Source organism: Ictidomys tridecemlineatus, chromosome 5 (assembly GCF_052094955.1).
Source record: "Ictidomys tridecemlineatus isolate mIctTri1 chromosome 5, mIctTri1.hap1, whole genome shotgun sequence".
NCBI lineage: Eukaryota > Metazoa > Chordata > Mammalia > Rodentia > Sciuridae > Ictidomys > Ictidomys tridecemlineatus.
Window position 1 is genome coordinate 180,900,235 of NC_135481.1, and position 60,033 is coordinate 180,960,267.

The window sequence follows — 60,033 nt, forward strand, 5'->3', positions numbered from 1 at the left end:
GACTAAGCTAGGATGTTTGGAGATTTAGGTGTAGTAAGCGCATTTCTGACTTGATTTTTTTAAAATCTATTTTTAGTTGTAGATGGACACAATACCTTTATTTTGTTTTTATTTATTTTTTTATGTGGTGCTGAGGATCAAACCCAGTGCCTCACACATGCTAGGTGAGCACTCTACCTCTGAGCTCCAGCCCACCCACAGACTTGATTTTTTTAAAAAACAAGTTTTCTTAGTTGTAGATGGACACCATAGTTTTATTTTATTTATTTATTTTTATGTGGTGCTGAGGACCGAACCCAGAGCCTCACACATGCTAGGTGAGCACTCTACCTCTGAGCTCCAGCCCAGCCCACAGACTTGATTATTTTTAACTTGTGATGGGTTTTATTGGGTGGAACCTGTCAAAAGTACTATTTATATATGTCTGTATAACATAAAACATAATATACATATGTTCAAGTTTTCAATCTGTCATTCTGGTGAAGCGGCTGTGTTATTGTACTTCTAATTTTGAGGGATCAGATCAAAGGAGAACAATGAATATGAAATTGTGCACAAAAGTAAATATTTACTAAGAATGTGGAAGAAGCCACGACATGCTGGAGTGTCTTAAAAGCTTCAGATTCCTTTCTCCTGAAGTTCTTGTTGTGGTTTGTGGTGATGGGAACTTGACCCGAGGGTACTTTACGCCTGAATCACATCCGCAGCCCTTTTTATTTATTTATTTATTTATTTTGAGACAGGGTCTTGCTAAGTTGCCCAAGCTGACCTGGAGTCTGCCATCCTCCTGCCTCAGCCTCCCAAGTTACTGGGATTGCAGATATGGGCTTTGGCTTTTTTTTTTTTTTTTTTTTTTTGGTACCTGGGATTGAACCCAGGGGCACTTAACCACTGAGCCACATCCCCAGCTCTGTTTTGTATTTTATTTAGAGACAGGGGAGCTCACTGAGTTGCTTAGTGCCTGACTGAATTGTTGAGGCTGGCTTTGAACTCACAATCCTCCTGCCTCACCTCCCCAGCCTCTAGGATTTCAGGCCTGCGCCACTGGGCCCAGCGCGCTTTGGCCATTTTTGAAGCTCACCTGTGAAACATGACTTGCAGGTGGCTGTCCCAGAGTTAACCGCACAGATCTCTGTGAATGATTAGGGGTTTGCTGCGCTGCTAGAGGGTGGGCAGGGAGCAGACACGATCAGGAAGCAATGGCCTGAAACAGTAGAGCCACGAGCCCGAGTCACTGTCACCACGAGCTCCTCTGCCCCGCTGTCTCCTCCTTCATTTGACAGCAGGAACAACTAAGGAACAGAGAAGGAAAGCGATTCACCCAAGGCCACTCAGCACATCCGAGAAAGCCAGAGTCCAGTCTGCAATTTGTGGCTCAGGCTTTTCTGGGGGATGGCGTGGGGCACGCAGAGAATCAATCACTCCTTCCTGTCTCTGGGTCTGGGGAACAAGCCCTCCCCTACTTTTAAGACCTTCTGCAGAGTCTTCAGCCCCCAGCTGCTGCTCAGCTCTCAGCTTGCTGGGGACTTGGAGGGGCTGCTTTACCTCTCCATGTCTTAGCTTCCCCAGGGCCAACACCATCCTGACTTCTTTTTTCTTTTTTTGTACAGGAATTGAATCTGGGGCTCGACCACTGAGCCACATCCCCGGCCCTGTTCATTTTATATTTTGAGACAGGGTCTCACTGAGTTGCTGAAGTTCTTGCAAAGTTGCTGAGGCCGGCCTTGCACTTGCAATCCTCCTGCCTCAGCCTCCCGAGCTGCTGGGATCACAGGCGCCCGGCTCACCATCCTGACTTCTGACGCTGTGGGTTAGCGCCGACTGTCCATGAACTTGGAAGCTGCCTCTTTTGCTTAAGAAGCAAGATTCGTGGTGTCCTATGTCATCGCAGCACCTGTTTTCAAGGTTGGGTGTCCCCTCAAAGCAGAAATTTTTTCATTTCTGCTTTGAGGGGATATTTCTTTTCCCTCTGGAAACAGAGCACAGGGCTCCGGGGCTCCTGGGCCTGCGTCTCTGCAGAAGGAAGCAGGGAGCCACGGCCACAGCCCCAAGGTGGACGTGCTGCTGGGAGCCCGCTCAGCCCTTTGTCCTCAGCTCCTCCTCCTTGGGCTCCCTCAGCCTTCTTTCTGTCTCTCTGGACTTGCCTTGAGGCTGAGGGGTGAGCTGGCGGGCGTCCCAGGTAAACAAGAGCATCTGGGGAGGAAAAGGCTCCAGAGGGTGGGAGGTTGGCTCCGTGATGGCTGCCAGGGCTGTGTGAGGCCTCTGCCCCGAGAACCCTGGTCCCTGCGAGGGGTGGAGGGGAGGGGAGGGTGTTGGAGTGTGGGAGGAATGGGGGCCCCTAGGGGCCAGGCCCTGGGGTGGGAGGGCAGGCTGCCGGGTCAAGTCCAGCTCTGCAGTCTACCCGCTGTGTGACTTGGGGTGAATCGCCCAACCCCTCTGAACCTCTGTTTTCTTATCTGTAGGATGAGGGGGGGCTCTGAGTCTCTATGGTGTTAAAAAATGGGGTGCATTTTTGAACCATTTCTATTTTGAAACGGGAGGAGTTTATTTTTCACATGCAAACAAGGTAGGCCTGGGGGCTGGGTCCGAAGAGACCCCTGCATCCGGATGCCCAGCTTGGGCAGACCTGGCTGGGGCAGCTCTGCCCCTCGTTTTAGTGGGGAGCAGTCAGGCCCGGAGCTGGAGTTGGCTCAGTGGCCCTAGCTGGGGTGTGCCCTGCCCCTGCCCTTGGACACTTGATAGCACAGAGAGGCACAGAGACGACCGTTCCCAGCCCAGGGGGACAAGTGTTCTGTGGCAAGGGCTTTCTAAGGTGGGGGCGGGGGGGGGGATCCAGGGGCTGGAGCATTTCGCTGCAATCCAGGAAGGCCTCCTTCTTTGGAGGCTGAGCAGGGTTTTGGAGGCTGAGGTTTTCCAAGCTCCTCGGTAGAGAAGGTGGTGGGGGTGTCTTAGCAGAAGGAACTGGAGTGGGTCGCACCGACTCCATCCCGCCCTTGCCTGGCCGGCTCTCGTGGAGAGTAACATTTTCCAGAGCCCTTGCCAGTGGGTTTCTGGGGAGGATCCACCAGTGGGGAGAAGGCAGGGGGAGAGGATGGGACCCGCCCCGGTTCTGGGCACGGCTAGCTCGGGCATGCTGTGACGTGATTCCCGGCAGCTCTGCTGGGCCGGGGCCACCGTGGCGTGCCTCCCCCACCGAGGAGGTGAGTGCCCGTGCGGAGGCCTCACAGCTCTTCCCGTTCTCTGGGTGCTCTGGGTGGCACGGTGTCACCTAGCAGCCCTTCCTCCCCTCGCATGCCTTCGGAATCCGCTTCCCATGAACCCCTCCTCTGTCCAAATAGCCAAGTGGACTGTTTTCCAGCCGGGCACCAGTCGACTCGATGCTCCGTGTTCAGGGAGCAGGATTTGGCCCCCAGGAGAGTGAAGTTGGGTTTTTATTAAATTATGCTTTGACCGGGTGCCGTGGAGCACATCTGGAATCCCAGCAGCTGGGGAGGCTGAGGCAGGAGGATCGTGAGTTCAAAGCCAGCCTCAGCATCAGCAAGGCACTAAGCAACTCAGTGAGGTGCTGTCGCGAAATAAAATACAAAATAGGGCTGGGGATGTGGCTCTGTGGTTGAGTTCAAACCCTGATACAAAACATAAAAAATAAATGATGTTTGTGTGCATCTTATGTCCGTCCACACGAGGCCCTGAGGGTGAGGACAGACCCCCACCCTCTATTCCTCCAACAATGTTCATCTGCCTCATGGTGGCACTTAGGTGAATGACCAGGTCCCCACACTCAGGAATCACAGTGGAGACTTGCACCATCTCTATGGTGACCCCGGCCACCTGCAGCACAGGAGACAGACAGGCTGGGCTGGCATTAAGATGGTATTGTGCAAATCAGAAAGTAAAATATCTCACTGATAACTTTTGTATGGATTACAAATTGCAAAACAATATTGAGTTCAATAAAACATTATTTAAGCTAATTTTACCTGTTTTTTTTTCTACCCTTCTAATTTTCTATTAGAAAATGTTTGTTTTTGTGTTTAAGAGACAGGGTTTATGTTGTCCAAGCTGGTCCCAAATTCTTGGGCTCAAGGGATCCTCTGGCCTCAGCTTCCCAAATGGCTGAGGCTACAGACCTGCATGGCCACGCCCAGCTTTGGAAAGTTTGAAGTTATGTGCATGGTTTACTCTGGGGCTCATGTTGTTTCTATGGACAACACTGGTTTTGAAACACATCCATCTACCAGCTCACCACTTATGAGTGTCTATTTTGAAGGATCCTTGGTCCCTGCTTCGAGGACTTCAGGTTGGATGGGGTAGGGGATGGACATGCCAACATGGAACTAAAATGCACACTGGTGGATACTTGAGTTGGTCCATGTTGTAGGACCCTGGAGGCCTGAGAAGAAATCAAAGAAGGCTTCACAGAAGAGGTGATTTTGGTATTCAACATTGCAGGATGAGCAGGAGTTTGCCACAGGAACGCAGGAGGAAGGACTCTCCGGGCTCAGGCAACTACAATCACAAAAGCCTCGAGGTGAAGAAGAGCGCAGGGTGGTAGTGGAAAAGGCCCAGTGGGGGCAGGGCCTGGAGACGGACACAGCTGCTGGTGAAGTTTAGGCCTGGGGCAGGGCCAAGGCAGGGCCGAGGCTTGGGAGAGTCCCCTCTGCAGGGGGCAGTTGGTACTGGTGCTCACCTTGTGAGGAGCACTCGCCCAACATCACCCTCAAAAGTTCATGAAACATGAGACCAGACTTTGTCTGAATGTGAAAAATAAACTTTTATTCCAGTGCTGGCGCCTCGTGATGGGAAAGCACAGCGCTGCCTGCTTAGGACCCAAAGCTCTTATAGAACCACCCAGAAGTGGAGCTCTATTCACGTAGGACACACCCGTCGGCTCATTTGGTGATTCTTCCCTTTGCGAAGCAGAAAGTTTTAGTACATCGGTGTGAGGTTCCCCAAGTCCTTGTCTGGGATTTTGGGAGCCCTAGAGGCTGTGACCTTATCCCCAGCAGAGACCCTTCCAGCCCGGAGGAGGCCTCGTCATGGAGAAGCCGCGGGGTAGACCCGAGGTGGCAGACTCACGGGCTCCTGAGGCTTCCTCGGGGCCAGGGCTGTGTCCAGGGCTGCTGGCCCTGCCAAGGGGGGCTAAGGCACTGACCCGGTTGGCTAGTGACCAGCATGGGCCATGAAGGCTCCGGGAGTGGAGGCGGCCAAGTTCACGGGAAGGCCAGGGGCAGCCGGATTCCTCCCCTAGAACTGGGGCCTGAAGGGAGGCACCCGGCAGGGGAAGGGGCTCAGGGCAGGACGGTCACAGAGACGTCCTGGGCCTGGGGCCTAAGCTTTGTGGAGCAGGGTGGCCATCTGCAAGGCGGGACCCTAAGAGGCACAGAAGCACAGGGCTAAGCGCCCTCGGGGATGAGCTGCTCAGCTCCTGGACGTGAGGAAACGGAGGCCCAGAGAGGGGCGGGCGGCGTCCGGCCAGACCTGAGCTTGAGACAAGTCCTGACCCCGGCTCCCCAACCCCCAGCCCTCCCCTGCTCCTCGCCCCAGCTGGGCCCCTGCCATCAGGTCCCACGTGGCCCCGCTGGCATTCTTGGGTCAGGGCTGGTGGCACTGCGGAGCCCTGGGCTCCGAGTCACAGGCCAGACTCTGGTCCAGGCCCCGCCTCTCCAGCCTCACACTTGACCGCCAGCGGCTGGGACTGAGGTCCCTCTTGGACCCTCAGTCTCCTCCTCCAGAAGGCAGTTCCCGCTCTGTAGCTGCCCGTGGTGACTAAGTCGGTGGTGGCCTCGTGAGCATCAGGGAGCACAGGAGGCACCGCACTCAGCATGTGCCTCCAGTGGGGATGTGGGTGGGGACGCTGTTGGCCAGGACACTGCGGGGATGTGGGCCGGCCTGTCTGCACCCCACCTGGCTCCGCCTCTCCCAGGAGCCCCAGGTGCCTGGGAGCAGCTGGGGGATGGGTGCAGGACACATTCCAGGGGGCTGAGCTCCTGGGTCTAGCCAAACAGGCACAGCCACCCTTTATTGTCTGCTCTGAGAAACTTGGGAGTGGATCGAACAGTATGGTGGTCAGTGACTTTCCCCAAGGCACCTGGGTAGGGAGGTGTGAGCCCCCTCTCACTCCAGCTCCAGTCGGCCAAGGCCGGGATTCCACTGTGTTGGCACAGAACATTCCTCATGGCTAAGGGGGAATGGGTGGGTGGGGAGCCAGGCTCAGAGGGACAAGGTGGCCAGAGGCACCCTCCGCTGCTGAGCCCCACAGGCAGCCTGCCCCTGCCCTAAGGGGCAAAGCTTGCTCATTAGCTTGGGATAGAGACTAGTCAGGTGAGGGCTCTCGCAGGCTGAGGGGGCCCGGCAGGGTGCCCTAGGGGCCACCAATGATGACGTTCCGGTAGCCCTTCACGGCCTTCAGCCTGTCGCACTGGAAGTTCACCACCAGCTTGTGAAGGCCTATGTCGATGGGCAGCAGGTTCACCCTGGCCTTGGCGACCTCCCCCGGCTCCACGGGGTCTGGGCTGCAGAGAGAGAAGCGAGGGTGAGGAGAGGGTCTCTAGGGTCAGGTCAGAGTGACATGTGACCACCGAGCATGTGCCAGGACTCGGCCCAGAGCCTCCGCGAGTGTAGGGCTAAGGCCAGCAATCCCGGAGGCCCCACTCCCGCTCTGGGGGCGGGGGGGGGGGGGGCGGGAGCTGGGCCTCCTCTGTGTGGTGCATGCGCTCAGAAGCCCATGGCACACTCTGGGGGTCACTGTAGGCAGACTCAGGTGGCCACCCGAGAGACAAAGCATTGAGCTGTACCTACATGATCCGGGGGTAAAAAAATAAAATAAAAACCCAGCAGCGCACGCTCATGTGACACACCCACACTTGCACGTGGGTCCACACGCGCGTAGACACTCTGAGTGGGCCCCTGGGTCCCTGAAGGTGGGGGCTAAGTGGATGTCACTGTCCAGGTGTGCACGCACTCTGCATGGGCTGCCCAGATGTGGAGATGACCGTGGGGAAGCCCGGCTGCAGGGTGTGTGTGGGGGGGCGCAGTGTGGCACCAGGACAGCCACTGCCCTCTGCACCTCGCTCCCCTGGCCCTCAAGCTGCAGCCACCGGCACTTACACCTCCACAGACAGCTGCTCCTTCGTCAGGCCGGCCCCCTCCACGGTGAAGATGCAGTCCAACAGGGGCACGGTGAGCGGGTTCCTCAGGGACACCTCGGCCACCAGCTTGCGGTTCTGCTTGGGCTCTCCCAGGATCTGGAAGGTGGATGGGCAGGAGTCACGGCAGGCGGGGTCCAGGCTGGGCTGCCCCTGACTTTGCTATACTTTGGTCCACTGGTGGCTAAGCGGAGCCACGCCCAGCTCCGCCTCCCACCCTCCACTTCTGTGCCTGTTTCCTCATCTGAAAATACCACAGGGACACCTACCCGGGGCTCTTCCCTGGAGCCGCAGCGAGGGCCCACGTGACTCTAGGGGAGCATGCACAGAGCCTCTCCCTTGTTCTAGGGTCTGGAGTGGACAGTTCACCGGCTTTGGAGCCAGGTGAATCTTTGCCCCTTCGTCACTGTGTGACCCTGGGGAAGTTTTAACCCTCTCTGAGCCTTGTTTCTTCATGGAAGAGAAATGCCTGCCTGAGCATTAATGAGCTAAGATGTGCAAGGTTTGGCACGTGATGGTGCTGCCCGTCCCTCTGCTCTTTCTCAGCTTGTACACTTGGGGGCCCAGGGGTCCTGGCTCCTCCAGGTGAAATGCTACGATGATGGTGGGGGTGATGGACACAGCTTGTGAGCGGAGCCCTTCCCACGCTGTGTGTGGTTCCGGGTCCTTCCTGCGGCTGTGCTTTGAACTACGGCACCCTGCACGCTGGCAGCGTTAACCTCCCCTTGCATGGAGGGCCACGGAACCTCAGGGCCACCCAGGCACACGCCCTCCTGCTCAGACTCTGGGTCGGTGCCCTGCGACCTCCAGGGCCTGGAGGCCCAGCCTTAGGAATTTTGCAATTTGAGGATTCATGATTCTAAGATCCCTGAATCCCATGAGCCTGCAACCCTGGGGTTCTGAGATTCATTCCTGGAGGCCTCCAGCCGAATCCTCTCATCCTTAGGATGCTTTTCTTGGGTGAGGCTGGGACTCCAGGACCCTGAGGCTCCAAGGCCTGAGGGTGCAGAGATGCAGGTGTGTGTGTGGGCGGGGGCTGCCCTCACCCGGATCTTGATCTCTGGGTTCTCCAGGTAGAGGTCCCTCTGGGCCAGCACGTAGCTGTTGGCCGCCGGCTCGATGAGGAGGCCCTGCACCTTGATGAGGTTGGACTCGGTCAGGAAGTCCCGGTACTGCTCGTACAGGATGGGGAGGGGGATGCTCTTCTCTGCAGGAGGGACAGGAGGGGAAGGAATGTGCCTGAGGTCACACACACAGGGAGGCGGTTCCCGGGGAGGAGCAGGGGCAGGGGGTGCTCTGGCTCCACCTCTGACCCTCCAGCTGGTGACCTGGGAGAGTCTCCTCACCTCCCGGGACCTCAGTGTCAGCACCTGGCCCTCAGGGTGCTCGTGGGGGTGGGGAGCCCAGGCACCCTGTGCTGCCAGGGGGTGGGCGGCGGCCACTTTCACAACGTCCTCCCACTTCACCCTCCCTAGAAGACAAGGAGACAGGCTCGGGCAGGTGAACAACCGCCACAGGCCCCGCAGCTGGGAGGTGCCACACGGGCATCCAAACCCACCATCCAGGTCGAGAGTCCCGAGCACAACCTGCACCCCCCAAGGTACCACCATGGACATGGTGCCACTCCCCAGAGGCCAATAGGTCAGACCCATTTGACAGTTGAGCATTGCCTTTCCCGGGAAAGGCCTGGCCCGGGAGAGCCAGCTCCCAACCTCGTTCAGCTGTGTGAGCCCAGGAAGATGAACTCCCCTCTCTGTTCCCAGAAACATCCAGGACCTGCTACACAGAGCTCTGACCAACAGTCGCCTCCAGCAAAAACCATACAGTGACAAGGGGATGGGAAAGGAGCTGGCAGGGCCCACCAAAGTGTCACGAAGCCGGATCTAGGCCGTCTCGTCTGACAAGGACCCTGAGGCCTGGTGTGGGTCCTGCTTGCCCCTCACTCAGAGACCCTGGGCAAGTCCCTGGTGCTGCTGGGGCCTCTCCTGTTGACGGGGGGTGGGGGGGACACTGTGGAGCTCCCTGCCCAGCCAGCTGGTCCAACAGAGCCCTCGGTCCCCTCCGTCCCCCGACCACACCCACACACACAAACTTGCTCTGTTTTTTTGTAACTTTTTTTTTCTTTCAGAGAAATTTTTTATCATTACTTGCAGCAAACTATCTCATTTACCAGAAGCAGAAAGTCACTGGTAAAAATTAAAACAAGCAAACACAAGTCAGCTGGGGTAAACCTGCCCGGGGCTGCTCGCCCTCTAAGGAGGGAGAAGAGCAAGGCTGAGGGCTGCCAAAGGCCAGCCAGCACCTCGAAGCTTCTCCCTGAGCCCCGGGGGCTGCGGGGGCTGGAGGTCCACACCCCGGCCCTGCAGCAGGGGGGCTGTGGGCCGGGCGCCTCTGGCCAGTGCCACCCGCCGCCCCTGCACATCCGTCCGGTGGACGTGCTCCAAGCTCTCATCAGATGATGCGACCCGGGAGCCACCCAGACTTCTGTGCCAACCAGGACAAAAGGAGGGGGAAGGCTGTTCCCAGACCTGGTGCAGCAGCTCCTCAGGAAAGAAGGAAGCCCTGCCCTCCAGGAGCCTGAGGGGGGCTCGGCTTCTCCAGGAGGCTGAGGCAGGACAGGGCTGGACCGCGGAGAGCTGCCGGTCACAGCCCAGGCCTTGGCCTTGGCCTTGGGCCACAGAGTGCCGGGGCGGGGGAGGGGGGGCGGATGCTCATTCCTCGGATGACATGCCCTGTTCTGGACGGTGACCTGGGGACGGTCACCGAGGCCACACTGGCTACTTTCCGGGTGACCCACCTGGACGGGTGAGGGAGAAGGGTGGGGACAGGAAGGGGAGGGGAGAGGAGCAACAGACCATGGAGCAGGGCTGGGGGCCGCTGGGTTTGGCTCTGTATCCTGGGCCTGGCTTCCTGTCCATTAGCACATGGAAATCCCCAGATCTTATCCTCAAAGAGCAACAAACACCTCTCCAGAGTGGGGGCTCAGATGACCTTGACAGCAGAGGCCCCAGGAGGGCATCTTGGATGGGCCCCATCTTCCGGACCCCTGCCCTTCCCTCCCTACAGGCAGGCTGTGTCCCTCCTGAGCCCCCAGCAGGAGCGCTGTCCCCCCCAGCACACCCCGGGCTGATGAGAACCTTAGAACAATACCGCGCTGCGCTCTGATGCTATCTGGGAGGCAAAGGGCACGGGGTGACCTGCCGGCCACTCCATGCCCCACATTCCAGGGGAGGCACTTCCTCCCCTCAGAACCTCTGAGCAGACCTGGCCCTGAGGGTGTGCCCTGGCCCCGAGGGTGTGCCCCTAAAAAGAAGCCGCTGAGCCAGCCCTTGCACCAAAGGGGACCCTGCGGCCCGGAGTGGAGGAGGGAAAGACCCAGGGCCGCGGCCGGCACCAGATGGCAGGGACAGAACCCGGGGTCCCGAGCGCCCCTCGCACCTGTAGGAAAGGAGCCTGCCCCTGATTCCTGGGGGTAGAGGCAGAGGTGACAGCGTCCCACACCACTGAGTGGCACAACGGCCAAGGTCCGGGGGCTTCTCAGGCTCCCTGGCTCCTTCCCACTTTTGCCGGGTGAGGAGTGAGGGCCACGTGTGCCGACACCAGGGCGAACTTTCCAGGTGTTTCCCGAGCTCACCTCTTGTCCCCCAGCCTCGCGGCCGCCCTTGCTTGCCCCGTTTAGCAAGCGGGCCGGTCTGGGGCTCCGCGAGCACCCGCCCTCACGCCTTCCTGCAGCCCAGGGAGGGGCCTGCCGCAGAGGTCTGGGTCCCGCAGAGGGCCCTGACAGGGGTCTCGCTGAGCCTGTGGGCCCAGGAGAGAAGACCACGAGGGGACTTCAGCACCAGACCTGGGCGCGACTCGCAGGCCCGCTGTCTTGGGCCCTGGCAGGCTGAACCCCGCACCCAGCCCTGGGGGTCCAGGGTGGGCAAGGGGAGGGGGAGGCGGGCGTCGCAGACAAAGGGGGGCAGCGGATGGAGGCCGTAAAGGCAGAGGGCGTCCTGCCCGGGCTCTCACCCTCTGGTCATCCTGTTGAATGTCACGCAGGCTCCCAGGTGGAGTGCCCGCTGTGGACACTGCTGACAGTGTCCGGGTACGATTCCCTCGGGCTGGACGGGGACCCTGGGTGGAGCGGAGGCCTTTGCCCAGCGATAGGGACAATGGTCCACATGGTCACGCTGCCCCTTAGGGCATGGCCAGGGCCTCACACCACAGTTCCCGGGGCTTTCCCAGCTCTAAGACCCCTCTGTCCCCTCCTGCCTGCTGGGCTGTCCCCAGGAGAAGATGGGACAGGCCGTGGGAGGAGGGTGGAAGACGGAACTCCAGCTGCCTCATACTGACCTCTGGGCCCAGGCACAGGGACGCTGCAGGAGCCCCAGGGCCCGAGGAGACCACTGTGCAGAAGTCTGGCCCCATGCATGAGCGACCAACGCGGCCTCTGCCGGGGGCCAACGTGGGGCTGCCCAACACTGCCCTCCGGGCGGGGCTCTGCCAGGCAGGCGGGGCTTTGGGGGCAGAGCCAGGAGACTCCACATGGGCTGTCCAGTGCCCTTGGGCTGCCGTGTCACACAGGGCAGTTTCCGGCCACAGGCGCTACCTAACTTCCAAAAGAATTAAAACCCTCAGCAGCCACTGCATTTCCAGCGCCCAGTGGCCACATGGAGCTGGCGGCCACCCGTCCTGGGCAGCACAGATGTGGAATCTGCACCCTTGCCGAGAGTTCCATGGGCAGTGCCCACCCACGAGGGCCTCCTTTCTCTGAGGCCAACAACACCAGGGGCAATGAAGACCTTCAGCCGGGCAGTGGGAGGCTCCTGCAGCTGGAGGCAGAGGCAAGGCAGTGGCCAGGAGAGGGGAGCAGAGGGTCTGAGAGCTGGCAGGGGTCACAGCGAAATGACAGGAAACAAACACAGAATAGCGCAGTTGCTGAGAAGATGGGTTCAAACTTCCTCTCTGTGTGACCTTGGGAAAGTTACTTAACCTCCCTGTGCCTCCGTTTCCTCATCTGGAAAATGAGGGGAGCAGTGCTCAAGTCCGCCTCAGCTCTGTCCTGAGAAGCGGACGGGTGGCTGTCTGGGAAGTGCTCAGGACAGGGCCCACCCAGGCAGGGCTTTGTGTCGGCGAGGTCAGTTATGCAGGCTGAGCCACGGGGCCCTGCAGGGCACACTGGCAGCCGGTGGCCACCAGACACAGGTCCTCACCTGAGAAGGGCTCCAGGGTCAGGTCGGGCAGGCTCTTGGAGCCACACTCGGGCCCCAGCACCCCGTTGTAGCTGACGGTGCGGGCGCAGAGCAGGAGACGGCACTCGCGGTTCTCGGGGGTGTTGTTGGTGATGTAGGCAAAGACGTCAAAGTCAGTGCCCATGTTCATGCTCTGGCTCACGCGGATCCGCATGGCCACCTCCGTCTCCTTAGCCGCCTCCTTCTCGGCTAGTTTGTTCAGGTGGTTGGCCTTGGTGAAAGCTTCCCTCTCCTCCGGGGACCCTGTAGGGATGGGAGGGGAGCCCCAGTCACAGCTGGAGTCTCTTTGCAGGAGGAGAAAACGGTCCTATTTTCCACCAGTGAACTCCTGTACATCCCTCAAAACCCAGCCCCCATGCCCCCTCCTTCAGGAAGTTTCTCTGACCACTCCCTCTTCGGGTTGTCTATGTGCGTATCCCCGTGAGATGACTGAGGGACAAACCTGTGTTTCATTTATCTGTGTGTCACACCGAGGTCCTATAACGGGGCTTGGTGCATCCCACACACAAACAGAATGCCAATTCTCCCGCCTCCGATTGTCTGCATAAGGACCACTTCCCCGGAAGCCCTTCCCTCCTCCTCTCTCCGGGTCCGGCTCGCCAGCCAGGGAATCAACTGCCCCTTTCTTTATGCTCCGCCCACCTCCCCTGGGTGGCTGACGTCCCTCCCCATCTCTCTCCATCAAGCCATGGGCTCTGGAGTTTTCCAAGGCGGAGGGACCAACGTCCTCTTCAGCTCTTACCGTTTCCAGCTAATGCGCGGCCACCTGATAGCCAACCTCGGGCAGCCCAGGAAGGTCAGCGGGGACTTTAATTTCTAAGTCACCTCCGTGAGCCCCGCAGAGATGGCACACACACAGTCAATACTGAGAAAGTCTCCATTGCGTTGAGGTGGCAAGTGGAGGCACCCAGAGCCATTTTAACAAGTCCTCTGCTCCCTACGGACTTAACACGAGCAGAGGAGGATCCCTCGTCCTGTGCTGGATCGGACCCATCTTACCTTTGGGCTCCTCTCGGCCCATCTCTACTTAACCCGCCCCCCCCTCATGCTCACCTTCCGTCAAACACTGGAAAAAAAAAAAAACAACTGCCAAGTGCCTGGATGTGCTCCTTTGTGGCTTCTCTGGACTTTCAAGCCCCTCTAACACCATGACACTAACGCAAAAAGGCACGGAATTGTCCCTCTACAGTTGTAGGTCCTTCCCCTGAGGTGATGGTGTTGTTGCTAAGCAACATGGTAAACAACATCATCCATTTCCAGGTCTCTACAGCAGCCACCCCTTCAGGTCGATCAGGGGCCAGGAGAGAAGCTTGAGGGCAGAGCACTCGCCTGGCACATGCAAGGCCACCAAAATAAAAAAAAAAAATAAAAATGAGAGTTGAACCCATCAAAAAATAAGGCTTAAAAAACAGAGGAAATCCTTTTGTGGAATATAGAATCACTGAATTATTTTCCTATATGAACAATCCTTCCTACCATCCTCGTTTCTAAGAGGTGGAACGCAGCCTGCGGCTCGCTGACCTAGGTGCCCACTGAAGCACACACACACACACAAGGCAGCCGGGCTGGTAAACCAGGCGCTTATCTGCAAGGCTGTGATAGAGGCCCCCCCAGTGCTGCGCCTACCCTCGGGGTACTTGTAAGTGTGGGTGATGTCCTCCCGGTCGTCGCGGCCCACGCCCTTGGTGCTGATCTTCAGCCCCACCACCAAGGAATTGTTGACGGACTTGTGCAAGGAGCCATCCTCCTGCCGGATCCAGTCCACGACGTCTGCATTGACCTCAGCGAAGACAAAAGGGGCGTCGTACTTGGTGTTCAGGTCACCCTCCTTGATGGCACGAACGGGGACCGGGCCACAGCAGTATGTCCCTGTTTGGGGGGAGGAGGGAGAGAGAGGGAGGGTTCAGAAAAAGGACACTGGAGCCCAACATTCAGGTCCCATCCTAGTTCAGCTCTTATTAGCTGCGTGGCTGGGCCACTTACCCTGTGAGTGACAGACGGAAGGCCCTGGGCACACAGTAACTGCTGCGCAGATATTTGATAAATAAAACAGACACAGATCCCAAGGCTACCCTGGAGCAGAGCCGTGGGAAGACATCAGAGGGAGGGCAGCTGTCCCATCTGCCTCTGAGGCTCAGAGCTGAGCTCAGTGTCCCCCAGCCTGCCCGGCAGCGGCTGCTACGTGGACAGTGCCCATATTCGTGTCACAGTGGTTTATGACCCCGGCACCCTGGCCACAACTTAAATGTTGGGGACTAGGAGCTGGGCCGACGTGTTTTGACACGTGATGAAACCGAGTAACGCTAAATGAAAATCCAGATCACAGGTGGAGAAATGCGGCTGGAGCTGAGCAATGGACGTGGCTGGAGTCCCTAAGCCGGGTCCGTGAAGGTCCTGGCCACACAGTGCAGGGGTCCGTGAACTTGGATATGGAGAAAAGGTCATCTTCAACCCAGGCCCTTTGGCGCCACACCCTCCCACTGCCAGCAGGCAACACAACTCGTAGCCTCTCCAGAGCACGTGGGACTCGTCACCCCCAAGAACCGCAGGTGCTTCCAAATCACCTCGAGTTGTCCCAGGTCACAGGAGAGGGCATGCGAGCTCATCCCGGTGGCTGTATTACAGGACAGACTGCCCCCCCCCACCGGTCTTGTTGTATAAGAAAAGCGTCTGGCATCCAAAGGCAACTTTTTTTTCTTAGTCCTTGAAATAACTTAGGTTTTCTTTGTAACCAGACGCATTATACAATAAAAAAAAAAGGGCCCACAATGCTTTGCCAAATCTTGCGTCGGTGCACTCTCCAAATCATGCATGTGCACATGCGTACACACACACACACACACACACACACACACACACATGCACAGACAAGGATCTGATCTGAGATTGCTGAAGCCACGTGGGAGGACGATGGTGCTTATTTGGGGGTAGTGTGATGGTGCCATTTGGCTTTTGTCCTTCCTTCTTGCGCTCTGCATTGCTTTTCAAGTTATAAAAAAGCCTATTGTGAAAAGGTAAGGAGGCCCGGCCGTGTGGCCCAGCCGGTGGTCTTTGGTGGTCTTTGGTGGTCTTCGGGTTGGAACCCCAGCTCCCCCGTCCCCCACCCGAGCCCGGCTTCCCACCAAGCGACGGCCACGCCCACCCACCTTCACTCTTCTCCTGGGGCGTGGGGTCCAGGGCCTGCCACCCCTCGTAGCCCGCCTCCAGGTCCGGCCTGGTCATCCACGACTCCACCCAGCAGTGGAAGTTCCTGGGGGGAGGGACGCAGGGAACCGCTCAGCATGGCCCCCCATGGATGGCCCCAGGCCTTGTCCCAAGCTGAACCCAGCAAGTCCCAGCAGCCCCTGGGCTCCTCCCGGGGTCTCAGCTGGGGGCTCGCCCTGGGCCCCCCGCGCCCCTCCCTGCCCTTCCTCTCCTCACTTCCTGCCCCCTTCCCTGCTTTTCCTGCCCAGAGGCTCCACCCACCCGTGTTCAGGCCTCTTCACCACCCTCCTGGACACCCCCTGCCCCAGGCACCCCATCTCTCCCTTCCTGCCTCTGTCCCCTGGTCCCCAGTGGTCTCGGCAGCCGCCGCACACCCTGAGGCGCGGGGACAACCCACTGCCCTTGGAGACAAGCCCAGGCCCTCCCCCTCCTCCTCCCGACACCCCTCCCAGTGCTTGGTCACCCCCACACAGGCCTCTGCACAGGCCCGGCCTCCCCCGCCCAGAACTGCTCCTCTCTCAGGCCCAATTCAGATGTCCCCGGCGCCCGTCCACAGTGCCCTCCCGGCCTGGCCTCCCGGGCCTCACCAGATCATCTCGCTCCTGTCGCTCTCCAGCTCCCCGAGCTCGTTGCGGAAGTACTCGATGACCAGGTTGCTGTTCTGGTCGTGCGCCGAGTTGTAGTTGGTCACCACACGGGAGGGGACTCCAAGGCAGCGCAGCACTGGGGACACAGGGGCCACTCAGCAGGCCAGCCGGGGCCCGGGACACTGGCCCATCTCCATCCCGGGGCACGGGCACCATGGTCCAGGTGGGGAGGGGACAGTCCAGCCCTCTGCCTGGATGATGATGCTCGGCTCACTGGCCACCACGTCCCCTGTGACCTCTCAGCACTCCAACTGCAAATACGACATTGACCCTCCTCTGACAATGGCTCCCAGGGCCCTGGAGGTCGAGGCCAGACTTCTGCCTCTGACCCTTGGCTCTGCAAGACCTGGCTCCCCCTGTCACTTTGGTCCAGCCACCCTGACCTCCAGCCCTTCCTGCTCCCGCTGCCTCGGGGCACTGGCACACGCTGTGTCCCCTGGGAGGCCACCCTGCCAAGCCTGGGTGCCCCGTCCAGATCTGCACTCACAGCACGATGGGGTCCACCCTCATGTCCCCAGACCGTAACTGTAAGTGACCCTCTAAAACAGCGTCACGGTGCAGGCCAAGGTCCTCGGGCTCGGGGAGGCCCCGCGTGCAGGCCAGAGCCCTGCTTACTGGGGCGAGGGCAACGTGGCGATGGCAGGTGGAAAGGGGCAGGGCGGTGACTGGCACCCACAGGCCCAGCGCAGGGGAGGGAGGAAGGCCCCGGGCAGGTCCGGGGGCGAAGGCTCGGGTGCCTTTGTGCACCCCGTTTCCCGAGCTACTTGAGTGAAAGTGACCCAGGGAAGGACAGAGAAAGTACCGTCCTAAACGGGGAAGCGAAACAGAAACCCAGCAGGCCTCTCCCGGGGACCTGCGTGGGACTTTGAGCAGGGGGGCGGGGGGAGGGGATGTGACCTTTGTCCCTGTGCCCATCCGCGAGGCCCAGGGCTTCCCGGATGGCCCTGGATTCCGGCCCTGAGACCCGTGGGCGCGCCCAGAGGACAGCGCAGCTGGGACGCTGGACCTCTCGCCTGGTTCCCGCGCCCCTGCGCTCTGGACAGGGGCCAGGCCTGCTGCTGCCCTCAGTCATGGCTGGTGTCCCAACCCTGAACCTTGCCCCATAGGCAGTGGATCTGAGTACAGAGGCTGGGAGGCCTGTCTCTGCTGCCAAGAGCTGGCACCACTCCTGACGCTGGGATCATGTCCCAAGAGGCGGCCGGGCCACATTGTGAGGCGCTGCCCCAGAACCAGGCACACCTGGCCAGAGCCTGGCTATGCCAACATCAGCTGTGTGACCTTGGGAAAGTCACTTCTGCTCTCTGTTTCCTCCTGGGTAAGAAGAGCTAGGAACAGCAGCTTGTCTGGATGTCGTGGTGATTCAGAGAAAGGCCGCAGTGTGGGCAGCCTGGTCTGCCCAGTGCCCGGGGCAGGACCCAGGAGGCACTTGGCAACAGCGACGCGTCACACGCTTCTCAAGGCAAATGCAGGTCTGGTCAGGGTCGTCTGGGCATGGAGAAGAGGCCCGGGAGCCACCTGAGGAGGCAGGACCCCAGAGTCCCTGAAACCCAGGCCCAGGTCTCACCTGAACTGTGCTCAGTGACATGTGCCCAGGCCCAAGAGCTCCCAAGGCCTGAGGCCCTCGCCCCGGCTCCCTTCCCCAGGGGAGAAACCGAGGCTCCGAGACACCCGTTCTCTCGCCCGAGTCCACCCAGCGCCGCAGGCCAGCTCCGAAGCCCGTGGGCTGGACCGAGCCTTCCTTGGCCTTGCAGAGAGGACAGTTGCAGGGGAGGTGACCTGCCGCCAGCAGTTTAGGTGACTATGGCATGTGCAGGAGAGCCCGGGGACACGGGCCACCGCTGCGGGGTTTCCTGGGAGAATCCACCGGCTGCTCTGCAAGATGGGCTCTCGTCCCCAGGAGGCAGGGGCTGGGCCAGGGAGTTTCCACAAGAAAAGGGAAGTCAGGTCATGAGGGAGGAGGCAGGGAGGTCACTGGGGAGGCTGGGAGGCAGGGAGGTCAGGGGAGGCTGGGAGGACGGGATTGATGGCCTGGGGAGAGCCCGGGCCAGGCCACCCCACCCAGCCTGGGGTGTGGAGGACGTCCTGGTGACCCTCCTCTGGCTGGAGCTCTGGTCTCGGAGACAGAACATCTGGGAGCTGCGGATCAGCCTGTTGGATTCTGTCGTTATGTGCCTGAAACCCTCAAGCGCCTCGCACAGGCTGGCTTCGCACCGGCTGACTCGTCTGACCCCCAGGTGTCCCAGGATGAGGGCACTAGTATTATGCCCACGCCGTGTACCAGGGAACTGAGGCTCGAGGAGTTAGTGATCTCTCCAAGGGCACACAGCTCCCGTGAAGCAGGCTGCGGACACAGCCCTTGACCCCAGAGGCCGAGTCCTTAGCTGTATGTGATGCTGTCGAGCCTCTTCTCTGAAGCACCGTTACCAACCTTGGGACACCATCAACATTTCCTGGGCCTAAATCTTCCAAATCTTTTAAAACCCATTTTACTTTTCTGGTTTCAAGTTGCTCCACCTTCCCCTTTGGATCTTGGAACCTCCTTTCTCTTTCTCAACTGAGACTTTACTGTTGTCTTCGAGGTACTGATAGCTAATGGACGCTGACAGCTACCCTGGGCCCGGTTCTGTGCTGAGCAGCGTACGTCACACCCACCCCAAGGCGGGCGGCGTTGTCCCCATTCTACCTACGCGGAGACTGAGGTCAGCGGGAAGTCTTTGCCCAGGCCTTGAGCTCGGGTGTGCCCGGCTCCAGAACTCAGCCCTGAGCCCACGCTGCTCCCCCATCACGTCCTTGAGCCTAAAGACCACCTAGAGGTATTTTTGGGGAGAGGACCAGGGAAGAGTGGCCACAGGCCGCAGGTCACTGTGCCTCGCCACGGGGCTGGACGGGTCTCCCGAGCGCCGCCCGCGCTCCCTCGCGGGCTGGCGGAGGCTGAGGCGGGCCTCATGAGCGCTCACCTGTGCAGGCCACGGCGGCGAAGACCCAGCACTGGCCGTACTTGACGTTCTGACAGCCGTGGTCCTTCCAGCGCCGCAGGATGTCCACGCTGCCGATCCAGAACATGGGGCTGACGCCGTCCCCGTAGTTGTTGTCCCAGCGTCCCAGAAGCACGCCCTGGTCATCGTTGCAGTTCACCTGCAACCAGGGGGACATGGTGGGGGACAGAGCCTGTGGCCTGAGGGAGACGTCGGGGGCTGGAGCCCAAGTCGGGAGACAGGAGGCGGGAGGAGGAGGCCCTGGGGGTGGGGCCCCGAGGGCAGCCTGGAGAATGGCTTCCTTCCGGGAGCCAGGTGCTCCAACATGCGGCTCATCTGAGCTTTACCCAAGCTCCTCTGGACCCCACCAAGATTTTGTCATCCCCCCTCAAGTCCCATTCCCTGCAGAATAAAATCCAGCCTCCTGCCCACGGCCCAGCAGGCCATAGGGCCTGACCCCTGCCCACCTCGGCAGCACCCAGCTCCCGTCTGCTCGCTGGGCTGCAGCCTCACTGGTGTCCTTTCTGTTCTCCTCAGGGCCTTTGCATAGCCCCTCCTCCTCCTAGCCACGACAGCAGCTCAGGGGGAGCTGCCTCCGAGGCTAGGTCCTGTGGTCAGACACACCCCAGGCCCCTTCAAGGGGGCCACAGTCATGTATGCCTGTGCGCTCGGTCATGTGACATTTGGTGACCATCTGGCTCCTCTCACCTGGCCACCGGAACGTAAGCTCTCTGAAGCCGGGGACTGGACGTGTTTTATACCCAGCTGCTGTGTCCCCAGAGCCCAGGACACAGGTGGCCCTTCATAAATATCTGCTCAATGAATGAGTGGCTTTGGGGGAGCTGGTGGTATAGCCCTCATTTGTCTAAATCTTGTCTTTCTTGGGGAGATGTCCCCATGTCCTGAGCCCCCCAGCACACAGCCTGGCCTGGGACATCACGGGGTTAGGGACCTGCCACTCACCATGCGGCTCACCACGCGGCCCACATACACTGGGCTGCTGCGGCCCGCGCAGTCCTGGTTGGCGTCCTGCAGGAACTTGGGGTTGATATCCAAGAGCATCAGGCAGATGTCCAGGATCCCGTCTTCAAACTGTGTCAGAGGAAACAAGAGGAGAATGAGGAGCCCAGAAGCCGCCTCCTCCACACACTGCTGATTGGAACTGAAGTAGATTACATTTCAGCTGCACCCAGAGTTCGGAGAGACTTCTTCCCGCAATCCGCAAGGACTTTCATGATCTGCACTCTCTGGCTGTCTGACCTCATGTCTTGTCACTCCCACCCATGCTCACTCCACCCCACACTCACTGCCTCAGGGCCTTTGCACTTGCTTTTTCATTTGCCTGAAATGCTCTCCCTGCTACTCTTTGCATGGCTCATACTTTCTCCTCCTTGCAAGTCAACTGTTATATTGATCAGAAGCAGAACCCCGTCCTTGTCATCTTTCATGGACCACCCATCTGACACCTCAGGGTCTCTCCTGCTGGCCCCCAGCTCCTGTACTGTGTTCCTGTGCTGGATCAGGCTTTGTCACAGGTCGCCCTCCATGCTGCAGAATGACTCTGTTGTGGTTTGGACGAGGTGTCCCCCAGAAGCACCTGTCTTAATTCAGGAGTGTTCAGAGGTCCAGTGATTGGACTGTGGATGCTGGAACCTAATCAGCCCACCCCAGTTTGAATGATGGGGTGACCACTGTAGGCAGGTGGGGGTGGCTGGGGGAGGATCAATGGGGATCCCCCTCGCCCACTCTCCCTGACCCCACCAGGAGCTGAGTGCTTTCCTCCACTGGCCTTTCCCCATGGTGAGCGGCCTCACCCCTGGCCCAGAGCCGGGACTCCGCCATCTACGGACTGAACCTCACAAACTGTGAGCCCCCATAAACCCCCTCTCTGAGCCTCTTTTGCCTCCACCTCTCACATGGCAAACTCCGGCTTGTCCTTGAGAGCCCAGCTCAGGAGTCCCCTGTTCAAGGAGACCCCCTGATCCCCCGGGGCAGTTGCCCCCTGCCCCCGGGTCTTTTCTTCCTGAAGCCCTGCAGAGACGCTTCTCAGCCCAGCGCCTGCGGCTCCACACAGAGCAGGACATCAGGAAATTAAAAGGGAGGAACGGCTTTGTTCTGCCTCTCAGGAGACAATTAAAAGCCCTGGGAAACGGAGCCGGCTCATTTCTGACATGGTTCATGGCCGTGGAGACACCACTGCTCTCCCCACCCCTGCAGGCCGCGAACTCGTGGGCAGATGTGGTGGCGAAGGTGAGGAAATGGCGGTCGGACTGAGCCGGGGTCACGCAGGACTTCCCATGGCCCCAGGGCAGGACTGGACACCGGCCCTGACCCAGAGGCTGCTGGGAGAAGCGTCGGGGTGACCCCGCAGGCAGCAGCAGGTCGCGGGGCTGGGGGCGCCCTGCTCCTGGCTTCATGAGCTTCGCCTGCAGAGTCTCGGAGTTTCATGGGCCGTCGGGGACACGGGAAATAAGAGCCAGCCCAGGCTGGGCACAGGGAAGGGCCACGTAGCTGAGCCCAGCCTGCCCTGCGGGACCTGCCCCGGCTGACCCCCCTCTCCAGCTGGTTGATACAGTGGTCAGCCAGAGACCCCACTGTGGCGCTGGACAGCAGCATGGGCACCTGGATTGGCAGTCCCCCCCAGCCTGCTGAGCCGGAACGGAGGGTGGGCTCCCACTGTGTGCTTCACGCGTCCCCCCAGGTGCTCTAATGTCCACTCAAGTTGGAGACCCACTGACCCCGAGAACAGTTCGGAGGCTTGTTCCACGCAGGCCCAGCCCACGGAGCGCACCTCCAAGGGCTGCCTCTCATCTCTCCTGGGCCCCCCTCTCTGGGAATTCCAACCAGCTCCGCGGCTCCCAGAGGCTCTCTTAATTCTTTCCCCAGGGCTGTTCCTTGGCTGTGTGACCTCAGGCCAGCTGTAGCCCTCTCTGAGCCTCTAGCCAAGGACCCTTTCATCCTTCAGAGGCCTGGGTGGGCCTCTCTGCAACCCGCTCACACCTTTGCGTCCCTGGCAGCCTCAGAGGCAAGAGGTCTGCGCGGTCATGAGGGGCGGGGTGAAGCCTACCTGCCCAAAGTTCCAAGGCACGCTCTTGATGAACTTGGCCGAGCCCTGGTAGATGAGGCCCTGCTGGGTGAGCACATACTCCTGCCGCTCCTCCTCCGAGTCCAGGTAAACAGCGTCGGCTGTGGGCAGGAAGAGGGGACCTCAGCCCTGGGTCTGGCGAGGTCCAGGGTCCCTGCAAGCCTGGCAGCCAGGCCAAGCCAGCATCCCAGAGGGCCTTCTAACTTTTAAATAGAAAAGCAGCCATCCATCGACAGCCCCGTGCCCGTGAGACAAAGCGATATCAGTAAGTAACAACAAAGCCTGCCCTCCACCCAGGGCCACGCGCCAGGGCCCGCGACAGATCTACGACGTGGATTAATTCATTTACTCTCCTGAAGAGCCCTAGGAAGGAGGGACCCTCAGAAGTCCCTTTTCAAAGATGGCAAAACTGAGGCTCAAGGATGTTTTGCAGCTGGAAAGAGTGACGCCTAAAACCAGACACCCAGGAGCACTGACCAGGAGCCAGGAAGTCCTCATCCCGACCATCTCTTGCCTCGTGGCCCGGGGCAGGTCACTTTGCCTTCTCTGCCCCCCGCTGTCAGCCTGAGAGGAAAGTGTGGCTGCAGGTCTGAAAGGTGCTGGAGCCCTGAGCCAGCGCGAGGCCCAGCGAGTGTGGTGCAGCCGGAGGCCAAGGAGGGTCATCACGGCCCCGGGCAGTGGGACCCTGTCCAGCTCGGGGGCTGGGGAGGGCTCGCTGCAGGAGGGGGCATCTGAGTTCCGCCTTGGGAAGGGGACACGGTTCTGTGCTTGGAGCCTGGGGGGCGGCAATCTAAGCAGAGACCAGGCAGAGCCAGGCTGCGGCCACGGGGAAATGCGGGCCCTGGATCCCTGTGGCCAGCGAGGGGAGGAAGGGGGCCAGGAAGCTCAGGCCCATGGCAGGAGCCCAGGTCTGCCGGCTTGAGACGACCACGTCCCAGATGGAGAAGCTGGGGCTGGGAAGGGCACACCCAGAGCCACACAATGACTTCGGTGGGCCCTGGGCACTTGGTGGGCCCTGGGCTTCCATCCTGCATATATTAAAAAAATAATAATAATAATGTCAGGGCCGGGGCTGGGGCTCAGGGGCAGAGTGTGAGGCGCTGGGCTTGACCCTCAGCACCCCGTAAATAAATAAAGAAAGGCCCAATGACAACTGAAAAATGTTGTGGTGACGGCACTGGCCTAAGGGTGGACACCTTACTATACATATGGAAACCCACTGCTCCACCTAAATGCCCATTTTCTCCTTCTGGTCTCCAAGGCAACCTCTAAAGGTACGGTGGGCCCAGGGATGGGGCCCTGTGCCTGTTGGGAGCCCACCCTGGGTTCCCCGGCCAGCAGCCCCTCTCCTGTTGAGGCGGGGAGTGAGTGGGAAGGGGCCGTCTCCCGCGCTGCTCTGTGGCCCTGCACGCTGCGAGGACAGCGAGCCTTGGAGGAGCTGAGTCAGCGGCGCCAAGAATGAAAGAGAAAGCAGGACTCAGAGTGTCGGCTGGCGGGTTGAGTGGGAGCTGGAGGCGAGGTCCCTGCCCAGGTCTCCGGTCAAGGTGGAGACGCCTGGGACGCGGGGCCTTGCCTGTGATGGCCTTGGATCCCGTTCACCCTGAGCCCGGGATCCCATCTCACAGGCAGACCCAGCCCTTTCCCACCAGAGCAGTGTCCTCCCCAGCAGCCCAGCCCAGCCCAGCTTCCTGCTCCCCAAGACTCCTCCTGCCAGGACGTGGGTCACTTTAGTCACCCTGCTGCCTGGCAAGCGGCCACTCCAACCAGCAGGGCAGGCCCAGGCAGAGCTGGAGGAAGGGGACTTCCCCAGAGCCGTGCGCGCCCTTCCTTGAACCCGAAGGCCCTGCAGCGGGTGTGGGTGGGGACACAGGCCTGTCCCTGCTTCAGGAGCAGGGCCACCAACAGCTGTCACCCTCTGTGGATTGACTAAGATTTAAACCAAGCTGCGGTGGGTCCCAGGGAGGCCGCTTCTGTCTCTATAAATGGTTCCATGTGCCCAAGGCAGGGGGCTCATGGTGACACCCCAAGGGCCACGGGAGCTGGCCTCACGGCCATCAGTGGAGTGCTGGACATGGGCAGGGTACGAGGCTTTTAGAAGAAATGAAGAGATGTGCACAGACCAGTGTGGACGGATCTCGGATGACACGGGGGAGGAAACCAAGCTGCAGTGGACACTGTGGGGGCCCCCTTTATGTTTGAGGGACACAGATCCACGAAACAGCCCTGCCCATGGTGAGCCAGGAGATGGGCCCCTGGACGGAGGACAGCGGTGTCCTCTAGGAACCGGGCGGCGTCTCCCGGTTGTGCCTGAAGCTTGTGTTTTTATGCTCTGTGTCTCACTGTCACCTGTAGAAATCAGAGCCAGAATACGCGAAGGAGGAAATGGAAAGGACCTGATCAAGTGTGTCACAAAATGCCCCAAAATAGAGAAGAAAAACGTAGAGCAGTGATCCAGGGAGAAGGCGGTGCCAGGCTGGGCGGGGACCGTGGCTCCTGGTGTCCCCCCAGCCTCCTCCCTGGCTCGCCAGGTTGCGGAAAGCGCCACCCAGGAGGGCAGGCGGGCTCTGCTCCGGGACCTGGACCCCCGACCCTCCCGCACAGCCCTCCACTTTCTCTCTGCCCCTCATTGTCCACTCACTTCCTGAAGAAGCTTCTAGAACCCACTTGACCTCTCTGAGCCTCAGCTTCCTGTCTGAGAAAGGGAGGAAGCTGGCGCGTCCCCAGGGACCCTCAAAGGGAGCAGTTAAAAAGGAGAAAGAGGCAGCGAAGAGGGGAGGCTGCCTCAGTCACCTCCCTGGCCTCTCGCCCTCCACCGAGCCTCCCCGGACCAGCCTCGGGAGTCCATAGCAGGTCCTGGTGGGACAGAACAAGGACATGGCGGTGCCCGGCACTGGGCGCCAGGCAGGCACCCCATTCCTGACATGGGGCTTCTACAACCCGAGACACCGCCGTGCTCCGCCATGTAGCGAGGAAGCTCTCACCAGATGCGGCCCCTCCTTCCTGGACTCCCCAGTCTCCAGAACCACCAGCCAAATTAACTGCTGAGGTTTATAAATCACCCTGTCCCTGGTGTTCTGCGATAGCCGCAGAAAACACCGAGCCGCCTGGGTCACAGTGTGCTGGGCACACGGGTCTCAGACATGGGAAGAAATCCTTGGGTAGCTGGGTGGCCTCAGGCCGGTCATTTTGCCTCCAAGGGCCTGTCCTCTGATTGTAGAGAATTCATGTCCTGAGGCTGCAGCTCTGAGTGGGCACAGCCAACCCACCTGAAGCTCCTCCTGCCCTGCCCATGCCGTCCCCAGTGGCCTCCCTGGGTGGCCCACCACCTGTGGATGGAGCGTGGCTCACCTGGGCACCAGGCATTGAAGAGCAGGGTGAAGTGGCCCAGCACGAAGCTGGAGCCCTGGTAGCCGGTGGAGGCCTCCATGCTGAGGCGGTACAGGCCGATGGGTGCGTTGGCCGGGGTGCTGACCTGCAGGGAGAGGGTGGTGTCCTGCTGGTCGGCCACAAAGGCCGTCCAGGTCCCCTGCTCCAGGGTGTCAGCCAGCTGGAAGCGGGCCTTGGTCCCCGCCTCCTCGCTGGGGTTGGGGCCTGTGGAGAGAGAACACAGCAATGGTGAAGAGGGGTGGCCCGGGCTGGCAGGGGCCGGGGACACATCTGGCGGGCACACATCTGGGATCCCAGGCCAGGTTCAAGGCTGTCAAGAGGACTTTGGCAAGAAGCTCATCCTCCTGAGACTGGGCAGGAATCAGAACTCCCACCTTGCGGGTGGCTTCGTGGGGACACATGAAAAGCCACAGACACAGAGTCGGTCCATGACCAGAGAGAGTCCTCCCGGGGGAAAGCACAGCACAGCCTGGGGCAGAGTCTCAGGGTGACTTGGGACAGACTCATCCCCTGCCCAGGCCCCGTGTGCCCATCCGTAGCAGGATGCTCCCCACAGTCCTCCATTCCTGCCCAACCTTTACCTGCGACCTCCCGCCTCCCCTTCAGAGACAGGAGCATGCGCTCGGGGCAGGATGGCACCTGCTCCTGCTGCAGGCTACTGAGGGCCTCTGTCTCCCAGGGCTGCTCCCCAGCGCCCCCCCCCACCCGTCTCCCTACCGCCCTTTATGCTGACGCTGACATTTCCTGCTTCCTCTGGGACCCCTGGTGCAGGTGGGGAAACTGAGGCTCAGAGAGGATGAGGGCAAGTTAGCATCTGAACCCAAGTCCCCGACCCTCAGGTGTCCCCTCTCACTGCTTCTCCTTCCGGAAGGGGAGGCTCCCTCATGGGGTCTCAAAGGCCCAGCGAAGCTGGGAGTCGGTCACAAAAGTGGCTGCTTCTGGGCGCAGTGGCACCTGCAATCTCTGCGGCTTGGGAGGCTGAGGCAGGAGGATCGTGAGTTCAAAGCCAGCCTCAGCAAAAGTGAGGAGCTAAGCAGCTCAGTGAGACCTTGTCTCTAAAGAAAACACAGAATAGGGCTGGGGATGGGGCTCGGTGGTTGGTGGAGTGACCCTGAGTTCAATCCCCTGTACCCAACCCCCAAAATGTGGCTGCCTGCTTAGGTGAGGGGACAGCCCAGTCCATGCAGACAGGTCTGAGTCACGGGGCGGGCGGGAAGGGGCTGGTCACTTTCTGTCCATGGGCGGCCGAGAGGAGAAACAGGGAATGTTCTCTGCCTGGCTGGGCGGCTGCCCAGGAGGGTTTATTTTCATGTCTCACCTCCCTGCCTGCAGCGCCGCTCACCAAGGGGCTCCTCCCAGCGCTGGCCCCCTCCTCCCTGCTTGCCCACTCCACCCACACCCAGGCCCAAATATAACCATGAGGTAACCGGGACACAGCCTCGGGGCCCTGTCGGGTGCCAGGAGCTGACTGGGAGCCTCTAAGTGCTTCCCGACTTCCAGAGCTGCTGGGGGGGACCAGGCGGCCTTGGGTCTAGTCACCTGCCCGGCCCCCAGGGCCCAGGCCCCAGGCACCGGTTCATCAGTTAAAAAAGCAGACTAACGCCACAGGCCTGGCAAGGTCGGCCCTGAATCCTGTTTGTAACCTGGGACGGGTGATTCAGCTTCTCTGGGCTACATTTTCTCATCTCTCAATGGAGCCAGTCGAGTAGCTTCTCGTGAGGTGGCTGGGAGACTTCCAGACGAGGTTGTGAAGCCTGGCACACAGTAAGTGCTCAATAAACACTGGTCCTGTTGTACATCATCGTCACCGGAGCTCCCTGAGCCGTTCAGAGGGCTCAGTGAGAGTTCATAGAAAGCGCTGACCAGGAGCCAGCTCCGAGTGACCACAGAGAAAACAGGCGCCTCCTCAGTCTCGTCAGGAGGCATCGGATGACTTCCCCGGACGAGGAAGCCCAGGCCCAGAGGGTTGAGCTGGGAAGACGGTCTGTCCTGATCTGACGCCTGGGCCCCAGCACAGAGCGAATAGTGTCCCTTTCATTCTCAGTAAAGTCCCTGTTTACGTGATCAATTATCTGGTCACTGTGGAAACAGGCACAGCCACTGTCTCTGTTGACATACCACCCTCGGGGGTGGGTCAGAAACACACGGCTCTCTATCCAGGGGCAGCCTGTGCGTGCGCACACACACACACACACTCACACACACACACTCACACACACACACACTCACATACACACACTCACACACACACACACACTCACACACACACACTCACACCCTGTGCTTCCCAGAGGCCCTGAAGCAGGGCATGGAGAGAGCCCGGCCCTGGCCCTGCTGCTGCTCTGCTCTTCTCCAAGATACTCTCAGTGGGGCCAGGGCCACCGCGGTGACTGCCCCAGGCCTGAATGACCCTCGGGACTCAAGGGCTCCTGGCCCCCTTCCCAGGCGCAGGACTTCGCACCCCTCCCCCGCGGCAGGGGGCTGTTTGTCCAGGGGCCTGTGCCCTGGGATGGGGCCGGTCACGTCTCCCACAGTCTGGGGAAAATCCACAGCCACTGCTAAGGGCGACGGCCTTCGCCGAGTGTCCTTGGCCAGCCTTTCCCCTCCCTGGGTCTCAGTTTCCCTGGGGGTGGGACAGGCGGAGCACACTAAAATGTTCCAACAGAGGAGCGGCATCCCCAGCCAGGTCCCAGGCCGGGCGCTGACCCAAGCCGGGCCTGAGGGTGGGGGCCCAGCTTCCTGGTATTGTCCCTCAGGCTTCCCCAGCCCCTGGGAGGGTCTTGGTCACTTGGACCCTGGACAGGGAAGCCATGGCTGCCCACCAGGGGCCGTGGAGGTGACCAGGATGTGCTGGCGAGGGCCGGAGAGAAGTCGACTGGAAAGCAGAGATGAGCGGCAGGGTGGGAAGGTCGCGCCCGCCCAGCACGGAGCGTGGGGCCCCAGTGACCTACCGAGAAGGCGAAAGAAGAAGGTGGCCCATCCCAGGGCCCCCAGCTGGTGACCACCCACCACCCGTTTCTACAGGGGAACATGCCGAGGCCCAGCAGGCGCCTGTGAGGGTTGGAAGCCTGCTGTGTCCCCGACTCCCTGAGTGGCCCACCTGGCTGAGGGACTCGGTCTTTCAGATCCCAGATTCCTCCTCAGCACAATGGGGACCCTTTCTGATTCCAGGCTGCGAGGGTTGAGATGCTGCTGGGGCTTCCCGGATAAAAATGGGGGTTTGCACCAACCTGAGCAGAACCTCTCAGGGGACACACCCGGGCCTCACCGGTCATGGACCCCAACCTTCCACCTTACAGAGGGGGAAACTGAGGCTAGAAGATCAAAGACCTGCAGGGCCCCTCGCTCTGTTAGAAGGGCCCTGAGGATGCTGGTGTGTGGGGTGCCAAGAGGGGAGGGGCACAGGAGAGGGACAGGGATGTCCTGGGCAGCCTGCAGCCTCCGCGATAAGCCTTATCAAACGCCTCCAGGTGAATGGGGCCCCAGCCAGGGGCCAGCTCCTGCCTGCCGCTCTCTGCCCTCAAAGACCTCAGAAAGAGCCGCCTCTCACGCCTGAGGACCAGAGTCCCAACAAGTGGCCCTTTGTTAACCCCAAGGGTGTGGTTCCCTCTCAGAAGCCAGACCAACTGATTTGGCTCTCAAGACCACTTTCCTAGGAACAGTTAACAAAAGCAGATCGGGTAGAGGCACCTGGGGATAGGCTGGCTGGGGCTCAATGTCCCTTCATCCACCCCTGGAGACTGTGGACTGAGACAAGCAACAGCCACCAAGATCTACAGGACGTCCCCCCGCCATGTCAGGCTCTTCCCACTCAACAACCTTCCTGTGTGTGTGCCATTCAGATGATGAAACTGGGGCTCAGAGAGGCTAAGTGACTTGCCCAATGTTACACAGCAGGTAGGCCACGAATCCACTTAGCGGGTTTGAGCCACTCAGACTTGATTTGGGCCTGATCTCAGAGGCCTGGGGGTGGGAGTCGGCAGGGTTGTACGGATTCCAGGAAGCAAGTGTTGATAAGAGATTGGAAAGTTGTTTTGGTGTGGGAAAGACAGGCAGGATCTAGACAGACCTTCACGACCCTAGCGCTGGGATGACAGGTCTTTGGCACCCAGGGATCCAGGGATCATAAACAGGCTGGTTTGTGAGGCCGGATGGCCCACTCTCTGGGCCTCGGTTTCCTCATCTGTAAGATGGGGCTAGTGACAGGTGGGCATCTCCAATGGGGCAAAGAGGTAGGAAGCCGTCTGACAGAGGGGAGGGGACAACCGGTGGGATGGAAAGAGGAGGGCGAGGTCGAGGGGCTGCAGGTACTCACCTGTCACGGCGCTGAAGGTAAGGGTGTCCACGCTGGCCTCATAGCCACGGCCCTCGAAGTGCAGCGTCAGCCAGAAGCCCTGGCCCCGCCGCAGCACCAGCCTGTCCTGGCACAGGTCAGCAGTGTGGTGGTCGCGGCCGTTGGCCTCCAGCTCCAAGTCACACCTCTCCAAAACCAAATCTACGGAAACGGAGATCACAGGAGAGGCAGGGACCATGATGTGTGACGCAGGACACCTCTGTGCTCAGAACCCCAGCCCAGCCCTCCTGCAGCCCCACAGGGGCCTACCCCTCTACTTCTGCTCGGGACGAGGCCGCCCACGGTGGCCGGTCAGGAGAAGGCTCTGCCACCCTCCGGTGGGGTGACCCTCACCAGCTCCGCTTTTCTGGGGCCTCAGTTTCCTCATGTCCCAAGTGGGGCACAGCAGATCTACCTCCAGGGGCTGCTGTGAGCAGGGGCAGGAGCAGTGTGGGGGGGGCACACTCCCCGAGGCCCAAGTACTTGGCTCTGGAGGGTCCTTCGGGGGGACAGGATTGGTGCACAGGTGACTTGCACAGGACTGGCTGCTGGTCCAATTTTGGATTTACAGGAAGTACCCAGGCCTGAGGATCAGGCTAAACATAGAACCGGGACCCAGCCAGCAGAATCCATTCTCTGGGAGACCGTAAGCAAGGGATCTGGTTTCTTTAACAAACAAATTACAAAGAAAAAAATAAAAAGGAAAGCTGAACGGAGATCCTTTGAAGAGAAACTGGAGAGACCTTTCAACCCACTGTGATGTGTGGCTCTTATTCAGATCTTGATTTTAAAAACTATTTAAAAATTTTAGATTATGGCATTTGCTGGTAAATGGTTGGAACTGGAGATTGTCAAGCTAAGTGAACTAAGCCAATCCCCAAACCCAAAGGCCTGGATTCTCTGCAAAACCGTCACCAATTTATGGTGGATTCTGGTTAATTATTAGCAGGGGGATTGGGTATGAAATTATATTCTGTTGGGTCTTTTTTAGGTTTAATAATATTTTTAGCCTATTTGGGGGGAATAGTAGTATTTGGATACACCACTGCTATAGCAGCAGCAGAACACCCTGAGACGTGGGCTTCTAACGTGGGCTTCTAACGTTGTCCTTTGAGGTGTTCTACTGTTCTCTGGGATGGGCGGACGCTAACACAATAGGGAGGGAAGGATAGAAGGTCACTGGAATAGACAGAGGAATGAAGGGGAGGGAGGCGACGGGAACAGGAAAGACAGAAGGAATTGGACAAGATGTCCCATGCTCAGATCTGAACACGTGACCACATCGTGTCCAAACACAAAAATGGGAAGTTATACTCCATGGATGTACAAAACACATTCTGTCTTTTTTAACTGAAAAGAACAAATACACAGTTTTTTAAAAGTTTAGTACCCATATGAGACGATTTAAACACTGATGGAAAATGGTGGGCGGTGCCGAGGAATTTTGTAATTGGTACCTACAAAGGAGAATCCTTATCCTTTAAAGATACACAGTGGAATATTTACAGATATCACGTGATGTGACGCCTGGCATTGGCTTCCAAATTACAGGGGAGGTGTCAGAGGCAGAAAGAGGGGATGGCCGGGCCGCATGAGAACGTGGGGACTGAGTGTGTTATTTTCTCCATGTTCGTCCAGTAATCTCGATAGGAAAAAGTTAAAAAAAAAAGGTAACAGAAGTCTCAGAGTCCTCCGGACCTGGGTCTGGTTCTGAGCTGCGCTGTGACCCTGGACAAGCCATGGCCCCTCTGGTGCCTCCTCCCAAGCCTTGAAGGGTCACCATGAGGTCTAGGAGAGGATGCCTGGAGCACCCTTCCCCAAGGTCCAGCCCAGGCAGGACAGCGATAAGAGAAAGTTCTATTGATAATTTCAGAGGAACTGAAGGCCAGGTCAGGCACAAGGTAACAGGCAGGTGGGGGTCTGCAGGAAGCACACCCCCCATCAACACTGGCAAATTCAAGGTGGAGATGGGAAGCCCTAGGGTGGGGGGATGTGGTCCAAATGAGTCAGGGATTTGTCCAAAATCACCCAGCAAGTGGGTCCTCCCAGTGGAACGCTGGTCTCAGGACGCCTGCCTCCTACCCTGGAAATATCCCAAAATGAGGGCCAACAAGTTCCGGTGACAGCCAGAGGGTCTGTGTGGACAACCTGCGCTTGAACCTCACAAAGATCCTTGGTCCACCTCCACAGGTGCAAGCTCTGTGGCCCGGGTGGCTCAGCAGGTGACTGCTTTGGGGTCTGAGTCAGGGCTATAGGATCCTGGAGCCCCACCTGGGGGGCCACCTTGGCCTGGGGAGCCACCTTGCTACAGCTCAGAGCCGCCGCCCCACCCCCTCTTCCATTTCTGGGCCTTTCTCTCCTGGGGAAGAGAGTCCTCACACCCCTCCCAGCAGGACCCCATTATCATCACACCAGGGGAGGCCGGCAGCCTCTGCAAGGAGAAGCTTCCTGCCACCAGGAAATACTTTGAAAACTTCAGCCCCAGGGAGTTTCAGCAGGAAAGAGGTCACTGTTTCCCCCAGGAGACCTTGAGGGTGGCCAGTCCCCTGTCCAAGGTGATGGAGCACTTTCTCAGCCTATTGCCTGAAGCAAGGTTTCAAGAAGCCGGGATTGATGGAATGAAGCTCCGGGCAGTGGGAGCCCTGTTGGAAGGAGCCCTGTGGCAATGGGGCTAGGGGCTCATCATAACCGGCCTTTACAGGTCCCCTAGCCCCACTGGGCCCGGTTTTCAGGGACAGGGTTGAGAAGCTTCACTGGGGACAAATGTCCATCTAGGTGGCAGATCACAGCATGCTGGGGAAGCTGAGTCTCCAAGAAGGGGGGGGTGGGGGGTGGGGGGGTCAAGATCACACAGCAGCTCAGGTAGATCCATAGTTCCTCCCGCCCCTCCCTGCCCCATCTGCCCCATGTCCCTCACCAAGTTCCCCCTCCCCATGCCCCCAGCTGGGGTTCTGGGTTCAGCAGTGTTAGCTCGGGGACATCCTCCATGGTAGAAGTCCCTGCCCCAGGACCTAAGACTGTGGCACTGTGTGTGTGTGTAGGGGTCAGGTAGGAACTGTCCCTAGATCTCACCTCTCAGCCCTCACAGGTGCACCAAAGGCTGGCACTATTTTCTATCTTTTACGGGAGGGGAAACTGAGACTCAGCAGGTGGCCTAGAGTTAGAGATTGAGGGCGGGAAGGGAACCAAGGGGACAGGCCTGGTCTCTGCCCCCTCCCCACAGCATGCCAACTGTCTCCTAGAATCGGCCAGTCCTGGCCGAAACCAGGGACAACCAGGGACGTGGGCACCCCCGGTCCTGGCTGGCAGAGACCAAGTGAAGCTCGGTGTTCCGGGGCCAGGCCAGCACCCCTGGACAGCTGAGGCCAGGCCAGCACCCCTGGACAGCTTTCCCCCCGCGGACCGCAGGCACCGGCTCCAATTCAGTGGCCCAGGGAAAGTGACAGCCGCGCGCCAGGAGAGCGTCTTAAGGTCGACAGCAGCCTCAGCATTGAATGGCCTCGGCGACCCAGGGGGACAGAGCCGGGGTCGTGCCCGGGATGGGGGACCGAGGGCCCGCCCCTCCAGACCCGGGAGCCCGGCGCCCGGCCCAGCTCTGCCCACCTGTTGCGCTCCGAGCCGGGGACTTGGCGGCTGAGCCGCGGCGGGTCCGGACCCCCGACCCCGCGGGACCCCGGAGACCCGAGAGGCAAGCCCGGTCCCTGAGCGGCGGCGCGGCCTGGGACACTCACCCTCGGCCATGGTCAAGGGGGGACGGCGCTCCTCCAAGGTCACTGCGGCGGGACCCTGCCGGTGCGGACCACTGGCCGGCGACGCGGGCGGCCTGAACTTATAGCCCGCGGCGGGGCGGGGCGGCGCGGGGCGGGCGCGGCCACCCAGCCCCGAGCGGGCGCCCCGGGACAGAGCCCCGGAGGGACCGCGGCCAGGGCGCCCCCTGGCGGACGGCCGTCGCGCAGCTCGGGGACCCGGAGACCAGCGCGGGAGCGGGACACGTCCACCTGGCCCACAGCGGGACCCTGGGTGACAGAGACACTCAGATCCGACAGGCCACAGCTCGGGCCCTCTCTCTGTCACACTCATAGCAGATACGACAGGGACACCCAGAGGCACACGTGGCCACAGACACACTCCAACAGACCAACTTGAATCAGACGCCAACGCCAGATACAGGGACAGGCACCCTGCAGGAGCCACAGGTGGCCTCAGACACGCCAATGAGGGGTGCCCAGGGGCAGCGGCTCACAGACAGACAGAGCTCCAGGCTGGCAGACAGCCCTCCTTGAGCAGAGCCCGGCGAATCCTCCTGTGCTGTCGCCCTGCATCCTGTCCTCCCCACTTCCCTCTCTCTCCTCAGTCTTCCATCCACTGGCCTTCCTCGAGGGCCCACTGTGTGCTGGGAGGGAATAAGGCCAGCTTCCAGGGACCCAGTCTCAGACCCCACGAATCCAGCGACTGGGGGCCCATCTTCCATCCTGTACCTCGGGCCCCAGCCTCCTGTGCTTCCTTACCCACTATGAGGGTCCCTAGAGTCAGAGGCCTCCCCAGCCCTTTTTCTGGAGCAAGTTTGACGTGATTGACGTGATTGAGGTGCTGGGGCTGTCGAGTTGGCCCCATTTCCTGTTCTCGTGTGGCAGGTAGCATAGGCAACCCTCCTGTGCTGCCGTAGTGTGTACTTGTCTCTAGGTCAAATGGACCCTGCCTGCAGCCTTACTGAGCAACCCCAAGACAGTGCTGAGCCCTGCTCACCTGCAGAACAGCCCCGGGGTGGGCCCTGTAATTGCCCCATCATATAGAGGTGGCACAAACCGTTCCCCGCAGCTGGTGAAAGCTCAGCAGAGGGAGCGGGCTAAGCATGTGTTAGTCACGAGGCCAGGGTGGCTGGGTGTGGTGGCGCACACCTGTGATCCCAGCTGCTTGGGAGGCTGAGGCCGGAGGATTGCCAGTTCCAGGCCAGCCTCAGCAACTCAGTCCGAGATTTAAAAAAAAATAAAAAGGACTGGGGATGTAGCTCAGAGCCAGAGCACCCCTGGGTTTAATTCCAAGAAACACACACACACGCACTCACACACTTGCACACACACACACACATGCACACACACATGCACACACACATGCACATACACATGCACACACACATGCACACACATGCACACACACTTGCACACACATGCACACACACTTGCACACACACATGCACACACATGCACAGAGACCAGCGTTCAAGTCCCCGCTGCTCTGACAGTGCGTGGCCATGGAGGTGTTTCAAGTGTCGGGGCCTCAGTTTCCTCCTCTGTGAAATGGCTGAGCCCCACCCTCATGGGCCTGAAGGAGACTCAGTGGAAATGGTGGGAACCGGGGACCCCTCACAAGGGGTGAGCGAGTGAGAACTGGGGTCTCTGAGCCTTGGCACAGAAACCCAGCGGGCACCTCACTTCACCTCGGTGCTGGGTTTCCTCGTCTGTGGAATGGGCAAGGCCGCGGGGCACACTCTGCAGGGCTGGTGAGAACTTAGAGCAGCAGCCAGCAAACAGTTGGTGCTCAATGGGTGCTGGCTGTGGTTCCCAGCGTGGGGCGTGCAGCTGTGGGGCCCTGCAGCTGTGGGGCCCTGCTGGCTGCCCGCTTCCTCCCTCTCCCACTGCACAGAACCAGGGCCGCGGTGACTCAGGCCCTTGAGCAACCCAGGACAGGGCCAGCCGGGATCAGGGCTGGCCTCCAGGAAGGTGGCAGGCCGAGGTCAGGGCCTCGCTGAGCCCAGAGACCTGGGTTCCAGCTCCAGTGACCTGGTGCCGCTGGCGGGCTGTTTCCCCAGGTCTTGGGAAGGGCTGGAGGAGCCTGCCTTGCCTCCCCTGGCTGGAGAATAAGGAGCCAAACTCCATCTTGGTGAGGCCCAGAGAGGGTGCTCACGGGCTCAGGAGCCAGGGCAGCAGAGCGAGGAACCCTCAGCCTTGCTGGGGTTGTGCTGTGCGAGAACAGGAGGCCTTGTTACGCTTCGCTGTGTGACCCCAGGTATGTTATCAGACCTCTCTGAGCTCCAGTTTCTGCTCCATAGAGTGTGCAGTGCGTCCCCCTGCTGAGGTGAGAGAAAACATTTGCACAGAGCTGGCCTCACGGAAAATACCCATGAGGCTACTTACGAGGCTACTATCAAGAGTCAGGCTCCCTCCCCTGGGGAAGGTGGAGCAGGGGGCAGATTACATAGAGTATTGGTGGGGGGCTCAGAAGGGCTCCTGCTTCCTCAGGTCTCCTGTGCACCCAGGGCCACTGAGCCTGAAGCCCGCCATTAGGGAGATCCTGTCTCTTACTTCCATAAGGGTTTTCAGGTCTCAAGATGGGGACAAGGTGACTCTTGATCAACCTGAACAACCCATCCCCAGCCAGGTATCCTGTTTAAACCTTACCCGAAGTCCCATCCCTGAAAAAAATAATCTCATATAGGATTTTTATCATTTGTTAAGTGAGAAACCTGGGGCTCAGAGAGGTGAAGTAATTTACCCAAGGTCACACAGTCCGGAGGTGGGTTACAGAGCCTGGGCTTGCTCTTCCATGACTCAAAGGTCAGTCTTTCTTCTTCCTGCCCCTATAGGGAAGCCCTCAGCAACCTGGATCATGTTCATGTTCTCAGCAAGTGAGGCCGAGTGTGTGGGGCCTGAGAACCGGAGAGTAAGTCAGCAAGAGTTGAAGGAAAAATAGAAGGATGGAAAGAAAGGAAGAAGATTAAGGCTCAGAGAGGCTGGGCAAATCCTTTGAGGTCACACAGCATGACGGGGCTTCCAGGCTCAGGATCAACGCAGACATTCCCAAGGGAATGGGCCTTTCCCCAGGACAGAGACCACCCTGGACGGGCGAAGTGGGAGGATGGGGTAGCACTGGGTGGGACCATGATGGGGCATCAGAGGCCTCAGCTTTCTGACAACGGGTGACTAAGGGGATGAGCAGCGTCTGCAGTGAGGGAGCCCCGGGTGGGTGGGACAGCAGAGGTGGACGGGCGAGGGGGGACAGGGGACTCCAGCAACACGCCCACGGTGCCTCGCAGGCCTCGCCTGCCACCCCTGCCCCTGCGCAGTGTCCCGGCCCCTCCTCTGCACAGTGGACACTCTGAGCTTCCATTCCTGGGGACATGGGGCCACTCTACAGACCCCACAGGACAGTCCACCTGTGCCCAGACCCACCCTGGGGACATTGTCCTCCAGGGAGGATTTCCAATTGGGATGGCCTCCTCCTCACCTGCCCAGCCTCTGCCAGGCTGGAGGCCGCATTCAGAGGCCCTTCCCGGTCCCCCAGAGACTCCCCTCTTGCCGCCTCGGACCCAGCACCCACAGCAGCTGGTCACAGCCTTGGTCATGTGAGGACTCGTGTTTGTTCCTGTCCTCCTCCAGCCACTGGCTCAACACATGTTTGTTGAATGAATAAGAGACCCACAGCAAAGAGCAAGAAAACACGAGAGAGAGAGAGAGAGAGAGAGAGAGAGAGAGAGCGAGCGCACGTCTGAGTCAGGCCGGGTGGTGTCTAGGGATTTGTCGATCCCTCTTGACAGGATTTGAGGTCCCAGCTGCGCCTGGCAGGACCCGGAGGCAGGGCAGGGTGCTGGGCCTCCCTCGATTCCTGTTGGGAACTGGGCCCAGCGAACCCTCCATCTTATCACCAACCATTGCAGGAGATCACCGGGAGATGGAGCAGGAGCAGGAAGAAGGCCCTGCAGAGCCTCAGAGAGGACAAGCAACTTTTCCCAGGTCACACAGCAAGACAGAGAAGAGTCAGGGTGGGGCCTCCAAACACACAGAAAACTGAGTCCTGGCTCTGTGCCTCGAGCTCTGAGTGTGAAGCCTGAGAAACTGCCTCGTTCCGTTTGCAACTGGGTCCCGCATTATAGCTGGGTGGGGAACCAAGACGGTGAGCCTGGGGCCTGCCTGGGCTCTGCTGCTGTGGGCCCCAGCCCTGGCCTGTCACGCTGGCTGAGTGGCCCCTGGCCTCAGCTTCCTCTTCCACCTTCAGGAACTCAATACCGACCCCCAGCAGGGCAGCTCCCAGGAGCTCAGAGAGGAAGGGAGAGCCGGGGGGGAAGGGGGTCCTCCACGGTTGTCATGACTAAGTGGCACATGATCCCCTGAACTGATGCCTAACCACAGTGCGTATTGGCCGGTGCTGCGTGATATTTCTGCACTCGTCCTCCCTGGCTAAGGTGGACCAGGGTGACGGGCGTGTCCACCAGCTCAAACATTCATCCTCTCTTTCTATCGGGGACATTCGAGATCCTCTCCACCAGCTGTGTTGAAATATGCGATCGGTTGTTAACCAGAGTCCCCTGGGGAGCGGCGGGACACCAGGGGTGACTCCCTACCCCTGCACCCACTCGCCATCGGCCACCCTGGGAACGGGGGTTTCGGGATGCGGGGAGCAGGTCCTGCCCACCCCGGGCAGCGGGCCTGGACTTCCTAAAGGACAGTTACTCACAAGGAGCCATCGTTACTCGGCGTGTAACCCTAGCAGGACAGTCACCCTCTAGCACAACTCCAAAGGCAGGGGACATTCGGAGCCGGCAGAAGGAACAGCAGAGGCGAGCGGCACCGAGGGCCGGGGTGGGAGCGGCAGGGAACCGCAGGACGAGCAACGTCTGGGGCCATTGTCCCGCCTCACAGTGCCAGTTGTCAGCGATCATGACAGTGACCCAGAGACTCCCTGGGAAGAGGGACTTTGTGACCTGTGCTTGGGCCCTCGAGCTACTTCTTCCTCCACCTCCCCTAGAGCAGCAAAGCGCAGGATCCAGGACTCTGGCTTGGCAGCTGGATGGACCTGGGTTCAAATCCAGCCCTTTCGTCGGTCGCGCTCCTCGGTGACCTCCTTCCCAGCCTTCTTAGAGGGGACCGCCACACTTAGTGGGATCAGGACTCAGAAAAGGCAGCTGATTGTTTGTTCCGAAAAGGAGTGACGTGTTGGGACAGCTTCTAGAAAAAACTTCAGAACTCTTGAGCTCAGTGGAAGAAGCCAGCCACCAAGGACCACATGTTCTGTGACTCCCTGTCCCCAAAGCCCAGAAGGGGCAGGTCCTTAGAGACGGGAGAAGCCCCGCGGTTGCCAGGAACAGGCAGTGACTGACGACGGGTATGAGGTTTCCTTTGGGATGAAGAGAATGTTCCAAAATCAGATTGTGGAGCTGGTTGTGCCAGTCTGTGTGAACAACCTCCCCACGGATGACTTTTATGGGGTATGAATTATCGTTTAATAAATGTAGTGTCAAAAAAAATGGTGGTCGATAAAAAAAAATTCAGGAACACAGCTGTGAGGGGCATCGTGAATCTTGTCCTGTTCTCACAGCCCAAAGCCACAGGGAACCACGGTCCCCTGGCCAAGGGGATGCAAGCCGCAGGGGCCTTTACAGCATTGCTCGTTATGGCAAAACCCAGCCACAACCTAAGTACCCAGCAGAGGGGGATGGATAAATTAAACCTTGCCTGGGAAATTACTAAGTGATTGAAAAGGAAGAGGTGCGCCTCTGCGTGGGCCCATAAAGAATTCCAAGTCACAGCTCTGAGGGAAGAAAGTAAATGGCAGGATGTCATGTGGGGAACGAGACCACAGACCAGACCGGTCAACATCTGTGGGAACAAACAAGCAAACAAACACACAATATGTAAATATCAGCGCAGAGACGGCGGAGAAGGCAGCTTGGAAAAACCCACTCTCAGTTGCTGAGGGTGTCGGGGACAGAGTAGAAGGGGACTGGGGACCAGGATTGGGGGACGGGTAGTGATTCCCTGGTGGTCAGAACATTTGAAAGTAGAGAAACGATTTTAGGTGTCACTTAGGTCATTAGAGATTTTTTTTTTTTTTTAAAAAGGTTAATGTGTTCTACATTGAGAATAGAGCTTTCATAAAAATGGAAATACTCCAAAATAAAGAAATTCTGGCAAAGTAGGTAAAGAAAATATAATCAGAGATAAAACAGAAACTAAATGTGCCAAAATTAAAAAAATAAATAAATAAAATAAAACGCTACAATCAACCCAGAAAATACTTTGTCAATATTGGCACAGTTTTACAAAACCCAGCCCACAAGCAGAGCCCGAAAATAAAGAAGAGATTCAGGAACGCGCCCACGGGCCAAGACTTGGAATTTGGAGAAGTGTACACTGAGTTTCTGTTTCCCTCACAACCCTACGTGTGTCTTAGAGTGCTTCAGATCCACCCCACCACCCCAGGCCAAAGTCCAAGGAATTGCATCAAAACTCCTGCCGTGAAGGAAGGTCAGAGAGATGAACCCACTGGCCAAGGTCAAGGTCACACAGCCCGGGAGAGATGAAAGGAGGTGCTCACTTCCACTCCCGCAACCAGGGCTGCGGGAGGATCTGCAAGGGCAGGTCAGCCTGGGCGTGGGTGCCTGGCCCAGCGCCCAGGGGTGAGGGGGAGGCACCACCCACCTTCGGCAGCACTTCCTTGCACCCCTGTCCCTAGGTTGAGTCACCGGCTCTGTCTGCCTGACACACCCAGCCCAGTCAACAAGAGTGAAACACACTTTCTTTCATGGAAATCAATGGCTCTCTAGGGCCCTGCTGAGCTTGTGGATCCAAACTGACCGCTCACTCCTCCGGCCTCTTTGATGAGCCTCGTGAGTGACATCTGCCTGAACCGAATGCCTGGAGGCCTGGGACCCTCCTCTGCTGGACCCAGTTAGTCTGCACCCTGACCTTCGCACCCGGAGGGGCTGCAGTTCCCATGTGCTGTCACCAGAGATGGGGGGTGGCCTCTTTGCTGGAAGGGCAGGGCTTGGTCTCCAGGACAATAACCCCAACACCCACAGGCCTTGGCGGTTGAGGCCGCCATCTTGGTAGAAGCAGCTGAGCCACTGTTTTGCCCTGGGGTCACTTGGCCCTTCTCCAGAGGCTGGAGGGCACTGTCAATCAGGTGGCCTTCCCCGGTCTAGTTAAGGGTGGGTCTGGGGCCCCACTCAGTCAGCCAGACTGTCCCCTGGACTCTGTATCTTCCAACTCCAGCTCCAGTTCTCAGGAGGGAACGTGCTGGTCCATTCCCAGGACTACTCAGGTCTGGTCTTTCGTGAAGCCGGGCTCTGGATGATTTGGTTGAACCTTTTTTCTTAAAGTCAGACTGATTGGGTTATAAGTCACTACAATTCACCCAGATCGCATTACGTACGGTCCGATTCACCCCAACGATGACAAACGTGTACAGTCATGTTTTTACACCACACTGGTGACATCTGCCAAGTCCCCCCCTCCCAGATGGCCCTCCCGCCCTTCTGCGGGCCCCTCTCTCCGTCTCCTGTCGGCCTCTGGCCACCACTGATCTGGCTATTGCTCCTGGGCTCTGCCTTTCCTAGAACGTCACAGAATTGACTCCTGTGCTGGACAGCTGTCTGCCTCCGGTTCCCTTCCTTTGGCCTGATGGACTCCGTGCTTGTGTGACGCCCAGACGCCGACAGCTCCTTCCCTCTGTTACTGAGTAGCCATTCCATTTAGTGAACATGCCACAATTTATTTGTACACTAACCAGTTGACGGACTTTGGGGTTGATCTAGGTAATTATGAATGGAGACTCTGTAGATGTCCAGGTGTGGCTCTTTGCGGGGACAGACATGTGTCTTCTCTGAGTAAACACCTATGCAGTGTCCCCACATCCTTCCAACTGATCTTTGGGACGTCATTAAGCTGCCCTGAGTCTTGCCCATTCACACCCCAGGGAGCAGGTTGGACCCGCCCCTCCCCACCCCTCTCTGATTCTCCCAGAGACCCTGGGGGTGTAGGATGCTTGGCCTCATTTTACCCAGGAAACCAAGGCTCAGGAGCCTAAACACCTGCCCTGGGCCACACGTGGCCACACGTTTGATTTGGGGACTTGAATGCAGATCAAGGTCACCAAGGGAGCCACAGGACGCTTTCTAAATTCCCAGTGGCCCCGAGGGCGGGGAGCGGCCCCCAGTGAAGGTGCTGAGAAACCTTCAGGGAACACGGTGTGATGAAATGGAAACTTCCTCCCTGTCTCCAGGCCCCAGTTTTCCATTTGTAAAAAGATGGGGCCAAGTATACTTTTTTTTTTTTGGTACCGGGGACTGAACCCAGGGGCCCTCTCCTACAGAGCCACATCTCCCGCCCCTTGCATTTCTTATTTTGAGACAAGAGTCTTGCTAAGCTGCCCAGGCTGGCTTTGAACTTGCGACCTTCCCTGCTCAGCTAAGATCTCCGGCGGGCGGCTCAAATAGTGACAGCCCCAGAGTCTGTGCTTGAGGCACACTTGACTCTGAGAGTGGCCTCATCTCAGCTCCTCTGCTGAAGGAATTCCAGGGAACGGGGCTGGGGGTGCGGGGTGGGGGCAGCGCTCCTTCCCATCAGCCCCTGCGGGCATCTCCTGCGCTGGCATCCTGCGCTGGGTGACCCCAGAAGAGCAATTTGCACTCCCTGCCTTTTTGGATTAAAAAAAAAAAAAGAAAAAAAAAAAAAAAGGATGCCCGTCACCTTGGGTTAGCGTCACCCTTTCTGCTGAGAATCTCCCACCGCCCGCAGCCCTCTGCCTGTATGTCCAGAATGTTCAAGTTTCTGAACAAGACCTGACAAGTTGGATGGCTTTTTTTTTTTCCTTCTCAAGCTTTTTAAAATAAAATGAATCGCCCTGTTCCATTCCGGAGGCCCAGATTCCATTAACCCTCTCGTTCTCCGTGGTGGTGGCTGTGGGCATGGAGCCGTGCAGACGTGGGAGGAGGGGGGTGACGGGGACCCTCTCCTCCCAGGTCACTGCTCTCCCAGTGCTAACAGGGCCGTGCCCAGGCTTCAGGACCCCACAGCTGTGGCCTTCCAACCTTGGGTGAGTCTCCACCATCTCAGATCCCAGGTTCCCTGGTGGACACTAGTGGAGCTGGGATGGCCTGGGGGCCTGCCAGGGTGGGTCCTCCTGCTGCTGCATCCTGGTACATCCTGCCACCAGCTGCCTCCCTGGTCTCCCCACGTCCAGCTGAACACAAGGAGCCCCTCCACTTCCCACCCCTCTCCTGCCCCTTCTCAGCTGCCCTCAGGTGGCCCAAGAAACCCACAGGAGTTGCCTGGCGGGAGCGAGTGTCCCGGGAGGCAGAGGTTGCCTGGACCTGGCCTCATGGATCCTCCCTCGGAGGCCCACAGGGAGCTGGGCTCACCAGCCTCTGTCTTCCATGGACTCTTGCTAGGCCTTTCCGTGACCCACTCCTTACAGGTGGGGAAACTGAGGCACTGGCCCCCGTCCAGGTCTTCCTGGCTGTCGCAGCCTTCTCCTTGGCCTTCCTCTGTCAAGGGGCCGTTGGAGTGAGGTGTGGGAGGAGCTGGAGGAGGCGGGTGGGTCTGCTCCCAGCCGAAGGCTCTTGCACTGGCTGTTCCCTCGGCCCGGGATGCTTTTCCCTGCCAGGGTGCCTCGTCTGAGTGGCAGGCCGCAGGGAGCTTGGAGAGAGCCTGAGGGTGGAGACCCAGCCTCTACCTGTGGGACGCGGTGTGGCCCTGGAGGTTGCTTCTCGTTCTCTTTAGTAAAGCCGGCTGATGGCCCCTCTGGGGAAGGCTTGGGACCCTTGGGGATCCAGAGGACAAGGGGACTCTGTCTGGCAGATGAGGCCAGGCTCTGGGGGGTGACAATCTGGGTTCTGCCGTCTAAACAGGAATTAGGCAGACAAGGCAAATAGGAGCATTCCAGGAAAGGGACCGGGCTGTGCCTACAGGGGTGAGGTCAGAGAGGGGAGGGAGAGCTCAGAAAAGTACGTGGGAGAGCGTCCGCCCCCGTGGCTGGAGTTTCAGGTCCTGGGAGGAAGGTGAAGGCTGGAGAGACTGGCCGAGCCTCGACCACAGAGGCCGTGCACCAGGCTCAGGCCCCGGGAGCTGAAAGGCTTCTAGGCCAAGGAGTGGTAGGTTGGGGCCTGAGTCTGGAAAATAAAAGGGACTCACTAACGAGGGACTTCAGAGCCCGAGTTCAGTGATGTCGGCACCCCTGGGCACACTGAGGGCAGCGGTGCCCACAGCTGGTCAGGGCAGGAGCCGCTCCCCCCGGTGCTGAGCCGGAGACAGGGATGTGTTTGAAGATCCTTGAGGTAAGTTGCCCCATGGGACCAGTCCCCCGCCCTCACAATGTCCCTCCATCTGCTTCTCTCCATTGGTCCTGCCCCGAGTCTCAGAAGACCAGAGTGGGTATTGTTTTATTTGTATTCTGTTTTATTATTTCGGTTTTGTAGTCTAGAGACTGAACCCGGGGCTGAGCTACCCCTGAGCTACTTCCCTGGCCCTTTTTATTTATTTTTTTATCTTGAGACAGGGTCTGGCTAAGTTGCCCAGGCTGACCTTGAACTTGTGACCCTCGGGCCTCAGCCTCCTGAGTAGCTGGGACTACAGCCGTGCACCACGGCGCCCAGCAGCCCCTCTCACGTGGTTCTTTCCCGGGCAGGTGACCCTGGCTCTGTCCCTTGACCTGGAGCTTCGTTCCCCATCTGATTGACAGGTGTGATCAGTGTAGCGAGGTCTGGTGCTGACCTTCAAGTCCTCTGGGGTCCCCTCCCACTCCACAATGGTCCTGAGGAGGAAGGGGGCCAGCCACGACCTGGTGCCCTGAGTGTGGGGCAGCAGCTGGGTGCTGGCGAAACGGAGAGACTGAGACCCATGATCTGCCTTCTCAGCCCAAGCGCGGGGGAGGGTGGCGCAGGGCCTCCCGGGCCTCCCTGTTCTCAGCCTGGTCCCTGTGCCCCCTTCGCCTCAGCAGCTGTGCCAGGGACAGTGGTGGGAACCACTTCCCCACTGAGGGACTTCAGGGCCACCCTGCAGAAGCACAGGCCACCCTTCCCCAGAGTCCCAAGAAACCTCTGTCTGGCTGAGGACAGCTGGTGACGGTGACGTCAGGCCTGGTTTGGTGGCCAAGGCGGCAATAGCCCCAGGGCCACGGCTGAGTCATTAATCCTGCCCTCGAACAGGACCTCGCTCAGCCTCGGCCACACTCAGACCCGCACTTGGGAAGGGTGGCGCGGCTTTCGCGCTTGGCCAAATGGAGACTGAGGGAAGCGCTACCCCGCGGGAATCCGGGTCACCTTAGGAGCTCCCCTCCACTCTTAAGCTCCCAGAGAAAGGCCCAGGAATCCCTCAGGCAGCAAATGGCGGCTCACTGGCTTGGTCGGCAGGTGGGGAGCGGTGCCCACTCTGGGCCCGGCTGGGTACCAGGCTCCGTGGGAGGCAGAAGTGAGCTCGGCCAGCCTGTTTCCCTTCTGGGGCTCTAACAGAACATCTGTGGCTCTCCCCTAATTGATATTAGGGATGCACGCTCAGGGTTTGACATTTACAAAATACATGAGAGCCCACAGAGGAAAGCGGAAGTCCCTCCACACATCCCCAACAGAGAGAGCAACTGTTAACATTTTGCTGCGTCTCTTAGTGTTGCTGGGTTAGACTTAAGTATACGTGTTTATATAAACTTATAAAAATATGCATTTAATTTCCAAAAATGGAGTCTCTCCATCTGAGGAGTGTTTATCCAGTACCCACCCGTGTGCCAAGTAGGTGCCAGCGGCGGATAAGGCAGATGTGGTTCCTCCTCTCAGAAAGTTGTCCCGAAAAGATTCGTTTGTCTCCTGTCTTTTTTTCAGAGTGAGTCTAACATTTCTCAAGTTACTATAAATATTTCTACAACTTATTGATCAAATAGATGAACCCTAGTTTATCTTCAGTCCCCTTTTGTTGTACACTTAGGTTGCTTCCCAGTTTTTTAAACTACTGTAACAGTAGGGTCCCTGTAGCGGTTGGCTCATGTGGTGGGCTGACTCAGCGGACAAGGATTTCAACGGCCTTCTATGTGCCTCCCCACACTGTAGGGGCTGGAAGAGTGAAGATTGCGTTTCTCAGACTCCCTTGCAGCGAGGGTGTGCAGACCAATTAGGTTGTGCCCATTTTTTGCACAGATTTTAAAGGCTGAAATACAGTGGAGATCGTCTTTCTCCTGCTTTGGCGGCTGTGGAAGCACTGAGACTGTCTGCGGCAAAGTCTCAGTGCCCAGTTGCCAGTTCCTGGGTGTCCAATCAAGGTGGTGAGACATCAGCAGCATCTGACCTCTGGGTTAACATAAGGTGACAAATTCCTCAAAACAGTAGTTCCCAGGCTTCCAGATTATGGCAGTCAGCAGTGTCTCTGGGCCAGTTAGTTCTGTGGTGAGTCATTCTTAGAGACCCACAAGCTACTTCTCCTGGTCTTTGAATGATTTCTCAAAAACCCAACTTCCTGTTTTAAATCTCTTCCTGCTTAAAGTAGTAAATACAGCTTTCTGTGTTCTGCAACAAAAGCCTATGGAATGTATGCTAGGTCTCTGAGCCTGTTTGCAGTTACTTCCTCAGAATAAATTTCTAACCGTGGAACTTCTAGTCCCAGAATTCACTCTTTCTTTGCTTGGTTTTATTGAGATATAATACACAAACCACAAAACTCACCCATTTAAATTATACAATTTCATGGCTTTTAGTATATTTGTAGAGTTTTTGATCCATCATCAAAAACTGCTTTTAGGACATTTTCTTCAGCACATAAAGAAAATTTATCTCCATTGACATTACTCCTCATCCCCCTCCTCAATCCTGGGCAACTATTAATCTATTCTCTCTTTCTTTTGATTTGCCTATTGTGGACATTTTGTATAAGCAGAATTGTAAAATATGCCATCTTTTGTAAATGTTTCGTTGAATGCTTTCAGGGTTCATCCATGTTGCGGCCTGTATCAGAATATCATTCCTGTTTTTTGTTGGATGGTGATCTATAACGTGGACATAACACACTTTATTCATCCGTTCATCAGTTGGTGGACGTCTGGATTGTTTCTACTTTTAGGCTCTTGGGACTGATGCTGCTGTGAACGTTTATGTATATTTTTGTGTGGATGTAGGTTTTAATTTTTCTTGACTGTACACGTAAAAGCGGGATTTCTGGATTGCATGGTGACACTGTGACGCTTTTTGAGCGGCTGCCAAACAGTTCTCCAAGGTTGTTGCACCATTCCACATTCTCATTCACAATGCATGGATTTCCAGGCTTTCCACACTCTCTGGAACACCTAATATTGCCTCTCTCCTTTGCTGTAACCTTTCTCGTGAGTGTAAAGTGGTGTCTCACAGTTGTTGTTGTTGCTTTTTATTTTGGTTGTGGGGGGTACTGGGGATTGAACTCAGGGGCACTCAACCACTGAGCCACATCCTCAGCCGTATTTTTGTATTTTATTTAGAGACTGGTGACGCTAAGTTGCTTAAGGCATGGACAAGTTGCTGAGGCTGGCCTGGAACTTGTGATCTTCCTGCCTCAGCCTCTTGAGCCACTGGGATTACAGGTGTGCGCCACTGCACCCGGCCCGGTGTCTCATAGTTTTGATATGCACTTCCCTAACGGCTAAGGATGCTGAACCCTCTTTTCATCTGCTTGCCACCCATTCATGTACCTTCTGCAGAGAAATGTCTTTTCAGATCCTTTGCCCATTCTTTGGTGGAGTTATTTGACTTTTTTATTATTGAATTATAGTGTTCCATATGTATTGTGGATAAAAATACCTTAAGAAGATTTGTGATTTTTCAAACGTTTTCTTCCCATTCTGTGGATTGTATTTTCACATTTTTGTAGCCAAAAGTTTTTAATTGTGAAACCCAATCTATTTTTTTTCTTTTACTGTTTTCTGCTTTGGGGCGTTACATCTAAAGCTATTATAAACCCAAGGGCATGACGGTCTACTCCTACATTTTCTTCTAGGAGTTTTATAGTTTTAATTTTTACACTGAGGTCTATGATCTGTTTTGGTTTGATTTTTATATCTGGTATGCCTGTATATATTCAGTTGTTCTAACACTATTCATTGAAAGACTATTCTTTGCTCTGTTGAGTGGCCTTGGTACCCTTATTGACAGTCAATTGACTATAAATATAAAAGTTTCTTTCTGGGCTTTCAATTCTATTCTCCTAACCTACATGTCTGTCCTTATACCAGCAAGGATTGCTGTCTTAATTACTTCTGCTTTGCAGTTAGTTTTGAAATTAAGAAGTGAAATTCTGAGCCCGGTAGTGCATGCCTGTAATCCCAGCCACTTGGGAGGCTGAGGCAGGAGGATTTCGAGTTCAAAACCAGCCTCTGCAACAGCTAGGCGCTAAGTAAATCAGTGAAATCCTGTCTCTAAAAAAAAAATACAAAATAGGGGTGGGTATGTGGCTCAGTGGTTGAGTGCCCCTGGGCTCAATCCCTCATTACTACCTGCCCCCCCAAAAGAAGTGTCAATCTTCCAATTTTGCTGTTTTCACTACTTGGGGTCCCTTGTAATTCCACATGAAATTTAGGGGGAAGAGAAGAGCCAGCTGGATTGTGACACAGATTGGCACAGATTGCATCAAATCTTTAGACCCATCTGGAGAGTATTGCCATCTTACTAATATGAAGTTTTGATTTATGAACATGGTATGTCTCTTCATTTCTTTAGTTCTTTCATTTCTTTCAAGAGTGCTTTGTAGTTTTCATTCCACGAATCTGGCACATTAAATTTATTCTCAGTAAATTTCACTCTGAAGTGCTATTATAAATTGAATTGTTTTTTAAATTCTGTTTCAGATTTTTCATTACTATCATATAGAAATACAATAGTCTGACAATTTTTCTAGTTGATTCCTTAGCATTTTTGATATGTAAGATCATGTCATCTGCAAATAGAGATTGTTTGGCCTCTTTTCAATCTGATGACTTTTGTTTTTTGTGTGCTAACTAATTGCTTTCGTTAGAACCTCCAATGGACTGTTGAATAGAAGTGGTAAGAACTGAAGTCATCATCTTGTTTCTGGTCTGTGGGAGGAAACCACCTAGGTTTTTGCCAGAAAGTAGGATATTAGCTGTGGGTTTTCATAGGTGCCCTTTATCAGGTTGAGGTCGCACCCAGTTTTTAGGGTTTTGGTTTTGCTGTGTGAATCATTCCCTTGGACATCCAGAGCCTTCCCCCGGTGCTCCTCCCTCGGCCACATCATTCCAATGACAAGGAGGTCACTGTGAAGGTGCGGCCTCCAGAAATGACCAACACTCTCCAGGTGATGACTGGTCACAGTGCGGGGCAGTGTGCATGGGCAGGCACAACTGTCCCTTCATCAAGCTGTGACACTCCTGCTGGTGGAACCCGGTGTAGATCTGGCTCTTTGGCAACTAAGATCAGTGCGGATCCTTTTATGAACCACATCTACCCTCACCCCTGTCAATCCGAAGCCCCCGTCTTTAATAACTTTTGACTGAGATGTAGCACAGCGATGGTCAATTTCATGTGTCCACTCAGCTTGAGCACGATACCCAGGTATTGGGTCAACAGGATTCCAGATGTTTCTATGAAGGCATTTTCTAAAAATTTTTTTTTCAGATGAGATTAACATTTAAGCCAGTAGACTTTGAATAAAGCAGGTTAGATCATCCTCCATAACATTGGTGGGCCTCATGCAGCTAGTGGAGGGCCTTAGCAGAAAAATATCCACCACCCACAGGAAGGAAAACACTTTCCCACAGACAGCTTCACTCTTGCCCTGTGACATCAGCCCTTCCCTGGGCCTCCAGCCCGCTGCCACCCCCTAAGCCTTCCCCACCCACCAGCAGGTTTGGAACTTGTCAGCCTCCATAATCATGTAGGCCGGATGCTTAACATAAACCAGTTTTCAGTTCCTCTGGTGAGCCCTGATATGCACACTCACACACAAGCACACACACACACACACATATATACTTTCACACACACACAGGTACATATATATATCTGAGTGCACTTAAGTGATACATTTGCACACACACACACACACACACACACACACACGCATGCACGTGTGCACACACATGTCAATACAGTGCCCCGTCTGTAATACCAAGGAAACATAAAAGGGAAGTAATTTACAAGAAATGATGTGTATTTCAATATGTTCTTGGGAACAACTGCCCGGGAAGGCAGGAGGAAAATGTCAGATCCATATCTCTGCATAATGAGGGAGTTTGGATTCCGGGGACGTAAGCAGACCCGTCACCATGACACGCAAGAAGTGCAGGAAAATGGAAGGGACAGGAGGTGCAGGTGGAAATTAAAATAAAACCTGCTGTCAGGGCAGGACATAACAGATTCCACTTATTTGTATGTAATAAGAGGAAGAGAAATCACCTCAGTGGAAGGAGGGAGCACACGCCGGGAGCACGTGCCAGGAGCATTGTAGCCTGTCGGGAGGAGGGATGCTGGCGCACAGGCGGGGTGGCGGTGGGTCCCACAGAAAGAACAGCGTCCTTGGCGGCCCATCCACCAGCAGAGGAAGCCTCTGTCTTCAGGGGTTAGAAAGCCCCTTCTGACTACGTGCCTCATCAGGCAGAGGCGACAAGTGACAGTCACCAAAAGACACCTTTCATCCAACATCGCAGAGACAGCGTGTGGCACCCTGATGCTGACAATTCCTGAGTCAGATCAGAAAACAACAGGACAGCCCCAAACCAGTCATCCCAGCACACCCTTTTCACAGGACAGAATCAGAAGGACCCTCCTTCCAGATATGCAGTGACATTGTTTGTAGCTCTACTATTTGGCTAATAGTTGGTTCTAAAATCATAGTCACATCTCCTCCATCAAATACTGGCGGCTGGTCTTGCTGGTTGCGGGCACCTATCCCTCCAACGCTTCCCCTGTGAATCTGTAGCTGGAGGTGGTCTAATACTTGACCAGACAGGCTGGGCAGAAGGAGAAGACGGTTGGATAGTTGGGTCCCTGTCCTTATTCCTTTTACGCTCCCCTGTGAATAGCAACCTTTCCCTGAGTTGTTGAGTTCTTCCCATAACTTCTTTCATAAACCTTTCAGGACTGTGATGTACTAAAGCCCGACTGGTTTATATTGGTTTTGAATTTTCACTGGTGGACATTTGAAAGTTGCAGAGGATGTGGGGCAAATTTCTGTAGCATGAGAGTGTTCTGTGCTTTATCAGATGTCCAGGATCCCTATTCTCGCACCCAAAATGTCACTAGAGCCCCTACTGATTATGGCAGCCAAAAATGACTTTAATTTATAAAATATCCCCCAGAGAACTGCTGATTTCAACCCACGTCGAATCCTGTTCTCTTTGCACAGAGCCAGTGCATGATGTTTGAGCCTAAGAATACTACTGATAGATATTCCCTCTTAGGAAGTTTCATCTTCTTCTATTCAGCTATCTGTCCTGCTGACCAAGGTCTTCAGACAGCCTGGCTTCCTGTGGTGAGCTGACACTTGGCATCCCCTGGCTTCTGGCTCTGTGTCGACCTCACAGGATGCACTAATGTGTCGTCAACTTGTTCTTAGGAAGCTTTAGTGTTAGGAGCACAGCAGGATAGGAAGGGTGCAACTCAGAACAGAGGAGGGACTTGCCCAGAATCCCCAGGTGAGTCAGTCAAAGCCAGACCATCGCAGTCTGCCCCGCACTGACGCCTGATCCAGGCCCCAGGGGTTTTAAATTCCTCTGGTGGAGACTCAGCAGCTCAGAGTAGGCCACGCTCTAATCTGGCCTAAAAAGGGGTGGAATCCAGGGGCCTGCCCCAGCCAAGCGTGCGGTAGCCACAAGCCTATTTTGGCATCTGGCTCAATGCCAAAGAATGGGCGGGGAGCCAGCACTTTGTGGAGAGCCTGGGGTGAGTGGCCTCAATTGATCAGCAGCTGCCCACTCAGGCATCTGGGATGGGGTAGAGGCTAGAGCCCCACATGGACCGCCTATGCTCCAAAGCAGGGACCTCACCTCTTCTGTCCTCCAGGGCCTCAGTTTTCCTATCTGTAGAGTGGGAGTGGTCACTCCTCCTTTGATCACCTTCCAGAGATATTATAAGGGTCCCACAAGCAAGACTAGACTCGTAGGCTTTCTAGAACATTCCAAAGACATTGTATTGTTCTGAGAGCACCATCAGAGGAGTGTGAGCAGAGCAGAGAAGTCGTCTGCCTTGGGTTCGAGCAGGACGTTCTGAATGCTGTGCAGGGAGCTCACGTTGAGGGGAGTCTCAGAGCTGATGGACAGGAGAGGGTGCTACTGCAGTGATCCAGGCGCAAGTGAGAGCGGGGGCTGGGGGGACAGTGAGCTTCACCCCAGAACTGAGAGAGAGCACGGGAGGTGAATGTAGGGTGTTGACCCAGCAGGGGACTTGTCATGGGGTGGGAAGGCTGCGGGAGCCTGGGACGTGTGACGTGAATAGCTTCAGATGTCCAAGTGGGAATGTCAGACGCTCGTCATTAAATTAAGAAGCCCCGGGGCCACTCCCCAGTTAGCGGGTGACCCGTCGATGCACTGGACTTTCAGAGCAACACGGCTTGGTCAGGAGGCAGGAGGATGGAAAGTTCGAGAAGCAGCAGCTGAGCAAAGAGTGAGAACAGAGTCCCAGAAGGCCCACACGGTCATGCTGGACCAAGCTGTGTTCCATCCTCCTGCCTCCTGACCAAGCGGTGTTGCTCTGAAAGTCCAGTGGGTACCAGGTCTTCACCTGAGCCGACGGGGAGAGATGAGTGGAGAAAGCCCAGAGCTGCGGCGTCCTGCCTCTGGCTGGGCAGTGGGGCCCCCGAGCTGGTTTCTGGATCCAGCTCGGATTGAGTTGTGCTGGACCCAGCCTGCCCTGTCCTCCGCGTGCCCACATCTCTTAAAGGAGCCCTCCCCCAGTCAGAGACAAACCCCTCCACCGCAGCCCAGGTTCCTTTGCCTGGGAATCTCCTCCTCCCTCCCGCCTTTCTGTCTGACCTGCTGCCCATCTTCCTGGCTTTACTCAGGCCCTTATAAAGTAGATCTTGAAGGCGTGGACTTCTGGACTCCACAGGTGCATGGACCCCAGTGTGAACCACAGGGCATGTGCTGTGCCCCAAACTCTCACTCCTGACTAACTACATGTTCAGTCCCTCAGAGGCACTACCATTTGCCCATTTTACAGACAAGTACACTGAGGACCGGACAGGTTGCAAGGCCAAGTTTGGAGTCAGAAAAAAGCGGCCGTCCAACCCTTACCCACCATGCTCTGTTGTTCAGAGACGTGGCCCTGTGACAGTTAATTCCTAGGGTCACTGCCACAGGCTGCACCCCAGGCTCAAGCCCATGCACACTTCAGGTCCAGGAGAGCCAGGCCTTTTGGGGTGGCCTCCAGGGGAGATATGTCCAGGCAGAAAGCAGGGGAGGCCAAAGTGGGGCCAGGTTGGTGTCAGACGGGGTGACTGAGCCAGGCCAGGGTCACTTGCTGGTACCTCCCACCCCAGCCGAGGCTTGGCTGGGCCCGGGGTGGGGTGAAGCCCTGTGGGCCAAGGAGGGGCTGCCCCCAGAGACAGCCAGGCCCTGGAAAGCAAGCCTCCTCCCTTGGCCAGCTCAGCCTGCCTGGCCCTGCAAGGGCCTTGGTGGCAAAGCCACTGTCCCCAGGACCAAGGCTGGGCTCCTAAGGACTTTCAGCCCCAAGAGCATGTGTCCCCCAGTCTCTCATCATGACCCTCTCCTGATAAGAGACCCTTGTTTTATCCCCAATCACATATTTTGACCCTTTATTTTCCCCAGAGGGAAGAAACGGGCAAAGAGTCCCAGAATGGCGGCCAGGACTTCTAAGCTGAACATTTAACACCAGGGGAAACTGAGGCACCGAGCAGGGAAGTCACTTATCCAAGATCAGCCGAGGAGCAAAGGGTGGCCCTGGGACTAGAACCGCGGTCGGACAGTCCCCCTCTCCACAGCACCACTGCGACTCCCAGAGAGGGTGGGGGAGACTGGGTGGGACCTGTGCGTGCTGGGGGTTCCCAGCAGAAGGGAGTGTGACCATCACCCTCCAGCCCTGCAGACGCTGCCACGGTGCCAGAGCCCGCACTGTCTTTCACAATGAGAGGTTTGGCTCAGGGCCCTTCAGGGGATGAAAACCATTTTCTTAGGAAAAGGAGAAACCAAAAGAAAACGCAATCAGACAAACCCACGATGGGCAGGCCCCCGACACCCGCCGACATCTGAGCCACAAACTCAGACGGGGAAATCCGAGGTGACCTGGTGTCCTAATCCATTTGTTCGTTGGCTCATCCGGTCGCAGGGAGGGCTTCCAGGAGGAGGTGACCCTGCATTGGCTCTGAAGGCTCTGTAGGAGTTACCCCGGTGGCCAGAGTGTGGTTTTCTGATAACAGAGGGATTGACCTAAGTGAGGGCGTCAGGCGTTACTGGAGAAGGAAGTGACGTCGGAACTGAGAGCGAGAAAGGAAGAGGCACAGCAGAGGCTGTGGGAATGGCCGGTGGCCCAGGACTCCCCTGGTGGCCCCTTGGCCCCAGAAGCCCCTGTTCAGGACACCTGGGCGGAGCCCCGTTTCCTCATCTGCACAGAACGCAGAGGGAGCGCTGACCCCCAGACGCCCACTGAGAAAGGAGGGCAGCGGCCATGGCAGAACTCTCTGGGCCCTCTGTCCCTGTGACCTCGAGCCTTCCTCTCTTTGCCCTCTGTGGTCAGACTGTGACCTCTCGACTTATCAGCCTGTCCCTCAGGGCCCCACTCAGTGCCTGGGTTGCACAATGACTGCCAGTTCCTGATGGGGCACCCAGCTCGGGCGGGCTCCCTCCAGGCCAGACAGTCTTTGTCGCCTGCTTAGGAAAGGTCAGCCCAGAGGGACACTGACCTGGGGTCAGCGCTTTGAGAGTGTTCTAGAAACAGTTCCATTTCTGGAGAAAAGCTGGCCTTGGTGACAGCAAGACTGGTGTGGGTTCTGGACTCGTGCTGCGTGTCCCGGGACAGCCTGTCATATCACGGTCATGACCTCTCATCCTTCTGAGGCCTCTGCACCCTCAACATTTAAAGCAATCATTAATTTGACAAATGTTTGCCGAGTCCCTATTACGTCCCAGGGGCTGGGGGAGACCGCAGAAGCCCTGCCAGCCAGGGGCTGACATTCTGCCCAAACAAACAAACAAGCAAACAAAAGACACGTGGGACATCTTACACAATGGATGGTGACTAGTATGTCCCCAGAGAGGGTCGGAGGGCTGAATGACAGGGAGGTTTAGGAAAGGCCTCAGGGAAGTGGGACAGGGAACCACTGCTTCCCTCACTGGGGTAGTGTGTCCCAAGCCCAGGGAATGCAGGACACCAGGTGGCACTGTGCTTGAGGCCTGACTGGAGCCCGGGCCAGTGAAAATGGAGAATGAGTTAGGATGCACACCAGGGAGAGTGTGTGTGTGTGTGTGTGTAAGACACAAGCAGAGGGAGAGACAATCAGACTCCTGGTTTCCCTCTTTTTTGCCACCACCCCTCTTCCTGGCATTAAAGTTAAGAGGGGAAAACCCACAGATGATTAAATGATTTCAATGTGACTTGAAAGGACGCCTCCCTGAGCACATCAGGGAACTCCATGCAATTAACATCACAAATGAGGGGAAGCCGCCAGGTGGAGGGCTCACTTCTCTGGGGTTCCAGCTCCACTCTCGCCCCTCCCTGAATGTCAGAAACTTCCATGAGGGCCTTGGCCTGCCCCTGGCCGGAGCGGGAACCGTTACTGCCCTGTTTTGTGAAGAGAAATTGAGGCCTGGAGAGAGGGAGGAGACGGGGACCCAGATCTCCTTATGGTTTTTTCCTGGAAAACATTCACCCTGGCCCCTGGGGAGGTGGGAGCTGCTCCAAGGGCTGCAGCTGACCACGGCCTCCCAGTGGCCTCTAGGGCAGCACTGAGGACAACTCTTTCCCATAAGGGGCCGGTGGCTGGTTTGGTAGAGCAGGCCCCACTCTGCCCTTGTGGTTTGAAAGCAGCTACAGATGATATGGAAGTGAGTGCGACTGGGTGACCATGAAAACTTACTTATTTCTAAAATCAGGTAGTGGACCTGTCACCGGGAGAGATCTGAGGAGTTCCAGGAGAGGGGGACCTCGAGTCGGGACAAGTTGGGTCTTGGAAAGAATCTCGGCACATGCCAGTCCGAGGCACCGACAGATGTGTTCAGGAAGGGAGAGCGCGGGTGATTTCAAGAGAGAGGCCTTTTAGGGTCAAGCAAGGAAGATGTATTCAAGGGAGATCGAGGACCATCTCAAGGGCAAGAGGGGCTTTGGGGTTCTGGGACATGGGAAGGTGTGTGAGGATGACATCAGTCTGGTCGTTCTGGGGACCCTTAGGCTGAAGTGTCCTCCGTGATCTGATCTGTAGATACTTCTCTTAAAATGTCATCTCGCTCTTTGCCTCATCTATTTATTGCCCGAGCTGATGGACAGCCCCAGGGTGATTTTCGTAAGTGGATATATTTAGGGTAACTGGAAGGTTTACAGATTTCCCAGAAATGTAGAAATGGCTGAGCTGGGAGAGGGACCAGCTTCAGGGATGACGGGCCTGGAAATGCCTGCAGAAGCCACTGAAAATCACGTTACCTGTCCTTCCCTTTGTCCCCTTTCCTGGGTTTTGTTTTTAATTTCTCCTAGCCTACCTCTGGCCGCCCCAGGCTGCAGCCTGCCGAGGGCTGTAGGGAATCTGACCTGTCAGAGATTCCGGGCTGCAGGGCACTCAGCCACCGAAGGCTGGGGCCTGGGCAGGTCCCTCCTCCCTCGAACCTGTTTTTTTCTGAACAATGAGGGAATGTCTGAGAGAGGCCTGCCATGATGCGATGCTGCAAGGGCAAGGAAGCCACCCACTGTGGGGGTGGCCTGGGAGCTCAGGCAGCTCAGCCCCAGCGAGGACCCGGGACCTGGTACCCTCCTTGCACTCTAATGTCCTGGTGCGAGACCAGCACGGGTTCTGTGAGTCAGGAGTCAACCAGACAGGGCACAACCAGAGGCAGGGTGTCGCGGTCTGTGACGTCACGTGTGTGATTGCCGGCTGAGTCAATCCCCGGAGGCTGGGATTATCCCAAAGCAACAATGTCGCTTGCAGATCCGGGGACTGATGCTGGCTGATACCGGGGAGCTCTCTGGGCTGTTGGCCAGATCACCTCCATGTGGCCCCTGGGTGGCCTCTCTGCGTGCATTAGCTTGAGCTTCCCCACAGCATGGTGGCCGGGTTCCAAGAGAGCAAAAGGCAAAGTCATTTTTGTGACCTAGCCTCGGAAGCCACTGTGTCATTTTTGTTACTCTAGTGTCAAAATAGTCAAAAAGGAAGGGATCATAGACCCCCCACCCCCAGCTCAACAGGAGAATCAAGGACACATTGTAAGGAAACCATGTGGGCTGCGAGACATGGTCGCCTCATCTTTGGAAGGTATGATCTACCCCCTGGGGTGGGAGGGACCCAGAGCCTTGCTTCATTGGTGCACAGCAGCATCCGTCCTGTGACCAGCGACCTCCTGAAGACTCAGGCAAGCCTCCTCTGTCCAAGTCCGATGGCTTAGTCTGGTTCCCGTGCAGAGCGGGTCCTGGGCCGTCCGTGGCAATGTGATATCAGCAGTGAGACTGGTTAAGCCTTTTCCCAGCAAACGACGAAGGAAACAAGGCAAACAGCCCCCACCCACGCCACTTCTCTGTGACCCCGGCAGTGGCAAAGTGTTGCCAAGCAGATGGGGGAGTGGTGACACAGGCCAGCTGCGAAAGGCCTCCCCAGCCAAAGAGGCCTTTGTGTGTCGAGGGCCAAGGGTGGAGCCAGAGGCCTGGCCTGGCCCGCGGAGCAGGGACCCTTAGAGGGGAGCTGAGGGGAACATGGCCCTGCTAGGGGCCAGGGCACACCAGGGTCACACAGCTGCGAGCAGACTGCAGAGCAGAAGAATCCTTAGGATCAGGGCTGCTGAGCCTCCGTTAGATTACCAATGGCCCCTGGTCCGGCTCCTTCCAGAACTCCTCCTCTTCCTCCTCTTCCTCCTCCTCCACTGCCTTCCAACCCTTTCCCCAGCAATAGAGTGACCTGGGGACTCCCCGGGGCTTGCCTGGGGACTCAGGAAGGTAGCAGCAGATCTGGGACTTGAGCTGGGGCCCTGGCCCTGCGACCTTCCACTGAGGTGGTCCTGCAGAGGCCTCTCGGGATTCAGAATCCCTTGTCAATGGGTCTAATTCTTTTTTTAATATTTATTTTTTAGTTGTAGTTGGACACAAAATCTTTATTTTTATTTATTTTTATGTGGTGCTGAGGATGGAAGCCAGGGCCTTGCGCGTGCTAAGTGAATGCTTTACCGCTGAGCCCCAGCCCCAGCCCCAGGGGGTCTAATTATTAATAACCACGCCACCTTAGGGCACGTCGTGTGCTGAGCATTGCACGTGTGGCCTCACCCAGCCCCACCACCGCCCTGAAGGCTCAGACTCTCGCAGTTTCTCTACGCGTCAGAGGAAGAAATGTGCCTTACGCAAGGACCAGCTGAGCTGGGGTGAGACCTGAAGCCTGGCGCATGCTGAGGGCATAGTGCAGGGGGCCCTTGCTGAGGGTCCTGGGGATGCGGGCACTTCCCAGCCCCTGTCCAGACACATGGGAGCTTCCAGATGATTGACAACCAGGACTCCCAGGGGACCCACCTGGATGAAGCTGCCCTGGTAGGGGTTCCTAGAAAGTTTGGAGGCAGGTGGGTCCTGCAGGTACCCCATCTGGAGTCAACCTGGCAGGTAGAGCCAGGATAGGTGCCCCCATTTAACAGATGGGCAAACCAAGGCCCAGAGAGGAAACCAGGTCACCCTCCATTGGAGGAGTCGTGGGTGGGAGCAGCTGCAGCTGGGCGCTAGCTGCTCATATCCTGCCCATGGCTCCTTCCCCAGGGTGAGCTAGATGCGTGGGAACCACGAGCATAGGGGAAAGGCCAGCAGCTCCTCCCTGCAGATTTCAGCTGTCAGACAGCCCATGACTCATCCCCAATCCCAGTGGCCCTAAGGCTGCCTTGGCCTCAACCTTTCTGCCTCAGCCTTGCTCTTTGGCAGTGAGGTAGGCATCAGGCCACCTGCTAATGCCCAGGGAACATTGTTCTTCGATACAAGTATCAGATGGGTAAAGTGGCCATGTCAGTTGCTGGAACACTGTGGGGCGGGGAGATTAATGATTATACGCGATTATACAGGGGCAGCAGGCATTGTGGGGACTGTCCATGGCCAACAGAGGTATCTGGTCATCTTACTGAATAGTCATTGTTTAACTCAAAGCATTAGAAGCACTAATGTCAGACACTCAGGCAACGGCCACAGGTCAGGGTTAAAGGTTTCTGGGGCAGGTACATTTTGGAGAATTCCTCAAGTCCTGAGGCACCCGGAGGGGGAGTCAAGTCTATGTGCAGAGGGAGAAATGAGATCATCTGGGCTCACATCCTGCTCGTCCCTCTCATGGGCTGTGTGAGCTCAGGTATGTTACTTAATTTCTCTGACTCTCAGCTTCCTCACTGATAAAACTACCATAGGACTGTGGCAAAGAGGAAATGACGTAACCCAAGTCAACTCCCCACAACTGTACAGGCTCAGTAAACAAGAGACCATTATCACTTTGTATTAATTGAATGTTATTATTATTTTTTTAAAAATTTTAATATTTATTTTTTAGTTCTCGGCGGACACAACATCTTTGTTGGTATGTGGTGCTGAGGATCGAACCCGGGCCGCACGCATGCCAGGCGAGCACGCTACTGCTTGAGCCACATCCCCAGCCCCAATTGAATGTTATTAGTTAACTACGCTGGTGCTGAGACGGGTGAACCTCAAGGGCTCAGCCACGGTCCTGCCCTCAGGTTATTCACAGTGCCACGGAGTAGAGGCCAGGTTAAAGGCCATGAGAGCCAGGCACGGAGGAGACACGGGGCTGTGGAGTTCAGGGTCACAGGAGGGCCTTTCGCATTTGGGTAGGGGCCTCTGGGTGGGCTCCCTAGAGGAGGTGGTCCCTGGGCCGGGTCTAGTCAGGGCCCTTTGGAAGATAAGTCATTGGATGCTCCTGTTTTGCTTGCTCTATGTGGTTCTGGGATCAAATCCAGGGTCAGGCACATGCTAGGCAAGCACTTTACCACTGAGCCTCAGCCCCAGACTGGACCCTCCTGCTTCTAAAGAGGTGCCCCCACCCAGAACTGGGGATTGAACCCAGGGCTTCGCAGATGCGAGGCAAGTGCTCTACCACTTTAAAGTTTCCGGAGGCCGGATCTTGAGGTCTCAGATATTGTCCTTTTTCCCAGAAGCTCCT

General features: G+C 57.2%; 1 protein-coding gene and 1 long non-coding RNA gene across 2 annotated transcripts; one reads left to right on the forward strand and one right to left on the reverse strand.

Moving 5' to 3' along the window:
- Positions 1 to 4,749: 4,749 nt before the first annotated feature.
- On the reverse strand, positions 4,750 to 34,108 carry Tgm2 (transglutaminase 2). The gene is made up of 13 exons (XM_013360559.4): positions 33,745 to 34,108; positions 29,996 to 30,175; positions 25,642 to 25,884; positions 22,276 to 22,394; positions 20,172 to 20,300; positions 19,191 to 19,368; positions 16,174 to 16,309; positions 15,529 to 15,632; positions 14,009 to 14,251; positions 12,344 to 12,625; positions 8,195 to 8,355; positions 7,111 to 7,247; positions 4,750 to 6,515 (listed from the first exon to the last, which is right to left on the reverse strand). The coding sequence occupies exons 1-13, from the start codon at positions 34,091 to 34,093 to the stop codon at positions 6,365 to 6,367; spliced, it is 2,412 nt and encodes an 803-aa protein (XP_013216013.2). The 5' UTR covers positions 34,094 to 34,108; the 3' UTR covers positions 4,750 to 6,364.
- Positions 34,109 to 35,751: 1,643 nt separating this feature from the next.
- Positions 35,752 to 38,048, forward strand: LOC144377613 (uncharacterized). The gene is made up of 3 exons (XR_013438604.1): positions 35,752 to 36,019; positions 36,597 to 36,673; positions 37,668 to 38,048. It is a non-coding gene; the product is annotated as an uncharacterized LOC144377613 (long non-coding RNA).
- Positions 38,049 to 60,033: the final 21,985 nt, after the last annotated feature.

Bases quoted from the DNA above. Each gene is read 5' to 3' on its own strand.
- Tgm2 (XM_013360559.4), bottom strand. From the start codon at position 34,093: ATGAGTGTGACAGAGAGAGGGCCCGAGCTGTGGCCTGTCGGATCTGAG. The intron at 30,176-33,744 runs GTGAGTGTCCCA...CCGTTTCCGTAG, and splicing joins CCCCTTGACCATGGCCGAGG to ATTTGGTTTTGGAGAGGTGT. The intron at 6,516-7,110 runs GTAAGTGCCGGT...CTCTCTCTGCAG, and splicing joins GAGCAGCTGTCTGTGGAGGT to CCCAGACCCCGTGGAGCCGG.